The 71,384-nt window shown below is 41.3% G+C and overlaps 3 protein-coding genes and 2 long non-coding RNA genes across 5 annotated transcripts in view; 2 read left to right on the top strand and 3 right to left on the bottom strand.

Moving 5' to 3' along the window:
• LOC310849046 (carboxymethylenebutenolidase homolog) overlaps nucleotides 1-11,511 on the bottom strand; it is a 16,123-nt gene extending 4,612 nt beyond the window's left edge. Inside the window, exons 1-3 of the mRNA XM_083748756.1 lie at nucleotides 11,171-11,511; nucleotides 1,493-1,716; nucleotides 598-705 (exon numbers count right to left, since the gene is read on the bottom strand). Coding sequence (XP_083604882.1) covers nucleotides 598-705; nucleotides 1,493-1,707 — 323 coding nt within the window. The 5' untranslated portion in view covers nucleotides 1,708-1,716; nucleotides 11,171-11,511. The remainder of the gene's footprint in view (nucleotides 1-597; nucleotides 706-1,492; nucleotides 1,717-11,170) is intronic.
• Nucleotides 11,512-16,006: 4,495 nt separating this feature from the next.
• On the top strand, nucleotides 16,007-60,283 carry MARCHF6 (membrane associated ring-CH-type finger 6). Its single transcript, XM_083749683.1, has 26 exons — nucleotides 16,007-16,376; nucleotides 26,459-26,555; nucleotides 27,659-27,732; nucleotides 28,666-28,809; nucleotides 30,727-30,799; nucleotides 31,944-32,112; nucleotides 33,734-33,926; nucleotides 34,356-34,417; nucleotides 36,248-36,280; nucleotides 36,722-36,773; nucleotides 37,843-37,901; nucleotides 38,678-38,758; nucleotides 39,675-39,743; nucleotides 39,839-39,913; nucleotides 40,828-40,962; nucleotides 42,009-42,128; nucleotides 43,959-44,059; nucleotides 45,196-45,333; nucleotides 47,218-47,419; nucleotides 48,750-48,819; nucleotides 49,821-50,002; nucleotides 50,847-50,981; nucleotides 51,484-51,573; nucleotides 54,247-54,379; nucleotides 56,466-56,601; nucleotides 57,943-60,283. Exons 1-26 carry the CDS (start codon nucleotides 16,358-16,360, stop codon nucleotides 58,031-58,033), a joined length of 2,733 nt encoding a protein of 910 aa, XP_083605809.1. The 5' UTR covers nucleotides 16,007-16,357; the 3' UTR covers nucleotides 58,034-60,283.
• LOC310849502 lies at nucleotides 42,729-47,199 on the bottom strand. The gene is made up of 2 exons (XR_014566936.1): nucleotides 45,624-47,199; nucleotides 42,729-43,144 (listed from the first exon to the last, which is right to left on the bottom strand). It is a non-coding gene; the product is annotated as an uncharacterized lncRNA (long non-coding RNA).
• Nucleotides 56,111-61,804, bottom strand: LOC310849486. Its single transcript, XR_014566920.1, has 3 exons — nucleotides 61,657-61,804; nucleotides 60,801-61,070; nucleotides 56,111-56,575 (listed from the first exon to the last, which is right to left on the bottom strand). It is a non-coding gene; the product is annotated as an uncharacterized lncRNA (long non-coding RNA).
• Nucleotides 61,805-61,941: 137 nt separating this feature from the next.
• Nucleotides 61,942-68,542, top strand: ROPN1L (rhophilin associated tail protein 1 like). The gene is made up of 6 exons (XM_083749728.1): nucleotides 61,942-62,077; nucleotides 63,706-63,872; nucleotides 65,811-65,934; nucleotides 66,028-66,189; nucleotides 67,048-67,223; nucleotides 68,412-68,542. The coding sequence occupies exons 2-6, from the start codon at nucleotides 63,742-63,744 to the stop codon at nucleotides 68,467-68,469; spliced, it is 651 nt and encodes a 216-aa protein (XP_083605854.1). The 5' UTR covers nucleotides 61,942-62,077; nucleotides 63,706-63,741; the 3' UTR covers nucleotides 68,470-68,542.
• The last annotated feature ends 2,842 nt before the right edge of the window (nucleotides 68,543-71,384 follow it).

The following is a 71,384-nucleotide window of genomic DNA, read 5'->3' as shown; positions in this document are numbered from 1 at the left end:
TCGAATTATAGCTACGCACAGGGTGCTGCTGAAATTTGAGAGCCTCAAGTCTGCCACTGTTTAGCCTAAAATCCTATGCAGACTTTCTTGGATGTAAGTTCCATTGATCTCAACAGGATTGGCTTCTGAATAAGTATGCTTAGGATCATATTGCATAGCTCAATCAATACAGACCCTCCAAGGGATGTCCCTGGTTTAGAGAAGCCTTCCAAGTTTCTGATTTGATCCTGGAATTTCCCACTTTTCCTTAGAATGCCCCTATTTTCATTGGAGAAATATTAGAGGGTATGGCGTTATCTGACTCCTGAGTTGTCTGAAGGCAATCCTGTATAGGGAAGGGTTTTTAAATGTTTTTTGTGCTTTTATATATGCTGGAAGCTGCCCAGAGTGGCTGGGGCAACCCAGTAAGATGTGTGGGGTATTAATAGTTAAATTATCATTCTGGAATGGGACGTCCCTATTTTCATTGGAGAAATGTTGGAGGGTATGTCAATGCCCCTCCCAAAATTCAATTCTCCTGTCGATGCTGAATTAACCTTATGTTGTCCCCTTAGCTACATTGATTAGTTATAGCTTTGGAATAAATGTTAGTCTTACTTGTCCACCTTCGTGGGATCTCGGTGCTTTAACCAGTCTGCAAAATTCTGCCAACGATCAGTAGTTTTCCATGGTTCTTTTCCTAGGAAGAAATCTGGGCATATGGTTCTGTATGGAATAGCAGACAGATGTTACCTATGACCTGTTCAGCTCCCTATTAAAAAAATATGAAATTTTAAGTCTGTGCATAGAGATTGGAGCACAGGAAAGTTTTTCCCTTATTGAGGCATCTGATCATAGCCTGCATCTTAATCAAGGCTTATATTTTGATCAAGGTTGTATCTTAAAAATTAGCTTAAAATCCACAAATGTTTCTTTCGAGGCAGGAAACCAGCAGGCAGCTGGCAAACTCTTGGGCAGAGAGGCCTCTGGTTTATTGCGGTCATAAAAATGCTGGGAACAAAAGGTCACACTGACCATACAAATTATGGAATGCTGCAAAAAGCACTCAAGTCTTTTGTGAGGAAAGAGACAATGGGGAGGTTTCCCACTTTGACCTTGCACAAAAAAACATTTGCTCAGTTTAGGAATCAAAATGGTTTCAGGTCAGTCTTCCTGTGCTGATCGATGTATGTGCTTGGTTGGTACACTTATTAACATTACCATATATCGAGCCCACAAAATTCCTATCTCAACCCATCAAATTCTTTATTTGTAAGCCATTTTATTTCCAGATCCACTGTGAACTTAAGATAAAACAATGCATTAAGTGCCCCCATTTCAGGTAATATTTCTTAACGTACGTTTTTTAATGAGACTAATGCCTTTCAGGAAGACATTCAGACAAGAGGTGACGAATAACTTTTCTGTATGAAAATCACAAGTCAGGTCAAATTTATGGCCTCGCAACCATAACGTAGAGATTGAGGAAGGTTAAAAAGAACCAATTGCTCACATGTATCCTTTAGCTGCGACGATATCAGCAATGTATCTGGTATCTGGGAATTGCCATCCATATATGTCGTGAATCACAATCACAGCTTTGTCCGTGTTGGAAGGAGGTTGGCAAACATATGCTTTGATGTTATCAACTTGCACATCTTGGCCACGCCCCGTGTAAGTGCTGCTTCTTCCAACATCATATTGGAAAGGTAAATCCTGACTAGTCATTACAGAAAACTGAAATGTAAACAAAATATAATTAGTCAAATATAAACAAAAAAAAGCTATTGTTAAAAAAAATGAAAATGACCCACACGGAGCAACAGAAATGAGCAAATCGGAACAAAAGCAATTGAAATAGCTCAACACAATAGATGCTTCAAGTGGTTCCCCCAAATTCAGCTGAAATTGCGACTTATACTGGCTTCTCCAGTCTAACTACCATATTTACTTGAATGTAACGCACACCTTTTTTGGCCAAATTACTTCATAAAATTAGAGTGCGCATTAGATTTGATGACACATTTACATTCACCAGCAAATACATTTTTGGTTTCAGTGTTTTGAAAATTGAGGTGCCCATTAGATTTGATGACGCATTCAGTTCACATAAATATGGTATTATTTAACCCCCTGAATAGAACCCCTCACAACAGCACAAATACAACAGGTGTCGTCAGTGTTTTTCTTTCTAGAAAAATAGGTTCCAGGAAGTTGTCACAGTAAGTGCCACACTTTTTAACAACAACAAAAAGAGGTGCTGGTACTGAGTACCCTTGAGTACCTGCTGAGAGAGAAAAAAACACTGGGTGTTTTCTCAAGCACATCTGATGCAACTAATCAAGGGCTTCATTAGGATGGGAAAAAAGAAGAAAGCACAGTATGGGAAACAGAAGTAAGTTCAGACCAAAGTGCCAAGGACAAATTTAAAGGGACACCTTGAATCCAGCAGCAACTCATGTAAAAGTAAAAAATGAGGAAGGGGGTTGTTTTTTAAAGCCTCCTTCTTTCAGCATAGTTCTATACACACACCAATATTAAAACATAGATTACTAGTAGTTGTAGTGATTGTGAAAATTGATGAAAGTAAGTTCCAGCGTCTTTGAAGTATACAAACTGGGAACAGACAGAATGAATAACGTAATAATAATAAATTTTTATTTATACCCCACCCTTCCCGGTTTTTAAATCGGGCTCAGGGCGGCTAACAGCAAATATAAAACATTAATTAAAATGCGACTTAAAAACAGCATACAACAGCATAAAATACAACATAAAATGCAGCATCAATATCAATAAAATTCAAAAATTCAGGGGTCAGTTTTTTTTGCGGGAGGGAACCCAGTCAGTAGACATCAAATGATCACCAGGGCTAACTGGCCAAGTTGGTCCTACTAGGGCCAGCAAGGAGACCAGGGAGGAATTTAAATGTGGGGTCCCAAGAAAGTGAAAGAGAAGAGGAAAGGGAAAAGGGAATAGAGGATCTGGCTAATTCAAATTGAAGGCCAGGCGGAATAGCTCTGTCTTACAGGCCCTGCGGAAGAAGATCAAGTCCTGCAGAAAACTGTGGTTGAAAATCGACCAGAGGGCATGTTGAGTGGGTGGCCAGAGCACAGGGTGCGTCAAAGCGGCAATGCTTGAAAAAACATTGCACTTTAATAAGACTGAAAGGCGGGGTCCCACTTCAAAGGCAGTTGAGTGCTATTAAGCAAATGATGAAAACTTGGTAATTCTCAATTCAGCTGCCTCCAGACAGCAGGCCTGATGTAAGAGACCTTAGAGAAAAAGTTGTTGTAATCTGCGCTAATAGTAATTTGAACACTGAATACCTTGGAATTCGTACAAATTGCTGAATAGGAATACGGGGCAAGGCATATATCTGCAATTAAGAGAGGCATATGCTGGAAGCAGGCCTATCCATACATCATTATTGATGGCTAGTTGCTACATTCTTGCAGTTAATTGTTTTTGCAATCGTAATAGTTGCCATTGGAAGCAGCTTGTTGTTGTTGTTATTAAATTATTCAAATTATTTACCCACAGGTCTTAGGGTGGTTCACAACATAAAAGCATAATGCAAAATACAGAATACAGTGGTACCTCAGAATGCGAACGGGATCCGTTCCGGAGCCCCGTTCGCATCCTGAACAGAACGTAAGACGTGACTGTGCGTGCGCAGGTCGCGTTTCGCCGCTTCTGCGCATGACGTGATTTTGACTGTCTGCGCATGCGTGAGCGGTGAAACCCGGAACTAACGCACTCCGTTACTTCCGGGTCGCAGTGGAGCGGAACCCGAAAATACTTATCCTGAAGCCGTATTGATCCCAAGGTATGACTGTACATAAGATAAACAAAAACAAGAACCCTCAATAATCCCCCACTCCTCAACACATTTTAAAAGGGCATTAGATGTCAATCAACCAAAGGTTAGGGAAAGGGAACCCTGACTATTAAGTCCAGTCGCGGATGACTCTGGGGTTGTGGAGCTCATCTCGCATTACTGGCTGAGGGAGCTGACGTTTGTCCACAGACAGCTTCCGGGTCATGTCGCCAGCATGACTAAGCCGCTTCTGGTGAACCAGAGCAGTGCACGGAAACGCCGTTTACCTTCCCGCCAGAGCGGTACCTATTTATCTACTTGCACTTTGACATGCTTTCAAACTGCTAGGTTGGTAGGAGCAGGGACTGAGCAACCTGAGCTCACCCCGTCGTGGGGATTCGAACCCCCGACCTTCCAATCGGCAAGCCCTAGGCTCTGTGGTTTAGACCACAGCGCCACCTGCGTCCACAATCAGCCAAAGACATGGTTAAAGAGGAACATTTTTGCCTGGCGCCTAAAGGTGTATAATGAAGGCATTAGGCGAACCTCCCTGGGGAGATATTCCACAGACAGGGAGCCACTGTGGAGAAGACCCATTCTCATGTTGCTACGCTATGGACCCCTCATGGAGGAGGCAAACAAAGAAGGACCTCAGAAGATGATATGATGGTCTGGGTAGGTTCACATGGAGAGAAGCAGTCCTTAAGGTATTGCGATCCTAAATTCTTTATGGCTTTATAGGTCAAAACCAGTACTTTGGGCCCGGAAACTAATTGGTAGCCAGTGCAGTGTATGAACAACAGCACTGTGAATAAGTGGAGACGGGCATCAATATCTTAACTAAGAAAATGAATCAGCAAAAACTGAGTAAACAAAAGTTATGCAGAAGCTTGTCTTCTACCTGCCTTTGCTGGATTCATGTATTTGATGTACTTTTGAATGCTACAAATGGACATGGTAGATTCCTATGTGTACACATTCTGTGTAATTCTTTCCCATCAAAATTAATGTGGAAATACGTTTATTAGTCATAAATGTCATTTAAATATAATGTCAAATGCACAGAAGCAAGTCAATGCAAGCATCTGCAATCATTTTATAAAAATCAGATTAACAACCATCTAATTTCGGGAATGGTCCCGATAAATGGCTGCTCAACCTTTAAATCATTGAGAAAACTAAGACTAAAGTAAAGCCACTCAATAGTTGGGCTATGTTTTGAGACAGAGGAGAGTAGAATTCGGACACTTATACAGTAATTCAATATCTAATAAATGTCATGACCCACAACTACATTCTGCAGAGCAAATGCAGCAACAATGAACGTAGTTTCTGTAGATAAAACAAAAATGCCACTTTGAACGTTCCACAAGGGAAGTTGCAATAAATGTATATAGGGTATATGGTGAATGAATGCATAACAATTGAACACTTACTGTGCTAAAAACAGATGGTGCCACATCTTGTGATCACAAACCCTCCAAGTGTCCCTATTTTCCAGGGACAGCCCCGGATTTACAATTTGATCCCAGAATGTCCCACTTTTCCTTAGGGCATCCCTATTTTAATTGGAGAAATGTGGGAGGGTATGGCGTTATGCCACCCATGAGCCAATGAGATAAATAACTCTACAACCTTTAGAAGACATCTGAAGGCAGCCCTGTATAGGGAAGTTTTTTTTAAATGTTTAGTGTTTCATTATGTTTTTATATATGTTGGGAGCCACTCAGAGTGGCTGGAGCAACCCAATCAGATGGGTGGGGAGGCTCAGCCAGATGGGCAGGGTATAAATTATTATTATTATTATTATTATTATTATTATTATTATTGACGTTCCTGGTTTTATCAGGGTGTGTTTATGCAGGGTGGGGCTTACACTGGCACCCCAATATTTAATTCTAGTTGGCATCCCTGTGGCCTGGAAAGGCTCTTATATAATGGCAAGTTCCTGATTCATCAAAACAAGATTGCTGGTGCAATCATTTCCTCCACCATTTCCTCTTCCAGGATTTCCTCATTCTCACAGCCAACTAGCTTTGATGTGGTCTGCACTAAAGACCAAGCAGCTGGCGAGTTCAACAATTTCAGCGGAATCCTGTTTAGCCAGTGGGGCATTTGCATGAATCTTGCGTTGCCAACCTCATGGCAACCCTCAGTGTAGATTGAACTGGAAGCACCAAGTGTTCCTCCTCATTATTCCCAGAACCTTCCATCAGCAATTATTTGCCAGCAATGTTTGTCCTTCCCACCTACATGTCATGCTGGAGAACAAGGGTGGCAAATGTCTGTATTTTGGGGAGCGGCTCTCAACTGAAATTCAAAATGCCAGCATGAGGAAGAAGAAAATTCAGAACTGGGAAATTTATATGGACTTTTGTTGCTATGCTGTTTCTTGATACACATTATTTTATCGCTGCTTGGTTTATTATTTTATGTGTGCTTTATTGGGCTCCTTCGGGGGAAAGGATGGGATGGAATTTGAATTAAGAATTGCAGCGGTAATAATTCTGAGCTGCCAGCTACTCATGCCTGGCACATTGTGCTGGTTTACAAGAGATGGGTGAAATAACTTAAGTCCAGTGCTAGAGGACAACTTTGATTTAGGACAAGATTGGCTTGCACCAGAAGGTCTTGTGCCATTCCGTAGTGTCATCTGACCTTCTGTATGTGTTTAGTCTTAGGGCAGAAGGTCAGGTGAATGCAGAGAAGTCAGGCATGGGTCCAACTGGTTGAGCTGATCCCCCTGCACATTTTTATCCTTCCTGGCATGTCTACCAGCTCCACCTGGTATGCAGATTGAGATCCTACCTGCCCACAGACTGTCTCACCAGAGTGGTGCATGCTCTAGTTATCTCCCGCTTGGACAACTGCAATGTGCTCTACGTGGGGCTACCTTTGAAAGTGACCCAGAAACTACAACTAATCCAGAATGCAGCAGCTAGACTGGTGACTGGGAGCGGCCGCTGGGACTATAAAACACTGGTCCTGAAAGACTTTCATTGGCTCCCAGTACATTTCTGAGCACAATTCAAAGTGTTGGTGTTAACCTTTAAAGCCCTAAACAGCCACAGCCCAGAATACCTGAAGGAGTGTCTCTACCTCCATCGTTCAGTCTGGACAATGAGGTCCAGCTCTGAGGGCCTTCTGGTGATTCCCTCACTGTGAGGAGTGAGGTTACAGGGAACAGGCAGAGGGCCTTCTCGGTAGTGGTGCTCACCCTGTGAAACACCCTCCCATCAGATGTCAAGGAAATAAACAACTACTTGACTTTTAGAAAACACCTGAAGGCAGCCCTGTTTAGGGAAGTTTTTGAGGTTTGATGTTTTATTGTGTTTCAATTTTATTGTGTTTTCAATATTCTATTGGGAGCCACCCAGAGTGGCTGGGGAAACCCAGCTAGATGGGTGGGGTATAAATAATAATAATAATAATAATAATAATAATAATAATAATAATATTACCATATAATATCTGAAAGGCCTCCAAATTTATCATAAATAAATTAACCAAAAAATAATAATACCCTAGTGAGGTTCACATATTGTGTTACTAAAAGCAATTTAATTAACTATAGCACACAGCATGCTTGTACAATAAAGCGACTGCACTTAAAGAAACATTTAAATTGTGGGTCATATGTATGAAGCAAGAGTGAAGAGAAAGAAAGATCTAAACCACCCAAATAGACTCCTATAAAACTAAATTAGACTCAGAGGCCTTAGTGCATTTTTCCAAAAGGAATTAAAAGCACATCTAAGTAATACAGTAGCCTGCCAGGCTTTCCTCGGGAAGTCTATTCCATAGTCAGTGTCATCACTGAGAAAAGTTGTTAGCCAGTGAAAAATATTGAAAAGGGGAGTCTCTGCAATTAGGGCAGTGCATGAGAGGAGTTTGTAATATTCAAGAAATTTGGTTGGGAAAAGCCCAGTTCCTAATTAGTTCCATTGCACCCTGTCTCATTTCGGCTATTCACTGACACCAGCCTACAGATGAGCAGTTTTGGTTTCTCTCAATTTTCCCAATTAGTTCTCCACAATCTTATATCAGGAAGTCATACTGAAACTCAATCAGCATCTTCCAGCAAATCTCTCCCAATGTATGCAGTTTTGCCTAATATATTTATCATTTATTTCTAAGCCGCTTTAATATTCCAATGCTTAATAACCAATGCTCAGCTTGTACTATATAAAAACAATATATACACATTTTTGCCAAATATTTTCCTTGAATATAATGCATTTTTTATGTTGAATAATATTTTATGTCCACTTTGCTGCAGTATATGCATTTTTGTACACATCGCTTGGCCACAGAACTGCATGGCAAAATTCAGAAAAGTGTGAATTTCGAAGGATGTCTGGGTTTCAGTTCTCATATTGTTTTGGAAAGAGCAAATTAGGGAGCTTTGCTTTCAAGTGAACTGAACCAAATTCCTCCCCTGTCCCTACATCTGACATCATAACTTCACAGCGTATGCACATTAATGATTAAATCCAATTATCCCTGCATGGTGGACAAATATTTTCATGCCCATTAAAAGGGAAATGGGCCAAAGAGCAGCAGATGATAACAGCCGTGTGATCCATATTTGAATCAACCTAGCTTGAGGCTATTCCAGCCTTCCCTTAAGCTTTTTTGTGTTTATTTGGCTAGTCAAACTCTTTGCTGCCTCTTCCCTTTGTACTTCTATGCTTTTAGATGCTTTGAGTTCCCTCTAGCGGAAGAAAAAATGGGATAAAGGTATCTAGAACAAATAAGCACACAACCAGCGGGTATTTATACAGTGCTTTCAGGTATAAGCATCACCACAATTTGAACCAATTTCTTGTTGCTCTCTCCTGATTGACTCCAGCAAACAATCTGCTATCTTCTTTCCTACACCGGTTACAGTGCAAACTTATTTATGTGTCTTCTCCGCAGAAGTTTGTTTCACTGAGTACACTGCGGCTTCTCTCCGGTAAATATGAATGGGATTGCAGCCTCAAACTGAAAAAGTCAGCTGTGTGAATTTCCTTTCCCCACTGATCACAACTCAATGATATTTTCATTTATGAGCTTTATGACGTTCTTTTGCAGCGCGTTTTCAGAACGTTTTTTTATAGCTGTGTAGATCTAGCCTGTGTAGATCTAGCCTAGATCTAGTCATGCTGGCCACATGACCCGGAAGCTGTACGCCGGCTCCCTCGGCCAATAAAGCGAGATGAGCACCGCAACCCCAGAGTTGGCCACGACTGGACCTAATGGTCAGGGGTCCCTTTACCTTTACCTTTTTTAGATCTAGCCTTAGTATCCTTTAGCTGGGGTACTATTAGCATTAATTTTTACATATAAAATCGCCTCTCACCCCCGCAACAGTCATTCTAAGAGACTGATAATGGGCTTTGTGTCTGCACACTCCATCCACACCCCTCCCTTTGTGCACCTGGCTTCAGCACTTATGTTATACAGCCACAGAATCATAGAGTTGCAGTGTTGAAAGGGTCATTTAGTCCAATACAGGAATCTTTTACCCAACATGGGGCCCCAACCCACCAGTGATGTAGCGTGGGTTGCTGGAGCCCAGGGTGTGGAGGGCCATGCCGGGGGGTGGGTGTGCTGGCTTGCTTCCTTGCCGCAGTTCTGGCCTCAATGAGGGAGCCTGTCATGGGGGCACCTGATTACTCCCTCTGAATTCTGTGCCCAGGGCCATGGCCCTCCTGCCACCCACTATGCCTCTGAAACGCATGACTCTTATTAAGAGTCTCATGCTCTACCAACTGAGCAATCAGCCAGTTGTGAGCTATTAAGCCATATTTGCCTGTAATGTCCAAACTAATAAACTTGGAGGCAAAACCAGAAATGCTTGTGCTGACAGAGCAATCTGCTATGTGCCACGTTGAATTCCTCTGTGTGGTTCAGCAAACCACAGAACTGTTCTATTATGGTGCATGAGTGAAGTGAGCACAGGTCGCAATGTTCCCTCTTGGTCTAATAAATTATGATTCATTAGTCCGATATTGCTGCATTTGAACTGGGTCACAATTGCTTAGTCAAGGTCAAAATACACTGAGTGACCCTGGGCGATTTGCCACCTCCCACATTAGCCTGTCTCACAGGCTTTATTGTGAGGGTGAAATTGAAGAGGGGCCTTGAACACCCTGAAGAAAGGGAAGGGGAGAAAAATCTGTATAGTAACAGTAGCCACCCTGTGAATTTGGTAGCCAAGCAGATGTTTGAACACACATTTCTGAAACTCAAACGTATTCAGATACTGTACACACTGGCAATTTATTTTACATGTACTTAGGATAATTGCAAATGGGCTTAATTTGCAGATGAGTTGGTTGTTGTTGTTTTTTTACTTATCAAATTCCCTCTGGAAAGGGTAAATCTAGCTTAAAATCCAGATACAGTGGTACCTCGGGTTAAGTACTTAATTTGTTCCGGAGGTCCGTTCTTAACCTGAAGCTGTTCTTAACCTGAAGCACCACCTTAGCTAATGGGGCCTCCCGCTGCTGCCGTGGCGCCAGAGCACAATTTCTGTTCTCATCCTGAAGTAAAGTTCTTAACCCGAGGTACTATTTCTGGGTTAGCGGAGTCTGTAACCTGAAGCGTTTGTAACCCGAGGTACATTGTACAGGCATTTTGGTGTGTACATGAGGATCACCATTTGCACAATAAACATCTATCTGAAAGCATGCGCTATCTTGAGTCCCTCTCTCGATATTTGCACAGATATTCCTGCTAATTTCAGTAGCAAATCTTCTATGATTTGGTGGCAGCAATTCAAAAATGATGTTCTCCATACAAAACAGATAGAACTTGAGTAACACTAGCTGAAGATTGTCTTAAGCACTGCAAAGAATATTAGTCATAATAATCATTCCTTTATTTCTTTTTATAGAATACAGTATAGAACTCTTTGTGGGAGGACTCAAAAATAAAAAAGGATGCTTTTTGTTTCATTTCCTACTACGTAATATATAAAATCTAGCATCTTAACCCCTTGCAAAATATGTTCCAGTAATTTAAGTAACAACACATATTAGGGTGTTCAGAGCACATACATTATTTTGTAAAAACAATAGGAACCCTGTAAAGTCGATCATTATTGTTATCTCCTGACCGCAAGTGGGCTGGGTGGGTGTTAGGCTAAGAGAGAGTGGTCTGCTACGGTCATGTAATGAGTTTGAAGCAGAGGTAAGATCTGAAGCCAAGAGTTCCTGATGGGTAGCTTACACTCAAAGCCACTAAAATACACCACCATTATTTGTAACACCTGTCACTGCTTGAATCTCCATTTCTCCCCCCTTTGCTCCACAGTTTTATAGAACTGCAGCTGTCCTAACCTCAGGATAGGGTAGGAGGCATTATTGCCCTTCCTGGACATACCTGGATTGCAGGGGTTGTGATCTAAACCCAAGGAAGATTCCTTTGGCGATGAGGAGAAACTTGCAGGTTGTCGGCTGATGTAAGAAAATAAAAAATGCAGCACCAATAACAGTTCTATAGCTGCTGCTCAGCTTCCATTCCAGTGCTGTGTTCCTTTCAGATGTTATGGGAGATGTGAAGTTAGAAGAAGGTGGAGGCTGCTTTGAAGATAAATGCCTAATCCAGAAAGACAGGAAAGGGGAAGGGACATGGATTCAAAGAGACAGGCTTCTCTTGTTCCCCAAGGCTGATTTTTAGAGTTGTTTTTTTTTTGGCGGGGTGGGGGTAACAACTGAAGAACAGAGAGAAGCTGCTAAGGAGAACGCACTATGCAATTTCCTCGCAGCCAGCTGTCTAGGTTTCTGTTTAAGCTAAAAAACGACAACCCCCTGGCAAGATCTCTGGCTCTGAACGTATAATTTAGATTTCTTCATGTGTATATTTGCTGCTTCTTCCTGTGGCTACTGTAGAAGAAACTTAATATGTGGCAAAAGTATAGGGAGAGAGATGGCCAATTTTAAGGCTTTTTGCAGGAAGGGAGGGTGGCTTTAGGAAAGGGATGTGCTATGTGTTCCCTTCCCAATACTCCCTGCTCCAAATTTGAGAATCTGTGGGATGCTGCTGTAGCGCCAGCCACATGTTCAGTCACGCAAAATTGGTGCTACTTAGGCACTTACAGGTACTTTCTCAAGTCAGCTTTAGGCTCCTGTTGTTCTGTGGGTCTCCAGCTGGCTACAGTTGACCCTGGATATGTGGTTAGCATGTCTTTCATAGGGATAGGGGATAATATTTATTTAGTTCACACTTAACAGTCATCTGACCTAATTCACGCATTCTGAAGCAATAAGCAAACTGAAAAACAACCACTCTTTGACATTTGCACCTCTCTGAATATTGCAGAGAATGTACACAGCCAAGTAATGTCTGCAAAAAATGCATGTACAGTGGTACCTGGGGTTACATACGCTTCAGGTTACATACGCTTCAGGTTACACACTCTGCGAACCCAGAAATAGTACCTCGGGTTAAGAACTTTGCTTCAGGATGAGAACAGAAATCAGGCAGCCGCAGCAGCGGGAAGCCCCATTAGCTAAAGTGGTGCTTCAGGTTAAGAACAGTTTCAGGTTAAGAATGGACCTCCGGAACGAATTAAGTACTTAACCAGAGGTACCACTGTACTAGGATAAAGTGTGCACATAACGAAAATAGCACACAGAAGTGCGTCGAAGGAGCGAAAATTGCTTCGTGACAATCTGTGTACTAGGCTAAAATCACATGCAATAATGTGTATGTTCAGATAAATATGTACTGAAGTGCTGTTGAATTTTCGTGAGGATGTGTTAATTGATCAAGCAATCATTTTTCAGAGTGCCCTCCAAACTAGCCAAATTTATAATCTGGAAAAATATATCAATGTTGCAAATCTATGTACGTCTACTCAGAAGTGAGTCCCATTGAGTTCAGTGATGCTTAGTCCTAGGTGAGTGGATAAAGGATTGCAACCTGAAGGAACCCTGCGACCAACAAACCTCCAATGTCAATTCTGTACAGAGATGTAATACCAATTTAGTTGTATTTCTGGCAGTGTGCTTCTGTTCACCATGGGTCTAATCTTACAGTCAAGATGCAGCTGTGTCTGTTATGGACTGTACTACTTCTTACTACAGGGGATTGCTAGTATTGTACATACTGTACTGATACATTTAAAAATTTCATTCCCTCCCTCCCAGGGAAGCCAGAAATTGTGCAGTGCCACAATAGATGATACATCCATCTCACTCTGGTAATCTTGCATTTAACCTCTTTAAAATACCGCATAATACGTTCAGTTTTAATCTCCTTTCCTCAGAAAGGAAAATCTACTCGATCTGTACCTTGACTCCTTTTAAGAAAAGTTAACTTTTAAATAAAAAGGTCAATGTGAAACTGATAAGTTTATTTCTGTTTGGTTTGATTTTGCCACCTATGTCAACATTAAAGAACACAGTTGATCTTCGCCAGGGCTTTATTTTTTTCCAGCCAGAACTCACTAGAACTAAGTTCCGGCACTTCTCAGGTAGGCACCATTGCCATTAAAAGAGAACAAGGGAGGCGTTCATGGTGAGTTCTGGCACCTTTTCCTAGAAAAATAACATTTTTGCCCAAAACAGATATGACAAGTTCCTATCCAAAGGGAGTTAAGAATCTAAAACAGATCAAAAATAGACACGAGTAAACAACAGAGGAAGGGATTGTTCAGCCACATAAGCCAGGGTTCAGCAAAGTTTTTGAGGCATGGGTTGGTTCGCGATCCTGCAGACGCCGTAGTAGGCCAGAGTGCGCATGCACACGCAAATGCCATTTCCGGTGCTCCTTCCGGTGCAGAGGAAGCGTGCGCAGCTTCCCATTGGCTGCAAGAGCTTCCTGCAGCCAATGGGAAGCTGCCCAGCGTTGTGGAAGGCAGTCCCTGCTCAACTCCATGCCGGTTTAGCATGGTGCACAGGAGCCAACCCGAGCGGGCGGTGGGGGTCCATGGACCAGTTAAATGACCCCCATTGGCCACTTCCGGTCCATGGGCCTTAGGTTGCCTATGCCTGGTATAAGCTCTGTAAAAGTAGCTCTCCAATTCTGGTCTTAGCATGGTGCAACTGAAGTGTTTCTGTGTGTCACTTATGGCGTAATACTCCTACTGAACCATTGAAAAGATAATAGGATTTGCTGGAAGCCCTGCTATGCTACCCAAGGCTGTGATGGCCACCATAAACCTTCAGGGTGGCTTAAGGGGTATGATTAAGTGCAACATCACAGGTATGCCTAAATGATGAAAAATGACCTCTGGTGATTTAGCCAGTGGTGCTAAATGAATGTGAAAGGCCTTTTCCTGGTTTATGGATTCGGCAATACTGGACAGTGATGACTCTTTACTTGCCTCCCAAGGTCTAGTTTACTTGCTCCCGGTGTCTACATTTAGAATGTAAAAATCTCCAGTTGCCTGCCTTTTGCAAAAGAATTATGTGTTTTTTCCCAGTATTAAAAGAAAAAGAAAAAAAGGAAATACTATTATTTTGTTACAATTTCCTTCTATTTAGGTGAGATAAAGGTGACATGCTTCTTTCTAATGTACTAGGTTAACTAATAAAATATGTGTTTAGTCATCTCTTCTTTAGAGGAAGGAAGGCCATTTGGGAATATCAGAAAAAGGGTGTAGCCAACCATTATAAATTTTAATTAGGTGCCACTGTGATTACTACTTAGCTATGAGGCAATGGTGTAATTATACCTGCTTGTTACTCTGTGCTCTTTTTCCGGGATGTTTTGAAGTATTAAAATCATTATTGTGTTGCAGTGAACACAATACTTCCAGCAGTGAAGCATTTGACATCAGCTGATCTGCCCTGCTATTACATATTAGTAATATGTAATGCCTGCTATTACATATTAGCCAAGGACTTCAAAGATAAAGTTGCTTGCCTCTGTGGAGATGTGACGCCATAGTTGAAATGGGTCCATTTTATCTAGTCCACTGTTGCAGGATCACTTTCAGATCTGGAGGCCTGAGATGCGGACAAGGCACTTGGGTCCATCCCATTTTGTCGTGTGAGGTGAAATGGAAAATGCTGCTTTGCCCTACCATTGCTCCCGTCGCCACCTATCGTCTCCTTCCACCTCCACCTACCCTGCCACATTCACCGCTGGCAGAGTAGCGCGTTGCCACTGGTGGCAATTTGAGGCAAGACTGCACTGATTTGGGGTGAGATCTCGCCCCAAATTTCAGGTCTTGTGCGCTCCGCTAGATCTCGCCCAAAATGGATGTGATCTTGCTGAGGTGGAGGGCAGGCAGGGTAAGCATGGATGTTCTTCCTGGGGCACTTCTGTCGCCTGAGGCAGTGGCCTCACCCTGTTTAATGGCTGGTCTGCCTCAGTATCTGCAGTGAGTGTGACATTTAGCTTAGAATCAGGCCTGCAAAAAAGTCTACAAAAGTTACTAATCCACCTGCCAGCAGGTGCTTATGTTAGCCATTTGCTGCCTAAGAAAAAAGAAAGTTCCAGCTCTGCTCTGCTGAGCCAAGTCAGTTTGTGCCATAACTTGGGTGTGTGTGTGTGTGTGTGTGTGTGTGTGTGTGTGTGTGTGTGTGTGAAGTGGCTGCAATCTCCTCTCCCAAAGCCTGCACACTCATGTGAACTTGGCCACTATGTCACTTGTGAGTGACAAATGTGGTAATGTGAAGCTTGCTGTAAAATAATCAATGGACAACTGATACCATAGCTTTATTTCAATTATGAAACATGGGAGTTGGAAAAATAGTTCCATCAAACAAGTTGTTAGCTGCCTTTGTTCTTTGCTGCCTGCAGAATTCAATTCCCAACACCGGACTTCCCCATTTCTGCTGTGGTTGAAGAGACTGATACAGGAGAGACATGTTTTGTTGCAGCTGGGGCTGAGGAATGCATACAGCTGGGGTGACACAGGCGTGCCATGGCATTTATTCTTTCTGCGCCCACACTACCCTAAAAATCTTCAGATAATAATAATAATAATAATAATAATAATAATAATATCTTCAAGCTTCAGTTGAGATTCCTGCATTGCTGGGGGTTGGACTAGATGACCGTTGGGGGACCCTTCCAACTCTACAATGTTATGATCCTAGAGGTACAGAGTCTTGGCTAGGGCATGCAGCTACCTACACGGTTCAAACAGGAGAAGGGGGGGAGGACCACAGAAAACATTCCCCCACCTTCCCCGGAAACTGAGGGGGGCGTGGCCTAGCCGTGCCTTCTCTAGCAACCCACCGCTCTGTGGTCCTTAACCCCTTCCTTCACTACCTAGCCAAGACAGGCTTGGCTGCGCTTATTGTACGCCGCGCTCCCCAACGACGCACGCGCGGCCTTACGCCACGCTTGTGACGCGCCGCGCCCCGCTCGGGGAGAACTCTTCTCTTGTGACGCTCCCCTGGCGAGGAGGCCGCTGAAGCGGGGCGGGGGGGGGGGGTTGTGACGCGAAGAAACCTCCAGGGGGAGCCCGCGGCAAAGCCGCAGCGGGCCCTGGCTACCGGGAGCCCGCTGGGCCCGTTCCTTCTCTCTTCCTCTCTATCGCTCTCTCTCTCCCTCCCTCCGCCCCCACGTTCTCTGGCTTGCGTCACGCCCCGCCTGCGTCACCCGGACAAGATGGAGACCGCCGAGGAAGGTAACGGCCTGGAGCCTCGGGCGGCTTGTGTGAGGGGGGCGGCGAGCGGAGGGGCGGGGAGGAGCCCGGGCCGTCGGCCTGAGGGTCGCGGGTGGGGGTGGGAAATAGCCTGGCCTGCGCCGGGGAGGCGTCCCGTGGGGGGTTCGGCGCGCCTCACCTGAGCTTCCCTCCCTTGGCCCGCCGGAGCGCCTCAGGTGCCGCTTCGGGGACGGTTGGCGTCGCGGGGGGGGGGGGCTCTGTGTGTGTATATATATATGTTTGGTATGCGTGTGGAGGTGTGTTGTTGTCGGTCGCTGTGTGATTTGTGTGTGTCGGTGGTGTGCATGGCAATTGTGTGTGGTCGTGGTTGGCAAAACTGAACATCGGGGTGCCGCTGGTTGTGGGTTGTTGGGCTTTTTGGGGGGGGGGAGAGAGGCATGTTGTTGCTCTAGGGTGTGTGTGGGAACTTAGCACGCGAGGGGCGAGCAGATGCGGCACGGGTGTGTTTTGTGTGTGCTTATTGACAGCTATGTGTTGTTGTTGTTGTTGGAGGAGGGGGGGATGCTGGTTCGGGGTTCTCAAAAAAGACCCAACACACACCCCATCAGAAACGGAACGCTCTGTGTGTATGCGAGAGTGTGAAAGGTGGTTGTGACATTTGTATGCCTACCTCCCGTCTGCAGATCTCGGGTCCCTTCACAGCGCAAAAACATAATATTAGAAACAACCAACCAACCACAAAATACATAAAAACAAGAACAAAAAAGACCCAATAAACACCCCATCAGAAACGGAACGCTCTGTGTGTGTGTGTGTTGTGTTGAAGTGTGTGTGTATAAGGTGGTTGTGATTGTTGACATTTGTATGCCCCCCCCCCCTGCAGATCTCGGGTCACTTCACAGCGCAAAAATATAATTTTTAAAAAAGAAACCAACCACAAAATACATAAAAACAAGAACAAATCAATACCTCCTTGTTCTGCATCCCCTCCTTGGTAGGGAGGGAGAGGCAATGTCCAATAGGGTTGGATTGAACTAGGTGTCAGTCCTCTGGGATAGCTCAGTCGGTAGGTTTTGAGACTCTTAATCTCAGGGGCAAGTAGATCACTGCATTGCAGGGGTTGGACTAGATGACCCTCATGGTCCCTTCCGACTCTACAGTTCCCTGATTCTATGATTGGGGTGATGTGTGTGAGCTGGCTACACTCCCCTCCCCTTCCCCCATGGTAGTGTGGATCTTAGGTAACCTTTCAGAGAGGTGAGGCTACAGTTGTAGGCAGCTGCAGTGAGCTTTGACAGCTGCTTGGTTTTTGTTTTCTTTTTCCGCTGCAAAGTAGGGCATGTTTTTTTTACAGCTCACCCTCCAAAAGCTGCTGGGTGGGACATGTTCCAAAATAGTAGGTGCATAGCTGTCAACTTTTCCCTTTTCTTGCGAGGAATCCTATTCGGAATAAGGGAATTTCCCTTAAAAAAAAGGGAGAAGTTGACAGCTATGAGTAGGTGTGCTAAGCATTTTCTTGTCGAAATGGTAACAGGGTCCTGTGGTCCCTTAGAAGACTAAATGGCATTAGGTTTTGTAAGTAGGAGCCTATTGCATCAGAAAGTTTGTGCCACAGTAATTCCTTTGCTGCTACAGCTATAGGCTTTTCGTAAACTTGTCTTCTTTCACTTCGTAATGGGAAATAAGAGGCATAACTCTGTGTTGAAAGCATGGCGTTATTTCCCATCTTCTGTTTCAAAATATGATTCAGAAAATGTAGTGGATTCACCTGGTGAGATGTTTGTTGCTTACTTTTAATAATGTTTGCACTCCTGGGTAAATTGTGCATCTTTGCATTGTTCAGCTTGTCGTGATAGAAAAATGATAGTCTCACCATAAAACTTTTCTTTTTTCCTATTGATTTCTCTTCTCCCTTTCCTCCTGCTAAACTAGTTCTGAATTAAAAATGTCATATGCTATACCTGCTTATGTAAAAAGCTTAACAGTCACAAGGGTAATTGGAAGAGAAATGCTTATTTAGGTAAAAGTTAGACAAGCTGCACACGCCCTCTAAAAAACAACTTTCTAATCCATATCCATGTCACCACCCAAAAGTGATCAAGAAATTAAGAACATTTTATGGTGTCACAGAAACATGTTTTGCTCAGATGAGATTTCCTTTAATTGAAAAAAAAGAGTACTGAAGTTGTATATGTTTTTAAATACAATTCATTCTGTGTAAAATACATCAACATTTGCTCATAAGCCAGTTGAGTAGTTCCTGATTTAGAAGATATTAAATTGGATTGCTGGCAAGTGAGCTTTTTGGGGACATGTATCCCCAGAACTTCTTAACTTGCTGTATCATTGCTTTGATAATTTATTCTTGATGTCTGATTTATTTTTCGGCTTAGGAGGTTGATGTTAAGAAGAGACCGGAATGAAGCGTAAATGAACTGATAGTGTTGGCACCTGTGATGTTTAGGTTCCTAACCCCATTTGAAAATGTAAGCTGCTACAACAGCCCTCCAGGAGCCGCAGTGCTAAAATTGGACACCCAAAAATCTTGATAGATAGGTCTGCTTTCCTTAAAGTTGTTGTCTGTTTAAAAATATTTTATTGTTTTTAAATTTATGTAACAACAACAATAAAAAAACACAGCATAAAGTCTTCTTTAAAAGCTTGAACACTGCAGTCTTCTGATGATTCTGCAAGTCTGTGCCAGGAGTTCATCCTAACATTGTAAAGATTGTAACCCAAATGAATCTGAGAGATTTTGTCCCATTTATTGGTCAATATGACCTAACTTCATTTAATTGCTGAGGTGCTGAGGAGGGTAGAAGAAACTGCAGTTAGTGTTTAACATTGCAGCATAGTGAAGACAAGAATGGACAAAAAGGAGTGTGGTGACTTGAAAACTTAGCTGAAGGCCTAATCTGCATTTTCACAGTGTCCCTGGACAAGTAGAAAGTCATGTATGCCGAACACTTTCTTCAACAAGGTTTGGCCAGATTGTTTTCCTTGCTGTCTCACTAACTGAATGGGGGCCCACAGGATGAGACTCTAATATTACTCTACTATAATATTAAAAACAGAGGCCTAATAAGCTGACTCTTATATAAAAACCAAATATGTAGATTTTGGGTCTCTGCAACTTGGTCTGGCAAATCACCACCTTGAAACGGGTTCAGCTGTTAAAAGAACTCAGTGTACACTTTACTGATAGACTGGACCTAGAGAGCTTGTCACTGGCCTTGGAGAATGAAGGAGATAAAATGAATCCTGATTTGCTCCATGTGCAGTGGAATAGTCCCTGTAATTATTGTGCGTCCTTGTGCTTGTAAGACTTCAAATCTTAATAATTTTCCATCTTAAATCTTAGATCTTAGCTCTACAGGAACATTGTGGCCTATAATGATTTTTCAGTTTCAGAGTTGCTGTATAGGCTAGCAGTTATTTTGGACACATTTCAACCAGCTGTTACCAGGTTTGGAATAAGCCAGGATATTAAACCATTTTTTGTTTTTACATCCTGGCTTGTTTCAGAGCTGGTTACCATACTTCCTCAGTTCAGATGGAATGGGACTGTATGGTTAATTGAGACATTTATTGGTTTAACTGCAACTCAAGCAAAGCAGCTATGTGTGTGAGGGAAAGGCCCGTGTATATCTTTGCTTAGTAAACTCAGGCATGATAGTCCATTCTTAGCATATGTCAGCTACAATTGCTTCACTTCAGGCCCCTTTCATAATTTTTTTAATGTATATTCAGTTGTATTTTCTGACTAGGATTACTAGGTTAGAATAGTTCTTGTGTATTTGAGCAATAATAGTTAAATAACTATTTTAACCTGTACGTTAACCCAGAGCCATAAAATTAACATTTCGCCCATTTAATGATTTCCTCATTTAAACTGTATTAAATTTTAATTTTAAAAACATTCAATTAACCACTCCCACCACAGTGTTAAAGGATGTATTAGAGCTGGGGTAGTTAATTGTTTTTGCCCACCTTCACATTTGTTTATCTGCCTGGAGGGGTTATATGCCACCCACATTTTCACAAATCCTGTCTCATACATTCACATACTTGGGACACACAACTCTCTTCAGTACAGATCAGCCAAAAAGTGGCTTATCATCCCATGTCTGGTGACCGTGAGGTTGAGATTCTCATCCTCATTAGGGTGCTGTGTTTAAACCTTTCTGCCTACTTCATTTTTTTCATGTTCCCTACTGCTGCCAAAATTGGTGAGGTCTTAGGGTTCAGAAAAAAATGCCTGGGGAATTGTATTAGGTCTTCTGGTTTCCCACTCCTGTACTGAGGAGTAACATGGACCTTTATCAGAGAGCATTGTGAGATTTTAATGCTCCAAGAAACCTGTAAGATACCGCAAACACAAACCTTGTTTCAAAGAACAATTTGTTACTTCTGGGAAAGAGAGTGGTGACTGTTATACTCGCTGCTTCTCTTAGATTCACAGTCCAGTATATTCAAACAGATGACAGAGACTGATTTCTCTTGTTTTGGATTCCATGTAGGACATTTGTAAATGTTTTATAGCTGCTGTTGATGTTTTCACTACCAAATGGACATATTCTCTCCCCTCTCCCAAACATTGGAAGCCTTTAGGGGAATGTATTTTAATTCTTAGACAATATTTCAATATAGTTTTAGATAATTCAGAAGGTAGGTCTTAGAGAGGGAACATGTTGTGTGTTCATGTGCTCCCTCACATGCCAAGCTTAATTAAACTGCTGTTGCTTTGATGTCCAAACCTGGTTACTGTGGTTTGAATGCCTCCTACAAAGCAGGATTGTGTACCAGCATCTGGCTTGCAAATCAGTCTCAGAATGTATCTGGGGTACTATGTAATTTTGTTTCTTTGGCTGAATTGCAGCTGGGGGATGTAGGCAAGGTGCTTGGAGTGTGGCCGACTACCTGTTTATGCAACCCTTGCTCTTTCTGGCTTACAACACAGCAGCTAAGGGAGGAATGGCCTCTTGGATTTGGGAGATGATTAAGGCCTTGTTTCACAAGGGAATTGTCTAAGCTGCCTTGAAGGAGGTATTTGCAAGATCAAACCTAAAGAAACACTCCAATAACCTGAAGGTAGTGCCAAATTTGACCAGTTGCAAATCTTACCTTTTTTGGCAAGATGCTTAAGTGGTTGGTGACTGTACCAGGCATTTTTGTACAATACTAATTATCGAGATCCGTTTCATTTTGGGAATTTTCTGTGATTTTGGAATCTCTCTACATTAAAAAGCATGGTGGAAGAGACAGGTTTTCTACAGTTGCCTGAAGATAAACAACACTGCTTTATTGTTACTGTTTTATTTTTTTTTTGTAAAATGCTTTGAGGTTTTTTTTACACTCAAGCAGTGTATGCATTTAATGACATAAATAAATAATAAACTGGTGCCAGCAGAACCTCCAGGAGGAGTGTACCCAAGAACCAGGGTGCTATTACTGAGATGGTCCTTCAGCAGGTCATGGAGCACCAAACTTCCTTTGAAGTTGGAGCTACCAGCAAGGCTTGCCCATTAGATTTCAGATTACAGGGAGACTGATCTGGGGAACAGCTTCCCTCAGACTGGCCATCACCTACTTGGGAGGCGAATCAAACACTACAAGAATATCTTATCTAGATTCATTTTCATTTTATTAGTTCTCATTAGCAACAGATAGAGAGGAGAAACAAAGTTGGGTGTCATCAGCATACTGTTAACACTGCGCTCCAAATCTCCCTATGACCTTACACAGTAGTTTCATGGAAGGAAGGAGGTCCAACCATCTATGCCTTTCTCACAAATGAGTATAGCTGTAAGACAGCAGAGGTGTAGGACCAGTTTTCCTTCTCCTAAATGAGCTATTTTCCCTGGTTGATGAGCCCCATATGCCCCTCGTTTCCCTCTACAGCGTGTGCTGTAACTGCCTTCTTGACTGTTGGACCTGTTATTGGTCTCATGTACTCAATCTGCTGTAGCCTGTCTTCACATGCAGGGGAAGTCCCTAACTCACTGAGGGTTTGAGACAGTCAAAGCCATATCCTGGGGGTGTAGCTGCTGTCTCATGCTGACAGTCTCTAGGAGCCACAGGTGAGAGCTGAGTACAAGATGGGCAAACTACCTCAGAAGGAGAATGAAGTGTCCCCCCCCCCCCGAAGTACAACCCCTCCCCTGCACTCCATGCATCCCACTCTTATCAATACTCCTAAATCCATTTTTCCTTGTAAGGGGACAAAAAGTTGGCATGTGTGGGGTAAGGAAACCTTGTAGGTAATCTGGTCCCAAGTTATTAAGGGCTTTGTATACCTCATACACCTTGAACTTGTCCCGGTAGCATATCAACAGCCAGTGCATAGGTGTTAACGTTTCTAACTTCTGTCGGAAATCATACTGCATCCAGAGTAGGCAATTGATCAGTTTCTCAGTTGTAGGAGCTACTCACAGTGCTTCTGTCTTGCCAGGATTCAAGCTCAGCTTATTTTCTCTCATCCATTTCACCACTGCATCCAGGCAATGGCCTCTCCTGAGTAAGATTTTATGGAGAAACAGAGCCGAGTGTCATTAGCATACTGATGGCACCTCACGGTGAAACTTCTAACATCCGCTCCCTGCAGCTTCATGTAGATATTATCACTGGAGATAGTAGCTTCCAGGAGGCTGAAAGGCACTTGCCCCAGGCTACTCTCTGGACTCCCTTGAAGATAGGAATGGATCCACTGCAATACGTTGCCCCCAATTCCCAATCCCTGGAGCTGTTCCAGGAGGATACCATGGTCAGTGGTATCAAAAGCCAATGAGAGATCAAGAAACAGGAGTAAAGTTGCACTCCCTAGTCCTGCCCTCTGCAAAGGTCATCCATCAGAGTGACCAAGGCTGACTCAATTCCATGGCCAGACCTGTACCCAGATTGAAATGGATCTAAGTAATCTGGGTCCTCCAAGAATGCTTCCACCACATCCCTCTCCACCATATTCCCCTAAAAGGGGACATTAGCAACTGGTTGATAGTTGTTCCAATCCGAAGGTCCAGAGGCGGTTTCTTTAGGAGTGGTTGCATCAGGAACCACTCCCTCATCCCCTGTCTTCTTAATAAGCTAGGAGGAACAGGATTTGATGGGGCACGTGGTTCGGATTTGATGGGGCACATGCCGCCACCATGTCCACATCAGCTGATTGCCTAAGGTGAAACTGATCCCACAAAACATTCTTAATACTGACACTGGGTACTTCATCTGGAGCTGCAACAGGTGCAGAGTGAAGATCACTCCAAAGACAAGAGACTTTATCCTCAAAGTGTGTTGTCAGTTGGTCACAGCGGGTCTTTGAGTGCTCCAGAGGGTTGTGTTGGACCAATGGCCATCTGAGAGAGACCCATAGTTGTCATGGAGGCCATGTTGTCTCAAGTTGGCCCGACAACAGCCTCTGCGTCACCCAGAGTCACCCAGGATTATTGTTTTAGGGTCCTCCAACAATACCCCAGAGACTACCTTGGCAAGCTGGATCAAGGATACCATTGGGCAACAGGGTGATTAGTAGCCCAGCAGCACCCCTGATCTGTCTCTCTGGCCCAATACCAAGTGCAGACCCTAGATGGGCGGGGTATAAATATAATAATAAATGATGATGATGATGTCAAGAGACTTCCTGATCAAGGATATGGTATTCTTATAGACAATAGCAACACTCCAACCCTAGTCTAGTCTGGTACAGTACTGAAAATCCAAGTGGTCACAGCTGAGTAAGGTCAGGCCCACTTTGCATTTCTGTAATGGGATTGAGGCAAGGCCAGGGAGTCATGCAGTAAACAAGAAGAAGCAGAAGTGAAACCAGAAACAATAACACTGGAAAGAAAAGAATGCAACTGTTTTCATGCTTTGCCATACAACAAAGCAGACATGGCTGCTGCAAATGAGTAGCTGCCTTTTTCTTTTTTTTAAAAGTATGAGTCTTATACAGTGCGTACTGGCCTGGATTGTGTAAACGCTCTATTAAATTCTGAGTTAATTAACAAGTTAAACTGGTTAGACTAACCTTTTCACTTGTGTCATTGTTTAGGAAAATACATGAAATGCCTACAGGCAACTAGATTTAATCCAGCCTTTCTGTCTTTCCCTTTTTCTTTTCTTGGTAATGTAAATTGCCTTGGTTTACATTACATAGCTTTTCCAGGGTGGATTATAGACCCTTTGGCTTTCCCCCCACATATATGTTCAGAATGTGAATAGGAAAGATACATGGGGAAAGTGCCCTTTTAGAGGTATAGTACAGTGGTACCTCGCAAGACGAATGCCTCGTAAGATGAAAAACTCGCAAGTCGAAAGAGTTTTTCGTTTTTTGAGTTGCTTCGCAAGACGAATTTCCCTATGGGCTTGCTTCGCAAGACGAAAACGTCTTGCAAGTTTGTTTCCTTTTTCTTAAAACCGTTAATACCCAGGGTGCATTGCTTGAAGAGGTGCAGTTGCGACTTGACTTCGAGGAGCAACTCATAGCAACTCATAACTTCTTTTGCAGCCATTTGATAAGTTTAAACTTTTGGTAAGTTAAACTTTGCAAGACGAAAAATTTGCAAGATGAAAAAACTCGCAGAACGAATTAATTTCGTCTTGCGAGGTACCACTGTATGTATGAGAGTGTTGTGTGGAACTGAGAGTGCACTGGCTTTTCTGGAGAGCTGCCACATGGTGTGATGCCAGCAAATAGGTCAACCTTTCTGTTAGTGCATGCATTTGGTAGTTCACAACATTATCAAGTTCTGAACTGTTGCTTCTAGTTTTTTCAATTTCTTGCCAGGTAAGGCAGTGATAGTGATGTCTACCCCCTGCCACTTTCATGTAGATCTTTTCCATGCACATTATTTCATTTTTTTGTTAGGCTATCATAGAGCTGTCATATAAAGGACACGTTTTCCTACGGTTCTGCTGTATTATACAAACCAATGCATTGTCAAGAATTGAAAACACTTAAATAGTTATAGGTTTTCTTGTCACATATGAGGATGCGCTAAGGAGATTTCATTTCTGTTTTAGGTTAGCTACAAATTGTGACACCTGAACCTGGACAAAGTTTGGTTAATCTTAATTATGGTTTTCTGAAACAAGCCAACTTCAAAGCATTGTTTGTGAAGCTGGCTTGTTTCAACAAATGGTAGCTAAGATTGCATTTAAGGTTTGAATATAATGCTAAACCGCAGTTATTGTGAAACTGAAGTTTACGACCTTTGACATTTTGACATTTTGTGGGGAGCATGTAAGCCCAAGGCTCGCTTTGGCTTGTCTACCCTAATGCTAAACCATGGCTTAAGTTAGCATTATATATGAATGAAGCCTTGAAAATGGATATTGGGGCTGTATTCCATTGATGCCTGTTATAAATTAAACCCTGTTATTAGGGAAACTTGGATCTATACCAGTTTTTGCCAACATTGAGTAGACTGCTGTATATGGGAGTATTTTAATATTCTTAGTGTGTTATTGTTAGATAGATCAGGGTCATGGCTGAATAGTAGAACATTTTCTTTACATGCAAAAGATTCTAGGTTCAGTCCCTGGCATTTTCAGGTAGGGCTGGGAATGAGCCCTGCTGGAAATGCTAGTGAGCAGCTGCTAGTCAGCATAGAATGCTAAACAAAGTGGACCAGTGGTCTGACTCAGTAGAAGGCAGCTTCCTATGTTCTTGACTGAAGCCCCATGCAATGTGAATTGCTGCAGTGTTTTTCAGATTATAGGAGAATGCCCAATGAAGCTTCTAGGCTTCAACATTGGACTGGTCAATATAAGAGCCAGGAGTAGAACTTGCTATTGTTACTTCCTTTGTGGCTTGTTAGAACATCCTGCATTTGAAGAGTACACTTGCAAAATTGCTTGTTTAAGAACATCTGCCAAAAAGTATTTTTAATGCTCTTGTTTTAAATATAGTATTTCACCTATTTTTGTTATCTTAAAATAATAACAATGCACCAATGACAGATTCAGGGGATAAAAGCTGACACTTATTGATCTTCCTTTTTTTTTACGATTTAGGAAAAGTTGATACACCAGGAAACTTAAAGAAGTATCGTATTATAATGGAAAGCATTTCTGTTAGTTTTATTCTGTATTTTATTTGTGTTTAACAGACATATGCAGGGTATGTCGATCTGAAGGAACTCCTGAGAAACCTCTCTATCATCCGTGTGTATGCACTGGCAGTATTAAATTCATTCATCAAGAATGGTAAGTTTTTTCCTCCAAAATATGTCAATGCCTATTCATATATGCTTACGGCATGAAATCGCTATGAACATTTTGGGAATCTGGCAGATAAATAATGCTCTGTGGTTCCCAATTGGTGGACCACGAACCCATAAGCATAGGTTTACATGTTAAGGAAGTATTGAGGTGTGGAGAAGAAAAACTGCATATATTATTTTTAATCCCTGTGTAATTAATGGGATTACACAAGAAGTATCTGAAACCCCTTTATAGAATTGCAAGATATTATGTATTGTTTATTATTAGAAGGGTTAGATCTATGTATTAATAGTGTTTAGTGTTTTAAATGCTTGCTCCTTTTTGTCATTTCTGTGGTTGTATCCATAGCTGTTTGTGTGAGACTTTAACTTTCCTCATTGCTTCCCATGTGCCCTTAAAATGTGTTCTGAAGTGTTGGGGGACCCTCTGGTGCAGATTTAGGGGGGCTTTCAAGGTGCTACAGGGATGAGAAGAGGAAGGTGAAGGGCCAACTGCAATAGTAGAAGACATGGAATGCGGTGTTAGCTTCTGCCCTGTAAATTTACTTTGTATTCAATCCAAGGAGATATGTCAGTTTCTCCCTTGATGGCATAGCCCCTTAAATAATATAGAAAGTCTCTACAGAGGGTCCCTTCACATTTGAGAACAGAGAAATGTGGAACAGAAGCCTGCTTCTAGAAAGGGGTTGCTGAAGAAAGCCTTGCACGGGTAGCACATGGTCCTTTGCCCTTTGCATTAGTCTTTTTTGATTTGAAAACTTACATGCTACCTTTCTGCTCTAGTTGGCATTTAAGAATGCCTTTCATAACTGTAGCCGAGTAGCTGTATTTGCGGTTTCTGGAGAGCAGTGCTCTTGAACTGTATGCCTATGCTCTTAAGACATGTTCACTATCAACAAAACAAGAGTATTTAAAGAAAGGCATTATATCTGTTTTTCTATCCCTCTGAATTTGGATTATTAATGTTTTTCTTAATAGTATATTTTACTGATTATTTTGCTGCTTTCTTAATTTCTGACACTCAAAAAATAACTTGTAGATTTTAAACTGTAGATACACTGTACTCATGTTTCTTTTTAATTGCAGCTTAGTTCAGTGGCTCAAACACAGCAGAAAAGAATACTGTGAATTATGTAAACATAGATTTGCTTTCACACCAAGTAAGTATATGGTCAGAGTTTGTGATGTGTTTAAACAAAGACTTTTCTTTATGGTGGTTTTAGGCTACAGAGAGTCTTCATGGGAATTTGCAGGTTCACCAGCAGTGTGCTTGTCTCCAGTAAATTAAATATTGTAGGCACTGCACTGTCTCTAAGCTGTGTATCTGAGATATGGCCAAGTCATTGTAACCCCTTCTGAAACAATGGTTTGGCTGGCTTGGTTGAAATCCGACAACAGCACTAGAAAATCCTTCATGTAAATAGCATCCCATATGATACCCCATTGTTTTCATTTTAAAATAACACCCATACTGCTAGTGAGCATTTTGGAGTTTATGGATGTGCCACCTGACACAGCAACACTTTCATAAGCAAGGCACATTGCAGATTGGATTTATCTAAATTGGTCTTTGTCATTATTTTGCTTTAAACCTATAATGATAGATGACCATGTACAGTGGTGCCCCGCAAGACGAACGCCTCCTTGCAAGACGAAAAACCCGCTAGACGAAAGGGTTTTCCGTTTTTGGAGGCGCTTCGCTAAACGAATTTCTCTATGGGGTTGCTTCGCAAGACGAAAAAATCTTGCGAGTTCCCGCGTTTCCCCCCCGCTTTTTTCCGCCCTTTCCCTAAGCGCTAAGCCGCTTATCAGCTGTTCCGCTGATAAGCCGCTTCTCAGCTGATCGCTAAAAGCCGCTAGACCGCTAATAGCGCTAATCCGCTAAGCTGTCAATGGGCTTGCTTCGCAAGACGAAAAAACCGCTAGACGAAGAGAATCACAGAACGGATTAATTTCGTCTTGCGAGGCACCACTGTAGTATTTTCAGTTCATTGTCATGGGAAATTTTGCAGGAATACTATGATGTTTCTCATAAAAACAATTTAGAGTGGTAGAAGTAAAATTGCAATCCTTTCTGTTCTTTCTTTTCTTAGTTTATTCCCCAGATATGCCTTCTCGGCTTCCAATCCAAGACATATGTGCTGGACTGGTTACAAGTATTGGCACAGCAATACGATACTGGTTTCACTATACACTTGTGGCCTTTGCATGGTTAGGAGTTGTACCTCTTACAGCATGTAAGTATCTCATTTTGTGGACGTATAATATGCATATGGCTGAGCAGTACAAGAGGGAGGGGAAACGTTTTATTGTCAGGGAGCTCTCAGAACCATGGTTAACAGTAAGCTAGTTAAGGGGGAAAGTATTAGAAGCTCCAACCTTCATCATAAAGGTAAAAGTAAAGGGACCCCTGACCATTTGGTCCAGTCGTGACTGACTCTGGGGTTGCGGCGCTCATCTCGCTTTATTGGCCGAGGGAGCTGGCATACAGCTTCTGGGTCATGTGGCCAGCATGACGTAAGCCACTACTGGAGAACCAGAGCAGCGCACGGAAACGCCGTTTACCTTCCCACAGGAGCGGTACCTATTTATCTACTTGCACTTTGTTGTGCTTTCAAACTGCTAGGTGGGCAGAAGCTGGGACTGAGCAACGGGAGCTCACCCCGTCGTGGGGATTCAAACCGCCGACCTTCTGATCGGCAAATCCTAGGCTCTGTGGTTTAAACCACAGTGCCACCCATGTCCCAACCTTCATCATATCCAGTTCTTATGCACTGAATTTCAGAAAAACAGTTATGAATGCTGTGTGCATAATTCTTCAAAGGTGATTGGAAAACACAAACATCACTAGTATTTGCACAGAGAACAATGCTTCACCTGGACCTTTTAAGCTGCCTTCTAAGGCACTTTGTGTAGGAGTTCACAGTAAGTTTGCTTTTCTTCTAGCTTAGCCAGGTTGGTATTATAGATGCTGGCAGAATGGCAAGAGCTGGATTTCCTCTTGCCTGTGTTAAAATTCATGTAGACTGCAGTCTTAGATTTTAATTGACAAAAAGATGGTGAAGGTTATTCTCTGGCTTGCATGTGCCTTTGAATCCTCACAGCTTTAACAGTTTCTTCTCCTGTGATCTGTTTGCCTGCATCCCTTAGAATCATAGAGTTGGAAGGGACCCCAATGGTCATCTAGTCCAACCCCTTTTGATGCAGGAATCTCAACTCAGCCATACATGACAGATGGCCACCCAACCTTTGCTTAAAAACCTCCCAAGGGAATCCATTCCACCGTTGAACAGCTCTTACTCTCAGAAAGTTTTCCCTGATGTTTAGTCAGAATTGCCTTTCTTGTAACTTGAATCCATTGGTTCAAGTCGTACCCTCCAGAGTAGGAAAAACAAGCTTGCTCCATTTTCCATGTGACAGCCCTTTAGATATGTTTAGATGGGAATCATATCCGTTCTCAGACATACCCAACTCCCTCAACTGTTCCTCATAAGCCTTGGTTTCCAGATCCTTTATCTGGCCACGTTCCAGCTTGTCAATATCCTTCTTAAAATGTGTTGCCCAGAACTGGACACAGTACTTCAGGTGTGGTATTTGCATATGTTCCCAGGTTATGCAAGAAACATCTGTAACAACTTGTTATAGTTAAGAATAGTTTGGGTAATTGGATCAAATATGATTCTGTTCCTTTGAAATCACACATAGATTCTGTTCCTTTGAAATCACACTAATAAAATTCATTTATTAAAAATAAAAAAATATTCTGCATATGCAAATTTTTAAATAAATAAAAAAAAAGAAATAACACATAGATGCAAATGCTCACAGATTTTAAAATATTCACTGCTTAAGAACCTGATACGAGGAAGTTTGGAGCTTTTGATGCCTTTCCCCTAAAAATTATCTTAACGTGCTATTTGAAATCAAGGTCTGAAGCAAATGGAACTTTTTCCAGACTTAAGGGATGATGGATTGGTCTGCAAGAACACACTCCTCTCCACCCCAAACCTAGTTTGAATTCCCTCATCTTACTAGGCTTGTTATTGAAGCATGGTTAGCCTGTTAAAATGAACTTTAGGATGCTCCTAATTCCCCCAAAGAACCCAGGTTTAATTGGTGGAAATGGCATTTATTGTCAATTTTTACTCCTTTAGGCCGTATCTACAAGTGCTTGTTTACTGGCTCTGTGAGCTCACTACTGACACTGCCATTAGATATGCTGTCAACGTAAGTATCAGCTAATGCTATAGATATTTCTACACGTTGTGTTCTAAAGAGCTTGCTGTTTTTCTCTTACAATGAAAGAGATAGGATAGAAAATTAAAGAATGTAGCATTATTATTATTTATTCCTCTTAATGGTCCGGTCTGTGTGTTTTAATATACTGTAAGTGAACAGAATTTAATAACTAGCCTGGGAATAGCGCTTCTGGGTAATTCAGTAATAGAGAAAGCGATCACTGTACAAAATAAATATTTCCCAGTTTTAGTATGAATAAAATATGTTTTTGTATATAGCCTCTGCTTTAATCTATCTGTGTGAAAAGATACCACTTTTGTTTTGTGAAAATGTAAGTATTCACATGTAGGATCCCAGCCTAACTTGTCTTAAGATGAGACTGTCTGCTTCTCTGCCTGGCCAGGACAGCGGTTATTCAGCTTATGCTTGCAAAACACACTACATTATTATGTACATTTTAGAAGTATTGTTTATTTTAATTGTTTGAGAGCCTGTAGCAGAAAGGCAACCTTTTAATTAAAAATAAATAGTATATTGGAATGGAATAGAAAATTCATGCAAAAATTTATAATGTAGAAATAAAATGAGATGTATTTATTTATCATTGTAATAAATAACTGAGCTTAATGCAAAAATTATACAGGGAAGCTATCTATGGCCTGGTAATGATCCCCAGTGTTAATTCCTACAACATCTCACCAGCCTCTGATATCTTACTCAGTGCACTTTTATGTTCAGCTCAAAACCTCTAGGAGGTAATAAATAATAAAATAAAAGAAAGTAAATGTCTTACACTGCTTTATTTTAAATGATTCATCAACAAAATAAAGGATCAGATTAGTATCGTCAGGTAAATGAAGATGCTGGAGAAACGTCTAAGTAATAATTTTGTGCAGATAGCAAGCAGCTTGAGATCAACATGACAGATTGAATAGATTTAAATTGAAAGAGATCTTCTACTGGAGACCTTGACTTGTTCTTTTGTTCAAAATCAGGTAAATTTGGTACCATTAAGGAGGTCTTACTTAAGCGTGGGTGACTGATTGCAGAGTGAGTTGACAATGATTTTGCATTTGGAACGTAACAGTTGTGATAATGGGTGTAAAGAATGTGTTGGTTGTCTCTTCAATAGAGAGAATTTACTGGCAGACTGTTTGCAAGGTTGTTTTGTGGTGACGTGCACACTCTGTGCATTTATCAGCCTTGTATGGTTACGTGAACAAATTGTCCACGGAGGAGCACCACAGTGGCTGGAACAAAATCAGCAGCAAGCCATCAATGGTGTTGGGCAACAGAATGAGGTAATATGTCCTTCAGTTTTTCGGTTGTAACTTTCAGCTTGAATTCCTCTCTTATTGCACATTAGCTTGTTCTCTACTCTGCCCCCCCAATATAGAATTGTCTAACACTAGGTAGATAAATACACATATTCTGTTGCACAAATACACATATCCTGTTGCACAATCCTGGCAGAAGCTTCATTGACTTGTGGATTGCACTTAGTACCAGCAACTTTCCTACTGCAGCGGTACCTCGGGTTACGAACTTAATTTGTTCCAGAGGTCCATTCTTAACCCAAAACCGTTCTTAACCTGAGGTGTGCTTTCGCTAATGGGGCCTCCCGCTGTGCCACCGCCGCATGATTTCCGTTCTCATCCTGGGGCAAAGTTCGCCACCCGAGGCAACTACTTCCGGGTTAGCGGAGTTTGTAACCCGAAGCGTTTGTAACCCGAGGTACCACTGTATAGTGTTTTGTTCTGTACTTTTATCAAATATCTTAAGAGTCTTTGAATGACTTCATTCAGATAGATCATTAAGCTGTGCAACACTGTGAAACTGACATAGCAGCTGTAATACCAGAAATATTTAGTGGGATACTTGCAACAGGAGATAATGTGCCTTATTTCTACAATAAAGATCCTAGCTTAGGAAGCTGATATTACAGAGGTGTCTGTAGAAAGTTGTGTAGTGTAGTGTCCATTGTTTTACTTCTAAATGTGCATATGTTACAAGTTCTGTTCCCTGTCCTGTTTTCACAGTAAGGATATGAGAGCAAAGAGGGAACATGTTAAACTCCTTGTTATAGCCTCAAAATCTGAGATCAACATCTAAAGTAGCATCTGGAAGCTAATCTAAAACATGGTTCTTCTCAATTATCACAGTGAAATGGGGTCCCTCCCCCTTCAGCCTGCATCATCTTTCTTTAAACATCCAGAATAATTTTCCTATTTGAGACTGTACCTGCCCAGTCTTGATCAGATTGAAGAAACTGGCTTCCTCAGAATTTTTGAGAATAGATTTATTCCAATTGCTCCTCTTCACCTCTCAGTTTAAGATACTGTTCCCCAGGGAAGTCACTCAGGTACAGCTTGAGAAATGGACTTTATTTGCTGTAGCTAATGTCTCATACTGGTATGGATTTGTGTATATCAGGGCGACCAAGCTGCAGATGTTTCTGACAAGCAGAAGATACCACAATGTGTTGATATTTTAATAAGCATCTTGCCCTGGGGCAAGGCATCTTTACAGTCTTTATTAGATTCCTTGTACAGTAACCATCTTTCTAGATAGGATAAAGTTGGACAAGAAGGAAATCATAATTTTTAATGGACATTAGTTTTCACTCCATGGCAGTAGAGACCTGCCACACACTCAACCATCTTGGTTTTATCTAACAATTTTCATGCACATGAAGCTGATGCCTACATGCTTTATTAAAATATTTCTTTAAATTCTAAAGAGTTGTATCATTCTGGCCTTCTATTATTATTATTATTACTATTTTGCAAATCTATGATAAAAACAATTCAAATGAATTTTCTTAACACTCAACTGTGTTGCCTGACATTTCTAATGATGCAGGAACTCACCATAGTATAGCAGAACTCTTTAAATTGTGTGGTTTTTTCCCTTCTGTGCCAGGTTCAGGGTGTAGGAAATGGAGGTGCAGAAAATGCTGCACTTGACCAGCCTGCAGACCAGCCAGCTGAGAATGCAGTTGTAGGTGAAAATCCAGAAATCCAGGAAGAACAACCAGATGAAGAAGAGGAAGACAATGAAGATGAAGAAGATGTTGTAGTAGAAGATGCAGCAGATGCCAACAACGGAGGGCAAGGTATATTATTTACTTTTTAATGACCATATTTGTACCCTGTTCCAGGATGATAGGGTTGTGCTTTGGCTATTTGCTTTCATGACTTGCTTCCTGGAAATTTTCATAATAATTTGTAAAACCTGCCACACATCAGTAAAACACAAACTTGGCCTTAAGTTTTTTTATGTGAACCTTAAAAAACCAATCCATTGTAATTTGGTGAATTGTGGTAACAATGCATCAGGTTTTCAGGGCGGTTGGTTACACTTGATCTACTACAAGTAACAAACTTGGCAACCATTTTATCTGAACATGCAGAACATATTTTATTTTATTGTTAGAACACTTGTGTACCTTAAATTGGCCGTAAGAGGCCTGTCCAGTTATTCAGTGTTACTATCCTGGTTGAGCTTTACTTTTAGCTATTTTAAAATTTAATTATCTATTTAGATGATATGAACTGGAATGCTTTGGAATGGGATCGAGCAGCAGAAGAGCTCACATGGGAGAGAGTGAGTAAGGACTATATATTTTGGAAATGCTGTTTGCTTTGAGTCATTCAGACATGGTATGGCTTTAATAATGCCCATAATCTTGGAACCAGTTCAGGATCATAGCTGTCAACCGTCCCTTATTTGGCAGGAAAGTCCCTTATCCCAGTGCCGTGTCCCGCTGCTGTCCCTTATTGATGATGTCCCTTAAATTTCCCGGCTTTCAAAGGAAGCAGCTCCTCTCCCTCCCTTCCTGCCAGCCAGGGAGGAGGGAGGCTCCTCCCTGCGTTGCTTGGCTGTGTTGCTCACCCAATACGGAGTCTAAGGACGACTGGGGGGTGGAGCTTGCATGCCTTGTGCCGCTCAAATCGGCCGCGTTGCCTGGGGACTCGCCTTTGCTCAGCGCTTCCCAGCGGAGAGGTGATGGTGGTTTTCTTTGCTGCATCCCCTTTGCCGGGTTGCTGCGCTGTGGGAACCACCGCTTGAGGCTTCGTTTGGCTGCTGGCTGGGCTTTCTGCCTTTGGCTCGGAGGGGCTCAGAAGTTGAATATACCTGTGCTCTGAAAATCCCTTATTTTGGCTGCTGATCCCTTATTTTCAAGGCTGCTGGTCCCTTATTTTCAAATCTGTAAGTTGACAGCTATGTTCAGGATGCTTTTCCGTACTTTGACCTTGGACAGATATATCTGAACCAGCATCCTCCACCATGGCCTTTCCTCATAGCAGGAAACCATGGTTGTCGAATGGTAGGATGATGGCTCCTTTTTAACAAGGAAAGCGTTCTCTAGGGTGGATGTGATTGAAATGGGTATGTTGGAGAGGAGAAATATATAGTGTGAAAAAGCTGCTTGTGAAGACAAATTGGGAATTGGGAAGTGGTGAACAATGACAAAATTGAGTGTCCCCTTCCCTCATGCTGCTTCTCTGATCCCAGTTACCTCTTGAAGTTACAAAAGAAGAAGAAAAAGAGGTTTCAGAGGTCGCATGGCATGCTTTGTCAGAGTAAAATTCATTTTTCTTGTGTAACTAGGCAACTGTGTTCCTAGTTCCTGTGTATCACTGCTTAATACAGTTTCTTAAGGCACATGGCTGCCCTTGGAGAATATAGAAAAAATATTGTCAAGGTTATTGTGAGAGAGATTTCTAAGCCGGCAATCATGAATGATTTCTGTTGGACATCTAGAAACTCATGTGACCTTTGACACACACACACACACACACACACACACACACACACACACACACAACCCACCCTCATTTGTGTGAGCTGTTACACCTACCACTCAACATTTTATTCCTTTGCACTGCAAAGAACATAAAAATAACACATTTCCTATATGTGCTAAATTCTCTGAACTTGATCCGCAGTTTTAAGCTAGTTATATATTTAGGGAATCGCCTAAGCAGCAGCTGTTTGGCAGGTGAGTGCAGGTTCATGTAACATCTGACTGGCGGATCTTAAAGCTTATTCTTATATGAGTTTGACTCATTCTTCTTATCTGTTCTTTGCCACAGTATTGCCTGGCAACAGATCCAGCCTGACATTGTCAAGTTTGAAAAGCTGCTGCCTAATTGTCCCAGTTGGATGAACTGGCTAGATAGCCATGTAGTGAGGAATGGAATAAGGGCAGGGCTAAACAGACTGTGCCAACCTGCTCTTCACTAAATCCTCTTTCCAAAAATGTGAAAAAGTGGAAGAGAGCCTAGGGAACTTTGTGGTTCTCTGCAACCTCTCCCATGTATTGTAAAAAACGATGGGGGATAACAGTCCTTGACACTTCAGAGCCTGCTGAATCTTATGTGAATGTAGATGATTCTGGTTACTGACAGCAAAATCATCTCTTACTTCTAGATGCTTGGACTTGATGGATCCCTAGTTTTTTTAGTAAGTGAAGCTTTATTGCACTAAAACTCTGTAGTTGGATTGTGTCTCGGATCATCTGTTTGTCTTCTTGATCTATAATCTTCAGTATATTTTCTTACTATATCAGATACTTTCAGTTCATTTTATTATTGAATCAGAATAAGTAATAGCACCTTTATTCCTGTGTGATTATGCTAGGCACTTTTGAAAAAAATGTGCTTTATATTGTGTCTCTTTGAAAATTTGAACCTGCAATATCCTTTGTCTTGTTAGCAGGAAAACTAATACACATGGGCCAAAAATTATTATTAATTTTTATTTGAGAAAATCTTTAACATTTCATTACCTACAAATTAGTAGCAAAATGGGGTGATTGATGAGAACACAAAATAAGAAATTTAAGTTACTTCTCAAATACTTTGATATTGCCATTTCTGAAGTGTTCCCTTCTTTCTCTCTTAGGAACATGTATTCTGGGTGGTGTCATTAAACACACTGTTCATACTTGTCTTTGGTAAGTAACTGCATTTACAGTTCTTTCAGGGTAATTGCTGTGCATATGGGCCCAAATTAGAGTAGAGCTGGATTAGTTTTAAGCAACAGTTCTGTAATATTCTCAAGAGACGAAATTCTGATTTTCTTTGCATGCCTTTCCCAATGTGCAATGTTTCCAGTAATCAAACTAAAAGTTTGGTTGCCTGTGAAAAGCATTAAAAAAGCACTTGAAGTATTTCAAATTTCTTTTGTTTAAAAAGGTGTAAGTCTGTGTAAATCACAGTACACAATGGTATCAATTTGACATCACAGCCCTAACATCTTAGAATTGTTTTTTTTTTTACCAGAGGTTTATTTCTGTTCCCTCCCCTATCCCTTAGCTGCACAAGTGAAGCATGGAGTGCTTTTGTAGTGTTTTATAGATGGATTGAGGGACGCGGGTGGCGCTGTGGGTAAAACCTCAGCGCCTAGGACTTGCCGATCACATGGTCGGCGGTTCGAATCCCCGCGGCGGGGTGCGCTCCCGTCGTTCGGTCCCAGCGCCTGCCAACCTAGCAGTTCGAAAGCACCTCCGGGTGCAAGTAGATAAATAGGGACCGCTTACCAGCGGGAAGGTAAACGGCGTTCCGTGTGCTGTGCTGGCTCGCCAGATGCAGCTTGTCACACTGGCCACGTGACCCAGAAGTGTCTGCGGACAGCGCTGGCTCCCGGCCTATAGAGTGAGATGAGCGCACAACCCTAGAGTCTGGCAAGACTGGCCCGAACGGGCAGGGGTACCTTCACCTTTTACCTATAGATGGATTAGATAACGGTAGAAGATGATTTCAGTAATGGCCTGCTGATTATGTCAGTCTGCCATCATTTTGTGACTGATGGGGATCTCAGTAATTTCAGCTGTCTTGTGGGCTCTAGGGGTAGAATGATGGAAAACTTTTTGTGTTGCTTTTGTGTAGCTGGCTGAACGGATAACACATAAAGATTTCTATCCTTTTGCTAGCTCATTAAAAATTATTTTAAGCCGCACATCAGAGAATTGATAAAAAGAGTAAACTCCATTAAGTTTTTTTTTTCTCCCTTCTCCCTCCTAGCGTTTTGTCCCTATCATATTGGTCACTTCTCTATTGTTGGGCTAGGCTTTGAAGAATATGTAAGTATATTATTTATTTATTTATTTATTTAAGCATTTATTTAAAACTCAACATGCGGGAGACAAACTATACAGTTTGTCCCACAACATGACTTTTGCAGAAAGCAGCAGCAGGGTTTTGCTGCTGCTGCTGTCATTGCCCACAAAAGCTCAGCAGGAAGGGATAGAAATCACCCCTTGTTGAAAGGAGTAGTTTATTTCCCTCCCAATGAGACTTATACGGAAGGCAACCACAGCAAGGTGCTTCCACCTTTTGCAAAAGTCCAACCCAAAGCCTCCCTTACTCAAGTTCTCTGCATATACTTATAGGACTTGGGAAAGAGGAACAAATGGTGGCAACCACAAAGTATGGCTTAGCCAGTAAACCAGGCCAAAATTTGTGGAACTGTACATGGAATATTAAATCCTTCTTCATGTGTGAACCTGTATTTTAAACCAAGCTTTATTTCTGAGACTTCTGATTCTATCTCGTTCACAGTAATATTTCCTGCTCCCCATTAACAGTGATCTTGTTATGTTGGTAATATGTGACTCCTTCATAGATAACAGTTAAAATTTGTGATTGATCCATGGTAGCTAGCTGGGGATGATGAGGTTGGAAGTATAAAATAATGATAACTTGAAAATATCAACACATTTTGGTAGTCACAAGTGGTATTGAAATATTTTATTCTACCCTATCAGTGTACTTGGTGCTTTACAAACCTTTGAAAGCAAAAATGACAGATTTTTACTCCAAGGAGTTCACAGTCTAAACATGCTTTTGTTTTCTTTAGGTTCAAGCATCTCACTTTGAAGGCCTAATCACGACAATAGTTGGCTATGTACTGCTGGCAGTATCACTAATAGTTTGTCATGTATCCTTTCATAAGTACTGACTGCACGTTTTCAGTGTTTGATCTATGGATGGTCATTGCTAAGTATACAGGGTGGAATTCAGTGTTGCACTATGATGAACGTTTTGTCTCCACAAGCATTTCAGCTTGCTAGATGGTGCAATCCCTCGTGTTCTATTCTTTGGGTTCCCCCAACCCCCAGAGACAGTCTCAGGTGCGTGGGGAGGAGAGGGGAGAAAGCCCCATTGCATAAGTGGAAGTCCTCATTCAGGGCCTCTTCTGATGGGGCTGGGTAGGTGAATCACGACCTTTGCCTAAGAAACAATGATTTTTGGTCTTTATCTCTTTATGGGAGCAGTGTGGGCGCACCATTGGGAAACTCATAATTGCAAGTAACATATTAGGATCATGCTGTAGGATTGGAGCAACCTCATTCCTGTTGAGGCACAAATTCCTTCTACTCTTGCCCTGATTTCTTACATCGGTAGCAATGTTAACCACTGTCAAGCTTACTAGGGTTCCTTCTTAAGAAGGCTTTCGTACTCCAAAACCTGATTCCAAGTTTTAGTTAAGAAGGAACTCTTGATAACTTTTATCATTAACAATGTTGGGGTTGATGTAAGAATTAAGAGCAGGACATTTGCTGCAGAGAGAGGAAGGTCTGGGCAAAGGAAGTGTGCATTCCTGTGGTCCATTTCAGATCTCCCAACTGTAGTTAAGGGGTACCAAGTGTTGGGTCCACAGTGACCATATGTGTTTGTGAGGAATATCTTACGGTTTTCAAACATTGTTTAAATATATATTTAAGTGAATACTTTCCCCTTCAACCAGTTACCTATTTCCAGGCTTCTGGTTGCCCAGTACTCATTCCTATGAACTTCTTCTGCCCTCTGCTTCACAAACCAGTATTTCACTTTCCTTGACCATATTTATACAGGGCTTGGCGGCACTTGTAAAATTTCAAAGATCACGTCGCTTGCTTGGAGTGTGCTATATAGTTGTCAAGGTATTCTAGCCTTAATAAGCAGGTCTATTTAATATAACAAATCAATATTCAGTAGTTGGTCCAAATAAAAAAACCCTGTCTTTCCCCCTCTGCAGGTGTCATTGTTAGTGGTGGTAGAAATTGGTGTTTTCCCCCTCATCTGTGGCTGGTGGCTGGACATATGCTCTCTGGTAAGATTAGCATTTATTAGAAGACAGACATTTATCACTGCATTCTAAGGGGCAGTCAGGAGGAGGGTTGCTTATGTAGGTTGTGTCTGTTAAATAGGACCAGTAATGCAAAAAGAAGTTACGACTATTAAGAAATTATTGGACCCATCTTTTTGCAGCGGAAGTGCTGTTCTGCTGGTGGAGAAGAGAGGGTTAAAGGGTCCACTGCTGTCCTGCTAGTGATGGAAGCAAAAACCAGCTGTGTAAAGGGAGGTGGTGGGTCCACAGGATCCTAAGCCTCTTTGTTCTCCAGGCATAGTTCAAACAGGTTATTATGACTATTATGAGATTAAAGGAACAATCCTGTGCTTCCCAGGAAGGACGCTGGAATCGAGGTAGTTAATCCCCTCCCATTGCATTCAGTTGGGCGGAGGAGGAGGGGTGGAAGAAAATGGAATATGACAGTGAGGAATCTTATCCCCATCTCCTGGCCTGGCCTCATTGAGCCTGCAAGACATAGGAAGTGGCAGTAGCCCCATCACAGATTCTCCATCTCCCCCTACCATCTCCATAAGGTTGCTGCACCATAATCGTTAGCTAGTTTTGCTGCAAATGTGGTTGACCATCTCCAAAGACTACGAATCCTCCATCTCCAATGGCTTTCTTAGTGATTTTATACCAAAGGTGATTCATTTTAAAAGGCTACAGTTCTGTGCTGAAAACTGACATATATATGCTATGGAAAATCTTATAGTATATACTGCTGTCTGTTAAGATTTGTTGTGCGAGGGCTGCATTGTTTTTTCACCATTGCTAAATGCTGTCTACAAATATATATTTAGAACTTCGCTGTTATGTATAAATAAAAGATGATGCAATTTTACTAGTTGCTGAGAGTTAAAAAGAATTACTTGCCTCTTTTAACTTTTCCATAGGAAATGTTTGATGCTACTTTGAAGGATAGAGAATTGAGCTTTCAGTCAGCCCCTGGCACTACAATGTTCCTACACTGGCTAGTGGGAATGGTGTATGTCTTCTACTTTGCTTCCTTCATTCTCTTGCTGAGAGAGGTATGGTTTGACTGAAGTGTGATTTTCTAAACCCATATGTTGAAAGAGTGCGGCTCTGGAATGGCTAATGTCATCCACATTTCTAGTTTTGTGTTCACCTCTGTTCACCAGCCTTTGCTGACAGGAAATAATTGGTAGGGTGGGACAAGGTGTTGCCCTACAACTTGTACTGGCTTAATAAAGAGTGTCAGTCTTGCATATGCTTGCTATTCTGCAGTGGAACAAGAGCAGTCCAACGGCTGCTGCTGGCAGATTCTATGTTTGATCAAAAATTGCACAAATTGCTTGTAAGGGCAGGCGGCAGAGTTGGCTGCTGGGTGGGGAACCATCTCTTGCTGAGCCATGGCCTGCTGCGTAAGAACATGCATTGTATAGCTGAAGGGGTAGGGGGTATTCCTTGCAGACACTGCTTCTGGGAACTGAATGTGAGAACTGGGAACCCTCAAGGTTTCCCCTCACCCATGCATAGAACCTCTGCACCTTGTGGTCCATGTGCCATTGGCTGAAGGACAGGAATGGGCCTAGTAAGCCGTGGAAGAGAGGGGGGAATTGACATGACAGAGGGAGCATGAGAGCCATGTTCGACAAAATTCAGCCGTGTAATTCTCTTGGACATAACTCAGCTGTTACCTCCTCAGGTAACAACTGGCTCAGTTGTTTTAAACTAGTTTGAGAGGAGGTAGGTAGTGTTTTGGTTAATCTGCAGACCATATTGAACATAAATAAGGAGTCTTTAGGGTCTCTATAATGTTAATTATAGATGTCAAAGAGAACAACAACTACCAGACTTTTAGAAGACATCTGAAGGCAGCCCTGTTTAGGGAAGCTTTTAATGTTTGATATATTACAGTATTTTAATATTTTTTTGGAAGCCGCCTAGAGTGCCTGGGGAAACCCAGCCAGATGGCCGGGGTATAAATAATAAAGTATTATTATTATCATTAATAGTAATAATTTATTGGGGGGAAATGTCAAAACTTGTAATCCTTCAAATATCAACCTACTTATACTTATTTTTCTTTCAAATGTTAATATTCTCTTTTCAGGTATTGAGACCTGGCGTCCTCTGGTTTTTGAGGAATTTAAATGATCCAGACTTTAATCCAGTTCAAGAAATGATTCACCTGCCTATTTATAGACATCTCAGGAGGTTTATTTTATCAGTGGTAAAGACATGTTTCCATTTTCTCTTCAAAGAAGTATAGCAACCAATGTTTTTTTCTATTCAGTTTCTATTTAGAATTTTAATGTTTGTTTCTCTGTTTATTAGCAAACAAAATAACTAACTGTATGTAAAGATATTGGGTTGTATTCAGTTCATGTTTACATAGAGTAGACACATTGAAATAGGCCTAAATCTTGGTAACTAATTTCAATTAATCTATTCTGAGTTAAAGTTAGTTGAATACAACCCATGGGGGCCAAAAGTCTCTTTTCCTTTCTATAAATATTTGCTGGTATCATAGTTTTCTTCTGTGTAACTTACTGCTGAAATAAGTTACAGAAGTATGATGATTCAGCAAGAACCAGCTTAGACTGTTCAGCAGTGCCAAGGAAAAGTAGATCATATTACAGGAAAATAATGTAAATGTTACTTAAAAGCAAGTACATGGGGCTTCCTGTGTGGAAAATGTCTAATCTTCAAGTCACTTAGATTACTAGGAAGCATACAATTGCACAGAATAATGTTTTGTTACAACAAGATATTATATTCTAAGCAGACACGGCACAAGACATTTTGGTTCTTGGGGCAAAATATCCAGTCCTTTTTAGCTTGCTTCCCCAAAAATTGATGCCAGGAGAAGAGTCAGAAATAAATCCAGTCGCTTCAGTTTTGTAGATTGTCTAAAATTTAGTGTGTACGTATCCCAGGCAGAAGTGACAACCCAGCCTAAATAGTAAACATTCCTGATTCATTTTCCAATAATTGTGTATCCAGATTTTGACATAAATAGGTTTTTCCCTTTGATAACCCACATCTACAGGTAAATTATCCAAATGCCAATGCAGACATTATATTTAGCTGGTTCTTTTTCTCTTTGGCATCTCATATTAGTAGCAGGCCCATAATGTAACTTGTGAGCCAGAAAATTCCAAAATGTACTTTCAGGTTGTTGCAATGGAGCTCTGATTTATTGATTCATAGATTATGTTGCTTAGGTGTGTGAACAACTTGTGCAAACTGAAAAGAAAAGAAGAAGAAACAAAACAGTTTTTTGATGCAGAGAGTTATCAAAACCATAGTTTGCAAGACTAAAAACAATCAGTTAACTAGTATGCTCCCTCTTCTCCTAGCTTCCATGTCTTGTGCTAACTTTGGTTTACCATGGCATTCAGAAATTAAGACATACTAAGCTAGAGTGTGGCTTAGTGTGAATGTGTCGCTGTGCTGGCTCTCAGACAGGAGCTCATACTTGCTTTGCTCCTGCTTAGGCTTTTTAGGTCATCTTGGGGCAACAGTTAAGCCAAGGGATTGTGGTTAAGGTCTCTCCTTCCTAAGCACCATCTGTGGCCAAGATTTGTTCTATGGTTACAGGTTTTGGATAAGGAGGAAAGGCCTTAACCATCATGCCAGGTTTGGACAACACACTAAGCCAAACCTTTGCTTAGCTGTTACCTAAAAACCTCACGGAGGAACAAAGCAGTTTTGATCTGCTCCTCAGGAACCAACACATTCACTCTGCTATGGTTTGGCCTAGCACAATGTGCAAATGTGGCCTGTGGCTAGCTATCCCTTGTTCGCAAAAAGAATTGGAAATCATGGCTTGAAAATGGTTGCTGAGTCTTACTGTTAAGTTCAGTGCTGACCAGATTGTTCTGATTTCAGTGTCATGGCAAACTGTGATTAGCAGCAGATAGGAACAGAAAATGCACAGAGCAGAGGAGGAAGTGCACAACCTCATAACTTGTTCGTGATTGTCCAGTCCATGCATTTTGCTAGTGTATAAATAGACTTTAAATTAAGGCTGTCACACAGAGTATCTTCCTTGTTGCAGATTGTCTTCGGGTCGATCGTCTTGCTCATGCTTTGGCTTCCTATACGAATTATTAAATATCTGCTGCCTCATTTTCTTCCATATAATGTAATGCTCTACAGGTAATTTATTTTTGGAATATTTTCTTTTACTGTTCTTTTACTGCAAATGTATATGTGCATATTTTAAACAAACCGTTGGCTGTGTTTGTTCAGTAAACTGTGTTCCAGTATACCAACTATACAAGGATCTTGTTCAGACATAATGCTAAACCTTGGTTTTTCATTACATGAATGGTTCTTAGGTTTGCAAGCTTTCTTTCCACTCCTCCGGCATGGACATAACTAACCACTGTTTGTTATGTCTGAATCAGGACAAACTGTTATTAGTCTTAACTGTACTTTAACTAAACAGACCATAGTTTACAATCCTAGCTTTTCTAAATTACCATTAGGATTAACCATAGTTTTGAATTTGGACATAATGATGAACCAGATGAAAACAGATGATAGCTTCTGATCTCCTAGTGGCCAGATCAGTGGTGGTAGAAGAGAATATGGAGAGCACAAAGCTTCTGCACATAACAGCAAATCATAGTTCAGTATTGCTTTCAAACCAGGCAAGAATCCTAGCTATAAAACAGGTGGACGACCTTTTTTATGTTGAGGGCATGCATTCAGATGGTGGTGAAGCCACCAAAGTGCTTTGGATTAACTAATATGGAATAAAAACCACCATGTTTCAGTTTTCACTATGGCCACGTCAAATTAGAATTTCCAGTCCTACTCAGAAGTAATCTCTACTTGGTTTGATGGGGTTACTCTCAATAAGTATGCAGATGATTTTAAAAATACAATAGCTACTGTTTTGGAAAGCAAGTAATGCCTTTCTGATGCTAGTGTGCTACTCCACCACCTTTCCCTCCAAGTAATAAAACCAGGGGAAACCATCAATTTATTTTTATTCAAATAAAATACTGTCCTTTACCATTTTCCTGAAACTAGTAAAGGGAAAAGACAAGGGGGAAATAAGAAAACAAACAGGAAGAAAGGAACTCTAATGGGATGGAAGAATGGGGCAACTTTGGGGGGTTGTTGGGGCTGCACAAAATGGGGTTGGGGACCAACTTGAGGGAAAGGTAGGATATAAACCAACAGTGGCCCTAGGCTGCAGGTTGTTCAATGCCTTAGAAAATACCAGTTTTATATCTATGTAACAGGTATTTGTTAATGACATCGCTGCTTTATTTGTTTCCCAGTGATGCTCCTGTGAGTGAACTTTCCCTAGAACTACTTTTGCTTCAGGTGGTGCTTCCAGCTTTGCTTGAACAAGGACACACAAGGCAGTGGTTGAAGGGTCTTGTACGAGCATGGACTGTTACTGCCGGGTACTTACTGTAAGTGTAAAGAACCCATAAAGCACAAATAACCCACATGTCTTTCATGTTTTTTGTTGACTAGACAATAAAAATGGAATGTTTAGATACTGCAGAATAAGTGTTTATAGCAAAAATTCAGAGGTTTTAATGATGACCTATATTTTAAAAAGCTAGTCTGTATAAGTGTACCAATGGAAATTGTTGTGCAGCTTTACTAATATTTATCTGTTTGATGGTTATGCAAGAGGGGAAATAGTTTCGTTAATTAAAAACCATAATAATTTTGTTTTTGTGTTCTCTACTCTTACCTATAATGCCTCAGTTAGCCTGGGCGCAGCTTCCGATGTGATCACCCCAGGTATAAGAGGCTAAGCTCTTCTAGGTGTCTTGCTCTTCAGAAGTCCATTTTTGGGGGTGCTCAGTAGTGTCAATTATAAATCTCACTTCCATGGAACTTCATGACACTTTGAAGGGACCTGTTTTTCTCAGGCAGGGAAGGGGGAAGCAATATAAAAAAAATTCATAAATATATATCAAAATTCTGATATATGGTAAGATGAGGCTTTTAGCTGGTTTCTGCAGTCTTTGAGGGTAGGAATGACTAGTAATTTATGTTTATAGGATGTTTGATGTCAGGGCTTGGTGTGAAAGCTAACCAACTCCTGAAGAAACTTAACATGCACACATACAGATGAGAGGGAAAACGATAATCTGATCCTAAGATTTGCTGAATCTTAATTATTTTATGTGAATGGGGTATGGCCCAAACATTAATGAAGTACTACTACTACTAATTATTTTAAGACTTCATTCCATCGGGCTGAAGCAGAGGAAGAACAGGACTATTTCAGCTTTGGCTCTTTTACTCTTTCTTTCACCATCTATCAATGGCTATTCCATCAGGCTACCAGAACAGTTTCCCTCCCTGCTGTAAGAACTGTACAGTAGACCCTCGGGTTACTCTCAAGTAATGTAAACTTTGGGTTGTGAAAGCGGCAAACCTGGAAGTATTTTTCCAGGTTTTGCTGCTTGCGCATGCACAGAAACAGCGCTTCTGGATATGGATTTTTCAGGGTGCACATGGACCCCTGGAACAAATTAAGTTTGTATCCCGAGGGTCCACTGTACCTTAAAGAACTGGTGCTTGAGTTTGTTTTCCTTCTGACCTCCCCATCCCTTTTACCTTTTGTTTCTGTATTTTTTACCTTTTATATTGTAAGCCTGAGGGACGGGAACTCTTTTGTTTCTTACTGATTTGCTAGCCGCTCTAGGCTCCTTTCCGGTTGAAGAAGAATTAATAAATGCTTAAAATACTAATAATTAGATAGGACAATACACTAGTTATCCTGCCCTGTAATGCTTGGAATTAGAGATGTCACTCACATTGCTTATTTGAATCCTATTCCATGTAGGGTGTGTGATCATCTTCATTCCAGATCTGTGATGCTGCATTTAGGGCTGTTGTTTTTCTTTTGCTGTTCCAATCAGTTAGTAATGAGACGTTTGGTTTCAGAACCATGTAGCATGGTAAAAACAGTTGTGAAAGCACAACAGATTTCAGTGGCCTTTGATAGCTATTCTGTGTCATTACAGTGGTACCTCTGGTTGCGGACGGGATCCGTTCCAGAGCTCCGGTAGGATCCTGAGGTTTCCGCAACCAGAGGTGCCTGTTCTGCGCACGCGCATGGCTTGATAGACTGCTACTGCGCATGTGCGTGTGGCGAAACCCGGAAATATACTTCCGGGTTTGCTGCGTCCGTATCCCAAAGGATACATAACAAGAGGGGTACCACTGTATTATCGTGCTTTTAATCATCATACCTATATATTCATTAAACACTAATAGGAACATTTATGGTAGCCAAGTTGGTTCACATTTTTTTTAAAAAAATGTTTTTTCAGGGATCTGCATTCTTACTTACTTGGAGACCAGGAAGAGAATGAGAACAATGCAAACCAACAGCCTAATAACCAACCTGCTCGCAATAATAATGCCATTCCAGTTGTGGGAGAAGGTCTTCATGCAGCCCACCAAGCCATACTACAACAAGGAGGACCTGTTGGCTTTCAACCTTACCGTCGGCCTTTAAAATTTCCACTCAGGGTGAGTTGTCCTAACTGTCCATTTAAAGCAGGGATGGCTAACCTGTGGCCCTCTAGATCAGAGCTTTCCAAACGGTGTGTCATGACGTGTTAGTGTGTCGGGTGCAGTGTGTAGGTGTATCTTGCGAATGCTTCCGGGGCTGGAAAGGGGTTAGTTTGACCTCCAGTTGGCAAGTAAAACTGAATTACTGTGTCACGAAATGATGCACATCTCAAAAGTGTGTCATCAGCATGAAACGTTTGGAAAGCTCTGCTCTAGATGTTGGACTCAACAGCCATCAGTCCCAGCTCAAATGGTCGGTAGTTAGGCATGATGGGAGTTGTAGTCTAGCAACATCTGATGGGGGCACAGATTAGCCAACCCTGTTTTAATACAGTGGTACCTCGAGTTAAAAACGCCTCAGCTTACAAACGCTTCAGGTTACAAGCTCCACTAAGCTGGAAGAGTTACCTCGGGTTGAGAACTTTGCCCCAGGATGAGAATGGAAATCGTGTGCTAGCAGTGCAGCGGCAGCAAGAGGCCCCATTAGCAAAAGCACACCTCTAGTTAAGAACAGTTTCAGGTTAAGAACGGACCTCCGGAACGAATTAAATTCGTAACTCGAGGTACCACTGTATGTAATTTAGTTCACTGGCATCTGGTTAATTAATTCTTCATTTCTTTTCAATATCTGGAACAAGTAATTCTAAAGGCAGTATTTTTGTGAGTGTTCAGTATCTTGTTTCCTTTGTTTGCCCATTCGATTCTTACAGAAAGGAATGGTTTCCCACCACTCTGGGGCTTATTGGCATCACATAAAGGAACAACAATAAAAGGGATGTGTGACTTTTATTTCAGGAAGTATATTATGGAAGCAGTCTGAAAACAAAATGTGTAATTGTAGGTATTGGTATGATCCTTCACTGTGTGGCTGTCAGACCAGTTGAAGAGAAAGACACTTTATGTTCAGTTAGCCTTGAGGTCCGCCTCTCCAGGTTGAATGTATATGTGGAGGTCTAAAATTCTGTATCTCATGGAGAGAAAGCTAACAAGACTACATACAGTAGTTTTCGAGTAAAAAAATAAATGCTTAAGATCTGGGCATTAGGAGAATCAGAAATGTTAATTACTTATATTCAGACACAGAGCCTGTTGCTTTGTCAAAATGCTTTCAGTGACTTCTAGGCACACAGGGTATTTCAGGCATATATTTTCTACTTTTGACTGCAGGCTCTCATACAACTGGAATAAAATTGCTAAATTTTAAGGTGTCTTCCAAATGCCCTTTTTATTGCTTTTTTCTTTGTAAATAGATTTTACAATTTTTCCACTTCATTTTTGTGTTTTTCAGATATTTTTGTTAATCATTTTCATGTGTATAACACTACTGATAGCAAGTCTTATCTGCCTAACGTTACCAGGTATGTATTTCCCAGTAGCAAGTTGCTGCTGCTTATTAACATGTCCTTGTTTATTTAATTTTAATTTGCTTGAATGGAAAAATAAAATAGGAAAACGTAATGCAGAAAACAGCGTATCTTCTGTTGTGTGGACTTTGAATATGCTGATCTTTTTTCATAAATCAATATCTAGACCAGTGTTATTTCAGTAAAAACGAAAGTAAATAGTCATTTTGGCATCTTTCATATTTATATTTGGCTGTTATGATGTGTGCTTACTAAAATACCATTTTGACGCCTAAAAGTTTTTAGAAATTGCTTCAACTTGCTGACTTCATGTAATGTAAATATGAATTTTTATTGGGCCAGCTAGTTAATTTAAAGCTACAGTTCTAGGTATATTTACTTGGAAGTAAGTCCCATTTAACATGGGCAGATTTAACATCCAAGTAAATATATGTAAGATTGGGCTTCCTGACCGCCTTAAATAAGCTTGGTCAGGAATCTGAACCCAGATCTCCTGATTCAAGCACCAAATAACCACCATCCACATGTCTTTTCTAAAGAAAAATGAATTCAGACACTATTCGTTTGGTACACATCATTTTAACAGGGAGTGTTTTGACCTGACTTCTGTTAGCTCCTGAAAAGTGGGGCAAATGCTTTGCAGATTTTACTTAACTTGGTTTTTCTTTGTGCAAGGTGGTTAATAAATTTAATACTAGGGTTAAAACAAAATTGGATCTATTCAAATTAGTGGCTGGGATGTAATCAGCTTGTGAAAACGTAATGTAACTTTTTACTTCACTTTCTTTGAACAAGTAGTTCCCATTCAATATTACGAATTGCTTTTTAAACTGCCCTCCATTCAAAAGCGGCTGTCATGCGCCACTGGGGGCTGCAATTGAGTGAAAGAAAACTCTGAAGCTACTCTGCTTATGAATTCTCTGGGCCCGTATCATTCTATGGCTGTCTGGTAGTGTGTGTTTCTTTTAAATATTCATTAATGTTTCTGGTTTTAGTATTCGCTGGCCGTTGGCTGATGTCCTTTTGGACAGGGACCGCCAAAATCCATGAACTGTACACAGCTGCTTGTGGGCTCTACGTTTGCTGGCTTACCATTCGGGCGGTGACGGTGCTTGTTGCTTGGATGCCACAGGGCCGCCAAGTGATTTTTCAGAAAGTTAAGGAATGGTCCCTCATGGTAAGTCATCTGAAAAAATGCATTTCTTTTAAGTTTCGGGAAGCACTTACATCTTAGTGTATTTTTGGTCTTTGTGGAAGCCGCCCAGAGTGGCTGGGGAAACCCAGCCAGATGGGCGGGGTGCAAATAAATTATTATTATTATTACTTAATTGATGTGGAGGGAGTGTTTTTCTATCTATTCAAGAAGCAACTGTGACAAATATGTTTCCTCCACTATGGGCCTCCTCTAGAAAGAGGAAATCAAAGAAATAATTAGTTGTAGCATTTCCCCCCCCCCCCCCAAACTGCCATAGACTTCATGGCCTTCAGTTATTCACCAGATCTGGGCAACAAAGGTTGGAGGGTAATGAAAGACCAGAACCACTCTTTAATTTCTTGAAGGAGAGAGCCTAGGTTTCTCAATCCTGCCTTTGAACTCTTGTCCTCTGAGCATAAGCTGGAGTGGAGACTTTGGCAAAGGCTATTTAGTGCTGAACCTCGCTCAGCACCTGGTAGCAGAAATTTCCGTACTTTGCCTTCACATATTTTGGGGAAGAGTTGTAGCATTGACAACTGACCCCAGGTATGAACCCTAGTGAGCTCTCATTCATATGTGCCAGCTGAAGGAAAGTAGACTTCCTTTCCTTCATTACTCTCTCTGCGCTTTCTCGGATACATTTTGTCAGAGGCAGCTGCCTTAGAAATTACTGCTCTAGAGGGGACCCACTAAATCCTTTCTAAATCTGGTTCTGCATATTTGTTTCTCTTTGCACTCCGTTTTATTGTGATGTTGTGTAAGTACAGACACAAGGTTTTGAAGTGTCACTAAATTAAGTTTTCTCTCTCTTTTTTTTACTTTTTAGATAATGAAGACATTAATAGTTGCTATATTGCTGGCAGGTGTAGTTCCGCTTTTGCTTGGACTTTTGTTTGAGCTGGTTATTGTTGCTCCTTTGAGAGTTCCCCTGGACCAGACACCGCTATTCTACCCATGGCAGGTAAACTCTGTACTTTTCGTTTTAATTGCTGTTGTAGAAATTAGGCTTCTGAGCTCCGCCAGGGAAAAAGGCGGAGAATGAATGAATGAATAAAACTTCAATAGTTCCAACTGTTGTCTTTTGCAGTAAATTAAACTAATGAATGTAGCTTTAGAACTGTGAGCTTCATTGTAACTGAAACTCAAAGTGAACATAGGGCTATTTTTATATATTCCCTGCCTTTTCATAAAAAAAGTATTTAAGGTGATTTACATAAAATCAAGCGACATTCACATTTGTAACTTAACTCTAAATATGTGTGACGAAAATAACACACATTAATTTCACATATGTCCCTGCATCTATTTTCCTCCCCTTCCTTTGTATTAGCAATTTCCCTACATTAGCAAATTATAAGCAACAGTTTTGGGTGTGTATGTAAGAGCCTGCCCAGTTTTACTCTACAATCACTGTGCATATTGACGATGGTATAGAAATAATAATTGTTTTCGTTTTGACTTAGGACTGGGCTCTTGGTGTTCTGCATGCCAAAATAATTGCTGCCATAACTCTGATGGGCCCTCAGTGGTGGCTGAAAACTGTTATTGAACAGGTAAGAACTGCTTCTTTGGTGCAAGGGAGGCAAACAAAACATACAGACCATTAAATTGCCCATACTAGGGAACCTGTGGCCTTTCAGAGCTTGTTGGTTTGCAACTTGCACCGTCCCTTACATTTTGGCTATATTGGCTGTGGCTGATGACATCTGGAGGACTCTAGGTCCCTTATCCCTGGTTTATTCTGTTTACTTCTTCCTTAGCTACCTCTAAAACTTAGCATCTGTTCTCTCGCTTGGGAGACTTTGGCTTGATACCCATAAAGTATTACTGAATTTTCAGTTTGGAACTGTGTTTTCCTGACCAAGAAGCTGCAAAATAGCTCTCGTCTCTCCCCACACTCTCCAAAAGCATAACATTACATTGGGTTACCACTCAGAGGAGAATGTGACAAAAGTTGACAAAGGTTTTTCACAGAAGGGAAGTCACTAGTGTTAAGGGAAAAAGCAGGGAGAAAATATAAGTAAATTTTACAGGGCTACTTTTGGTTCGTTTTTTCCCAAAGCAAATATAACAAACAAATTAAGTGTTAAACAAATTGCAACAACTAACACTATAGAAACCTTTCTCATTATATAAGGCACACTTTTATCAAATATTTTCCCCAAAGGATGTTTCTTATTGATTCCATGAGTTGAACATGCCTTGTCTCTATACCTTCTAAGTTTTATTTCTGCTTTTACTGTTACCTTGTTCAGATGATCATATCCTGGCTCAATGAGATGCTTTGTTCCTCAGTATAACCTAGCAAACAACTGAGGAAGTCTTAAATTACCTATAATTTCCGTTTTGTCTGAACTGGGAAACTTTGACAAACAATTTTGGAATAAGCTAGAAGCCCACTTGAAACCATGACTTCATATTCTGCCTTGCTGCAGAGTCATTAGCCACAGTTTCCTTCTTCAGATATAACAGGAAACTAAATATCTGTAGATTTCCTGGTTTGGTTATGGGAAGGGTTATTCACACCTCTGTTAAACCATTATCATCTGAACATGGCAAATGTGAAAAATATCATCCTTATTATAGCATCTTCAACATATAATACCCTTGGTTGTATCATTTTAAAAACTGAAATGCCAGTATGTGTTAAAACCAACTGTATTGTAATTTTACAATGGTTTTCTAATGGCCACATGGTATAAGCCATAACCAAACCTTGCACACACAGTACAAAACATACTTTCCTTTTTTTTTTTTAACATATGCACTATAATGGAGGCATCTACAGTACCAAAAACACGTATTATAGACTTAAAAACAACTTGAAATTATTAAAGTGTATTTATTTTATTTGAACAATTTATATACTACTTAACTACAGTCATCTCTGAATGGTGTGCAATGCAGAAGGGTAAAAGTCAGTTAAAACTATAAAATAAGACTTCAATTAAAATGCCTGCTGGAATAAAAAAAAAAGTCTTCGGTTGGTGCTGGATGATCAATAGGAAGAGCAGCTGTCTGACTGGGAGTTCCACAGAATTGGGCCCATAATACAGAATGCACAGCTCCTTGGAGACACATGCCTGTTTCCTTGTACATTCCCCCCCCCCCCGTTTATATAAACAAATGAGGCAGCAGCTAACACATACTCTGTTCCCAGGTGTCCCCACTCCCCCAATTTTAGGTTTCTATCTGTGTTGAGCTTTTTGTTTTATTACTGTATATTTTTATTTCTAGATATTGGGAGAAAAAATGATCTTGATTATTAGGACAGAAATAATGGGTTGTGTCCAACCAAGTTTTCCCATTTGCACAAAGGTTTGTTGTCTGTGCAACAAAACCTCCCCCTCTCCTTCCCAAATCCGCTTTAGTTGATTTATATACTAAAACACCTGTTTAGTGATACAGTCATACTTCGGGATGAATACGCTTCAGCTTAAATATTTTTGGGTTGCGTTCCGTGGCGACCCGGATGTAACGGAGCACGTTACTTCCGGGTTTCGCTGCTCGCACATGCGCAGACGCTCAAAATGATGTCACGTGCATGCGTGGAAGCCGCCAATCGCGATCCACGCAGATGCGTCTTACGTTCGCTTCAGGATGCGAATGGGGCTCCGGAACGGATCCCGTTCGCATGCAGAGCTACCACCGTACGTGGAAACTCAACTGTGGTTTAGCTCTATGTGGATGAGATACAGTTTGCCCAAGCAAAGTGTCTGCAAACAATAGCTTTGCTTTTAAAGAATGAAGAATGCTGAGTCCTATGAACCAGGGATACAGTTCCTGGCTTGCAGCAAACTGTATTAAGTTTCAAAACAAGTTAACTTCAACTCATGGGTTATGAAACTGGCTTCATAAACTAATAGAGTTTGTTGTAAGCCAGGATTCCTGGTTTGTAGGAGGCAGCAAGCCAACCTTAATTTGTAAGTGAAACTACTTTCTGCAGAACTGCTCCTGGCTGTGCATGGAGGGGGAGATATGCAGGCTCAGTAATTTGTTTGGGCTTGCTTCAGCCTGCAGCTCATCTAGATAGCACTAAACCATCGTTTACATGCTAATGCTGATATTAAAATATTAACTGCCACATTTAATGCTAATATTTCAATGCTATAATGCTGTCATTCCTTCTTAATCATAAATATGGAGATTTTTGTATGTAATACGTTTAATGGCAGGGGCCGGGCAGCCGTCCTTCATGCATCTTGACTGTGGTCTTATTTTTTCAGGTTTATGCAAATGGAATTAGGAATATTGACTTACACTTTATAATACGGAAGCTTGCAGCGCCTGTTATCTCAGTTCTGTTGCTTTCTCTTTGTGTACCTTACATCATTGCTTCTGGTATTGTACCTTTACTAGGTAAGTGCAGATGGGCATACAGATTTCATTGTGTGGGTCCCAGCTTAAGATACGAATCGGGGGAAATCTTTTGTGAGAATGTCAAATGAGTGTTCTGTCCAGCATGTCCATTAGGTAGCTGTACTTCACTTACCACATTTTGTATCTTGCCCAAAGGTTCAAGAAGTATTTCGTTTGCTAGCTTCAGTGAAAACCATCATGTTACATCATTTGGAGAGTTTTGGCCAACACATAGATCCTGAAGCTGTTTAGCAGCTGGTAGGCTTTAGCTGAAATTTAGAGATTCCCAGCTTTTGTTTTCAAAGAAATGTACTTCTAGGTCATTAAAAATGAAATAGAAATATGTGCTAAATTTGAAGGTGGTGGCTAAAATATCACCCTAAAAAGAATCATTTCAGGTAAACAAAGATAGCCTATTAAATATGTGAATATTTATACAGAAATTGTACAAAATACATAAACAACAATCAGGTGGGGTGTAGGGCTACTACCACAAAATAGCTAGTATTTTAGAGTTCAGTGACAACACTATTGGGCAGCCCTACTCAGAAGAAAGACCTAATGAATGGGATTCACCAAACCAGCATCGTTGGTGGAAACTCTGCACAAGGGCTTCCGCTTGTGCAACTGGGCTCCTTTCCCCTCGCCCTGCGCATATCAGAAATTGGCTTGGGGTGGTGGCATCAGGAGAACCCCTGAACCACACATGGGGGGAGGAGAGGGGAGATTGTTCCATCTGGAAGAACTGGAAGAATGTGATTTTGAATTCCACCCATTGTCATTTGTCACCTTGGAAGTACCGTATTTTTCATCTATAAGATGCCCCCATGTATAAGACAACCTCTATTTGTTGAGCCCTAAATTAAGAAATATTTTTTCCATGTATACATTCCATGTATAAGACAACCCCCAATTTTAAACTTAAAAAATTTGGGGGAAACACAGAAAAATATGGTATATCTAGGACATAATGAGCTTCAAGGTAAAGGGACCCCTGACCATTAGGTCCAGTCATTACTGACTCTGGGGTTGCGGCGCTCATCTTGCTTTATTGGCCGAGGGAGCCGGCATAGAGCTTCCGGGTCATGTGGCCAGCATGACTAAGCCGCTTCTGGCGAACCAGAGCAGCGCACGGAAACGCCGTTTACCTTCCCGCCGGAGCACTACCTATTTATCTACTTGCACTTTGACGTGCTTTCGAACTGCTAGGTTGGCAGGAGCAGGGACTGAGCAACGGGAGCTCACCCTGTCGCGGGGATTTGAACCACCGACCTTCTGATTGGCAAGTCCTAGGCTTTGTGGTTTAACACACAGCGCCCCCCGCATCCCATGCATAATGAACTTACAATCACTCAAATAAAAACATGGCTGCAGAATTCAAGATTGAATTATTGATTCAGAATTATTTGTACTTCGAATTCTCCATTTCAGAGCTGTTCAGGTGAATCATAGAACTAAATTACAAATACTAGTTGGAAGACTTTACAGCATTTGCAGTGTGGCTGTAGTCAGTGGCTTCTCCTTGTAGATAAGTAATGTGCCCTTCCCCAGAAAACACTGCATTACTTATTTTGTTCTGTATGTGGCAGTAGCTTGCTAGAGGGTAGTGGAGAATGGCTTATTGAGCAACAACCAACATGTTCATGTTCTGAGCTTCCATTATAAAAAATGGTTGTCCCTACAGAATATGTGGGGTGTGTGACATGGTAATAAACCAAACATGAAACTGGATATTAAACAGGCCATAACTTTATTAGGTCCAGCTTCTATGAATTCGGCTTTTCAAAGACAGAAATGTTCTGATACTCTGGCAACCTATTTGCTGACAAAAATCTGAATACCAGTAAGCAGAAGAGGTTTCGGGAAAAATTCTTCTCTGTTCACATAAGCCAGCAGCCGCTGAGCACCCACAGCAAAGAGACAAGCCCTGCAGCATAAGGCAGTATCACTTGATGGGATGAAAGGCAAGAATCAAGAGGTTAATATTGGTAGAATTTTGCTTGTTGGTTGCTCCAGTTCCAATATTTGAAATGTAAAGCCTTTCTTTTAACCTTTAGCTCATTTGCTCTTGTTAACTTTTTTGCAGGTGTCACTCCTGAAATGCAAAACCTAGTGCAACGTCGAATTTATCCTTTTCTGCTCATGGTGGTGGTTTTGATGGGGATCTTATCTTTCCAGGTCCGTCAGTTCAAGCGCCTTTATGAACACATTAAAAATGACAAGTGAGTACCTACATTAGTAAAGTTCATCAGTTCTGGGGCAGTAATACTAGTATGCTAAAGTTTTAGGAAGCTAGAAGTGATGGATAGATTTTGGAGCATTGTGAAAGTGGTATTTTAAACCTTTTTTGAAGTATCTGGGATGAACAGTGAGGTGACAGAATACTGGATCAGATTTACTGAGTCTAAATAGAGATGATAATGTCACTGCGCTGGAAAAACTGAAAGCTTTTCTTAAACACCAGAAATTCTGTGAAGCGATTCGTGTTGGTATGCCATTGCCTGCCTCCTCCCATTGCCTGCCCATTTGGAATTTGCAAAGGGGATCAAGCAGGTGTTCAAAATAAAAATATTCGTAATTTTCTGTACTTTACTTTCAAGCAATTGGTCCCTTACCTTTCCCGCCCCGACCTGGCCACAGTGATCCATGCGACGGTCATCTCCAGGCTTGACTACTGTAATTCGCTCTATGCAGGGCTGTCCTTGAAGCTGTCCCAGAAACTCCAGCGGGTACAGAATGCTGCAGCGAGGCTCCTCACGGGGTCTCTGCCATGGGAGCATATTCACCCAGTGCTTTTCAAGTTGCACTGGCTCCCGGTGGAGTACAGGGTCAGATTTAAGGTGCTGCTTTTGACCTTTAAAGCCCTTCACGGCCTAGGACCCTCGTACCTACGGGACTGCCTCTCCTGGTATGCCCCACGGAGAGCCTCAAGGTCCATAAATAACAACACCCTAGTGGTCCCAGGCCCTAAAGAAGTTAGATTGGCTTCAACCAGAGCCAGGGCCTTTTCAACTCTGGCTCCGGCCTGGTGGAACGCTCTGCCTCATGAGACCAGGGCCCTGCAGGATCTGATTTCTTTCCGCAGGGCCTGTAAGACAGAGTTGTTCCGCCTGGCCTTTGGCTTGGAGCCAATTTGATTCCCTCCCTCTCTCTTTTTCCCCCCCTTTCTTTTCCTTCTCCTCCTGCGATGAGGCTACATTTTAATATTTTAATGTTCCATTATTTTAATGTATTTTATTTTTGTTTTTAAGTTGTAACCATTCATCTTGTTTTTATTATTGCTTGTAAGCCGCTCTGAGCCCGGCCTTGGCTGGGGAGGGCGGGGTATAAATAAAAAATTATTATTATTATTATTACTTTGAATGTCCATTCCTTTTATATAAGAAGCTTTAAAAATGTATTCTATATACTTGCTATTGGGATCTTAATGACTGCAAGCAATTTTTCCATCAGCAAAGTATTTTAAATAAAATACTTCCCCATTTACTCTGCCCACTATTTTTTTTTGAACGGCATGTGATGACCAAACATAATGGTGGTTTTTTTTTTTTTTTAAATCATAGGTACCTTGTTGGGCAGCGACTTGTGAATTACGAAAGGAAAACTGGAAAACAAGGGACACCAGCCCCACCCCCTCAGTCATCACAAGAATAGAAACGCTCACATGCAATTACTTGATCTTCCCTTGCCTTTGTGTCCTTTTTCATTGACTGGTCTTCATTCTTTGGGTGTCTTTCCCAACAATCCTCTCAGCTGGGTTTTTATCTTTTAATTTTGGCTTACTTTTTTTCATGGCGTTCAGAAAGCAGTCAAGGCTGTGCACCTTTTACCTGCAACCTCTGAAGTTATCAGCGCTGAGATCTGTAAATGTGTAAATAGCAATACCCTAATACCCTGAATTAAAAAAATGAATGTTCATTGTACATCTTTAAAAGAATATTAATTTATTAAATCTAGTTGCCACTTTGTTTTGGACTGCTGTTCTGTTGACATATGTGCCACAAAGCAATACTGCAAGAGGCAAGACACTTTTTGGGGGAAGAAAAAAACAACAACAGTTGCATTTTTATGGTGGCTCTGGCCATTTCCCAAATGTAATTTTTGCAAAGCTGGGGGCTCATCAATATAAAAACAAAATGACCATGACAGTCAGCAGTGAAGTGGCTGTGGCAAGAATACATAAGCTTCATTTTTTTATCATTTTATATAACATCAAAGCTGATGTAAATTTTCTATTGCCTGATTATCTTTTTCCATGTGTAAGTTTATAATACTGTACAGTAACTGGTAAATCAAGAAGAATTTTTCTCCTTCAAGCAGTTTTTGGCATTGCTTGTTTGGCTGGAAGGCATTAATTCCTTGGCACTGAAAGACAGAATTTTAATGAATTTCTAAGCACTTAAATCAAAGTTCATTAGAGCTAAGTGGCAGGAATACTTAAATCTGCTAATTGAGAGGTTTGTGGAAGAATGCATTTCCAATGCATAAGCCAATATTTCCTTTTTACATCTTTGAAGCTATACAGTTTAAATGCTTACAAGGATTTATTTACTCTCTAGAGAATAGTGCAGAAGGTTATCTGACAAGTTTATTCAAGAGCACAGAGAACATAAAGGCTGGAACATTGCTGTGAAAGACCCTCCTTTTTTCTTGAGTGGCCTGAAACCTCCTTACAACCAAAGTTGCAATTTGTACTATGGACTTTGTACCATATCATATTAAAAATGAACATCTGTAATTCTAGAAATGGTTAGCATTAATTTTGCATGGCAGTAACACTAGAGGTTTTGGGGGAAAATTAGTAGATTCTATGGGAGAAAACCTTTATAGTATTAACAACAGCAGAAAGAGAACCAAAAATAAAATAAAGAGCTGATCTTTACAGTGATAGCGCTAAGGAAGAGGCCCCCCCAATCAAGTTCACCAGTTCTCATATTTTTATACGTGTACTTATTTTCTGCAGGTAGACATGCATTTTTAGTGTAAATAGTTCTGAGACAGACAAAAGGAACTATGCTGAAGCTTTAAGTACAGTTCAGTTGTGTGCTTAAAACACACAACATCCTATTCAAAAACAGTGAGAAATTGATTTAGGTTTATTGTATTGAGAAACATTAATGCTATGCAGTTGTGTGGCCACTCAGGACTGTGTCCTTGAACATCATGTATATTTAATTATGTGTATTGAATAGATTACCAAGGAATTTGTCTACTGTCTTCAGGATATGTCTTTGTGCTTGAATGAAAAAGCAGAAATATGTCGAGAGCTGTTCTGGTTCCATGTTTGGGGGGCAGAGGTGGTGGTTGGAGTCAAGATTTCTGACAATCTACGCTCATGCCCAGTAGAATAGTAGAATTGTGTAATAGAAGTGGAACTGGACTATCCAACTGGACTATCTATCAAGAGGTCCATCGTTGGTATTTTGCAGCATTACCTCATTTTAGACATTCTGGGCTATAAAATGTGTTGATACACTTGAGGTTTATTTCTAAATAAATATTTCACAAAATTCCAAATAAAAAGAGCATAGTAATGAGAGATGGCCAAAAACACTTCTAATTCACTGTACAAAGATCTTAATTTTGAGTCTTTTGTGCCTGATCCTCTGGGACATGCAAATATTACACATTTCAATATTTATAATGGTGTACTTTTCTGTACAGGAGCATATTTTACCCCCAAATACTGCATTTTCTGGTAATACATGTGTTTGGTTGCACAATTATCTGTCATTGATGGTCTTTGTTTTTGTTTTTAATATCCAAGCAGTCTTACCACTGGGATATTGCCAGCGATGCTGTGCTTTTTCCTGTAGCATTTTGCAGAAATGCAGTATCTTGTAATTTTTGTTTTTATCCCGGACAACCTGATCTGCAAAGATTATTAAAGTTTATTAAGAAAAAGCCTTGGCACTTGCTATCTTATTGCAGCACAAAGCAGGGCTGTGTGTGTTCTGTTCTAAAGGGAGTGGAGCGGGTAGAACCAAAGGCTGCCAACATGAAACTGAATTCTGTTTACTTGTATCAATTCCACAAATTAAGTGCACTTACTCCATGTTTATGTATTGTGCTTCTGGGAAAGGAAGTATGGGGGGTGCTTCATACTCGCTATCCATATCTCACCACCCATTTCCTATATGTTTTGCTGTTGCCTCCAAGGACTAGAAACGTACTTTAAAATGAAAAAGAAGAAAAGCCCAAGTTTGCAAGCCCAAGAATACTTGCCAAAGGAAGGTGATATTTGCAGGGGGGTTTTATATAACCATAAACAATGGCATGGGATTGACATCAGTAAATCAAAATATAAGGTAATACTGTAGGAACAAAACAGTGTTCAGATTAAGCTGTTCAGCTATATATATATTCCAAGTGCTAGTAGGATGGTAACTTTCTGTGGTGCCACGAGAAAATTATTCAGTACTTGGTGCATGGAGCGTCTTGAGTGAATTTCCAGTCTTCAAGGCTGTATAGATTAATTTTGAGACACAGTGCATAGTTTTGAGACACACTGCATTCTGACTGAATGCAGGTCTCTTCTGTGCAAGTAGCTATCCCCATTCGTTTCAGTGGAGACACCTGCCTATGTCTCCCTTTCTCTGCTTGGAGTTTTTCCATTCCTTGAAGCAAGGGATCCTTGTGGATGGATGAGTTTTGTGAGCACCTCAGAAAATTCCATACCTAAAAGCGACCGCTGAAAGGCAAACCAGGATTTACGAGGTGTGGAAACTTATGTGCCCTGTCATAGGCTTGCTCCAGTAATCTCTCCTGGCAGTGTTCTGGGATCCTTAAAAGTGTGCAAGTCTCTGCTGTGAACACCATGCAATGTTCAGTTCCAATAATAATTGGAATAATGATTATTCTGCATTGCAGGAGGTTGGACTTAATAGATGATCCTCAGGATCCCTTCCAACTCAACAGTTCTATGATTCTATAATATGCTTTATTTACTTTTTAAAACAAAAAACTGGCCCTCCTTAAAGATCAAAGTAGTATTGAAAACGTGGACAATTGCTTGAATCTCTGTCTTACTTCCAAAGAATGGGGAGAGCGCTGATTGATGCTTTTGAAGTCGCCCCAATGCACCCCATTATTTTGAAAAAAGCCATATACTGTATACGAGAATGTATAATATAGTACATTATTTATAAACATATAAAATATGCTATATTTAATATATATGTATTTATAGTATATGATATTTATACCCCGCCTTTTCCCCCCTGACAAGACTCGAGACGGCTTCTTTGCACAACCCGCCCCCCCAAAACAGGACCCACCTTGGTAGTTGAGCAACCTAAACGCACCTTCCCTTCCCTTCCTACTGCGCCTGCGTCCCCGACGTCCACGCCCACAGAATCAACACAGAGACTGCAGTTCCGGCCAGAAGCTCGAAGGCCTTTTCTATCCCAGCTCCCACAGCGAAGCACCTGAGGGGTTTCCACCATAGAGTTTTTCCCCCTTCTCCCCCGCCCCTTTCGCGTCCTCACGGAACGCGTCTTTTCAAGCGTCGCTCTAGGCGTTCCGCCGATCATCCATCCCCCTCAACCACACGCGCTTCTCTATGGTTCTCGCGGTTGCTACGAGACGGCAAGGCGCGAGCGCGCTGCCATAGCAACTCAACGGCGACGGCGGCGGGCCGCCTCGCCCCTTTGGAGAAAGAGCGCGAGGGACTGCGAGGGGTTTAAAAGCCCCGGCGAGGTAAATGGCCTCCGCTTCTGCCGCTTCTCCTCGAGTCGCCGGGGGCCGTTTCAACCCCGGAGGGGGGGGAGACATTCGCGAGGCAAAAAACTGCATAATATATATATATATATATATATATATATATATATATATATATATATATAGGTTTTGGTGTCCTCGGGTGTCTTCCCGTGTAAAAGTTGGGGTGTCTAGGCGACGTTTCGACGAGGTCTCACTCGTCATCTTCAGGCTGGTGCTTTCGGCTTCTTGTTCGGCTTCTTGGTGTCCTCGGGTGTCTTCCCGTGTAAAAGTTGGGGTGTCTAGGCGACGTTTCGACGAGGTCTCACTCGTCATCTTCAGGCTGGTGCTTTCGTTCTTCTTGAAACGTCGCCTAGACACCCCAACTTTTACACGGGAAGACACCCGAGGACACCAAAACCTGCATTCCTGTACCCGTGAAAATCTACGAAAGCATATATATATATATATATATATATATATATATATATGCAGGTTTTGGTGTCCTCGGGTGTCTTCCCGTGTAAAAGTTGGGGTGTCTAGGCGACGTTTCGACGAGGTCTCACTCGTCATCTTCATTTGAAGATGACGAGTGAGACCTCGTCGAAACGTCGCCTAGACACCCCAACTTTTACACGGGAAGACACCCGAGGACACCAAAACCTGCATTCCTGTACCCGTGAAAATCTACGAAAGCAAATATATATATATATATATATATATATCCATCCATTTGTGATAAGTCACTGTGGTATTAATCCTGCCGTCTCTTTCCAAAAGTTTGTTGGTGTGTGGGTGTGGGTATATATATATGTATATATAAGTGTGTGTGTGAATATTTTTATATATGTGTATATATATATATATATGCACGGAAGTAGCGAAGGGGGGCAGCGACCCTCCTCCCAATCAAATAAATCAATAGAAATGCCTACCTAACTGAGGTTCTGCCCGCCTCCAACATAAATCCTGGCTACGCCCGTGTGCACAGCCAGGATTAATCCTGTGGGATCACAGCCCTCCCCCCCAATCGCGTACAGTGGACAGTTGTACACGGGTCAGCTCCTTTTGCCACTTTTTTGTTGTTGAAAGCAGTAGATGTTAGATGCAGAGAACAGTCCTAACCTACACACATAAATTCTTATTTTTAAAAGTATTTATTCCTAAGAAATGATGGCAGCAAGCCTAACACCTCATTGAACTCAGTGGGATTTACTTCCAAGTAGGTGGGCACGTGATTGCGTTTTATATGTAGGATTGCAGCCATTTAAGACAAGCATCTACTTGATTAGCTATGCTTCGTGACTTTTGGTTTCTTTTTGTGTTAGTATTGATGCTGTAATATACAAATTTTGCGCTGAGAACAAATCTGAAGGAAATGTTCTAGAAAGGGAAATTATTACATATGTGTGGGGAAATTTGACCAGGGAGGGAGGATAGACAAACAGCGATGATAATGCTACCATGTTCAAGAAGATCAGGCGGTGTGGCAAGGCCAGTACATATCTTTTGAGTTATCCAGGTAAATCTTCGTTATCCAAAGTAAGACAGCTTGAAATAGCTTCATAGAATTGTAGAGTTGGAAGGGGTCTTGAGGGTCATCTGTTTAGGAATAATGTTCTTTTTAGTTCTCTTAGCTTTCTGGTTTTGGACCTAGTACAACCATGCCTGTTCCAGATGTTATGTTCTGTGCGCAGCAGATCCATGTTCCTCCTGAACTGCCAGATATTATGAAACAATTTACCAAGGCTGCTATCAGGACCCAACCGCGTGATGTACTTCAGTGGTCTTATGCGTGAGTAGAAAACTGAAACTAATGGCCCTGATCCAGATGTCTTCACATAACAATCACTATTGGATGGCATATCTGTGGGAGTGGCCAACTGGCAGCACAGGCAAAGCGCCCTTGCACAACTTCCAAAGTGCCCAACAGCCAACTGGTTGTCAGGAACAAGATTTTGTCAGTCTTGCTTGGTCCAGGTGCATAAGAATGTTTCCTGCAGAGAACTCTCACTCACCTGAACCCAGCACTAATCGGAACTGACCTCCCCATGCATTGCCTGATTCTTGTGTGTACAGAAACCTGCTCAGTTTAGCAGGTTATGAGCCAATTTGGCAGGTTTGGCTCATGAATGTTACTGTCTCGCTTAGACAAAATGATAATAAAAACAGTGAGTTGAAAAAAGACGGTTCCTGAGGATGGAGAAATGGCAGTCCACTCAAAGTCCTAACCAAATTGGCAGTCTTGAGCATTTTGGCCTAAACAACATTAATGCATTGGTGTGCAATGGCAGCTGAACAGCCTCTAAGAATGAGAAAATAAATGTTTCCCAATGGGTAGCAGAATTGTGGCAGAGAGAGATACTTAGTTATTTTACTACTACTACTACTACTACTACTACTACTACTACTACTAAATTTTATTTATACCCCACCCTCCCCAGCCAAGACCGGGCTCAGGGTGGCTAACAACCAGTAATAAAATCAAGTTGATTAAAATACAATTTAAAAAACAAGATTAAAATACAACATTAAAACATTAAGATACAGCCTTTTCACAGGAGGAGAAAGGAAAAAGAAAGAGGGGAAGGGGATCAAACTGATTCTAAGCCAAAGGCCAAGCGGAACAACTCTGTCTTACAGGCCCTGCGGAAAGAAATCAGATCCCGCAGGGCCCTGGTCTCATGAGACTGAGCATTCCACCAGGCCGGAGCCAGTGTTGAAAAGGCCGTGGGCTCTGGTTGAGGCTAATCTAACTTCCTTAGGGCCCGGGACCTCTAGGGTGTTGCTATTTATGGACCTTAAGGTCCTCCGTGGGGCATACCAGGAGAGGCGGTCCCGTAGGTAAGAGGGTCATAGGCCGTGAAGGGCTTTAAAGGTCAAAAGCAGCACCTTAAATCTGACCCTGTACTCCACTGGGAGCCAGTGCAGCTGGAAAAGCACTGGGTCAATATGCTCCCATGGCAGAGACCCCGTGAGGAGCCTCGCTGCAGCATTCTGCACCCGCTGGAGTTTCTGGGACAGCTTCAAGGGCAGCCCCGCGTAGAGCGAATTACAGTAGTCAAGCCTGGAGGTGACCGTCACATAGATCACTGTGGCCAGGTCAGGGCGGGAAAGGTAAGGGGCCAACTGCTTGATGCGGCGAAGGTGGAAAAATGTCGCCTTGGCTGTTGCTGTAACCTGTGCCTCCGTGGAAAGGGAGGCGTCGAGGATTACACCCAAACTCTTAACGGAAGGCAATGGCACTAATTGGGCCCCTGCAAGAAAAGGGAGTTGGTCCCTCATCCCCATACCATCCCAACCAAGCCAGAGGACCTTTGTCTTCAAAGGATTTAGTTTCAATCGGCTCCAACGAAACCATCCAGCCACAGTTTCCAGACATCTGGTCAGTGTGTCCGGGGCCAAGTTGGAATGGCCATCCATCAGCAGATAGAGCTGAGTGTCATCAGCATATTGGTGACAACCCAGCCCAAAGCTCCGGACAATCTTGGCAAGGGGTTAGTAGTTTTTCCACCTGCAGGGTCTCATCCCATGGAATTTTAAATCCATGTTTCCCTGCGTTATGGGAGGAAAAGTCTCCCTACTCCCTTCCACCCTAACAGGAAATGGCTTTTTCTCCCTGAAAGGGCCTATTGGGCCACCATTATACACATTTGATCTTTAAATTCATGTACTGATTTTGAATATTTATTTATTTGACATGAACCATATTTTTGCATTTGTGCTATCATAGGTATTTCTATGCTTTGTCAAATGGAGAACCTCTTCCTGTGAAGGACCGTCTTGAAAGGCCAGTAGCCACACAGAAAAATGACACTGGTCTGACTCCAGGACTCCTTAAAATTTTGCATAAACAGGTAAAAGTCTTTGCAGAATGTTCTTTTAGAAGTAACTTAACTTTTCATGCTGTTTTCTTATGGTTTATTTATGATGTACATGTGTTTTTAAAGCTCTCTGAAAAGGAAACTGTGGAAATACAGGACCTTCAGAGAAAGTGGAAAAACTTGTGCTTGCCAATGGAACAGCTCCGCAACCTTCTTCGACTGGGCAATTTTGCAGAAGGAGTGGAATGGATGAAGTTCTTTGCCCTTGCATGTAGCTCTCTTGGTGGGGTATGTAGGCCTGTCAAACATAATGTGTAGCTGTTTGCAGTGTTTAGAATTTTGAAAGATCAAGATTCCTATATTTATGTTCTCTCTCTCTCTCTCTCTCTCTCTCTCTCTCTCTCTCTCTCTGGATTTTGAGACATGCCTTGGCTCACAGTTTTTCAACTTTTAAATTTTGTATTGTAAATCTGCTTTTCAAAATTTGGAAACAGTTTCACATTCATCATTCATTACAGAGGTGACATGTTTCTTCCTTAACAGTATCATTTATTTGGTTCCTAATATTCACCAAGAGCAAATTATCTGAAATTTTCAGTTTGAGTAGAAGTTAAGATACCATGTCATAGCAGAAATTAGGAGTAGCATGTACCTGAATTGCAGATTCATTCCATGGCGCCATTCAATTATGCCTGTTTAGTTGCACTGGATGGCATTCTTTTTTTTAATGTTATACTGAGTTTCTTTTTTGGTTTATAAACAGATTACCTATCACCTTTTAGGATTACACTAGTAAACTGAGGAGTGCTTCAGATTTTATGAATGCATTAATCAGAAAACATGTAGAAAAAAGCATGTGAATCCTAGTAGATTGTTATAGCCTGGTGATGGCACATGCTTCTGTGCAGTTTTCCAGTACATCTCTGTGCAATTAGCCATGACTTCCTGGCAGATGCAATAAATTAGAAACATGCAGCATCATCACACATGATAATTTCTACACAATTTCCATACTTTTTGCTAATATATCATTGGTGTTTGATGTGGCTCTTGCAGTGGCTATGCACAGATCACTATGTACTTTCATCACTTCACTTTATTGTAGCGCATGGCTGCTAATGTATGCTTGCTTTTTATCTTTTTCAGTCCTTACTCAGTTCTATGAAATATGCCTGTGAAATTCTTACAAATGATCCAGAAGGTGGAGCAGCCCGCATTCCATATGACACTTTTGCATTTATCTATAGCTACTTGGCTAGCTTAGATGAGGAGATAGCGGAGGAATCTACTGAGAAATTCCTCAAGGCTCTTAAAGAACAAGTGTAAGTATTAATTGGATGTCTGAATGTAATACAATCCAGATTTGGCTTGGAACGGCATTTTAGTCAAGCAGGCTCTTTTTATTTGTTCTTCTGAAGCTATGGTTCTCACGAGCAGATTAACATATTATTTTTTCACCAGTTTTGAAGGAGAATTGCTCTTTGAAGTTTCCCCTATAGTTGCTTCTTGCAGCTTCTTACAGTGTAGGTTGAGAACTTGGTTACCAAAAGAAAAAAAATAAAACAACAATAACAAAAACAACAATATTTTAAAAATATTAATAATATTTGCCTGTTTTAAATTGAGAATTAAATTAGAGTGGAAAATATTAATCTGCACTGAGGCTTATGCTAACCATGGTTACTTTTAATCCTAGCTTGCAAACCAGTTTCAAATTCTGTTTAAAGTCAGCTACGGTTAGGGCTGCTGCAAACGTAATTCTCTTCAATACTTTAGGCTGAAAAATGAAGGGATAAGGAGATTAATGTGGCAGTCGAGAGGAGAAAACGTGCCTTTGTCCTGATCTTTTAACCATGGTTAAGAGATTGGGAAACTGGCTGCGGTCAGATCTAACAGTAAGCAGTGGTTCAGTGTAATGAAAATGTGCCTAGCCTCCCCCATGCTTGTGTATGTTCCCTGCACCCCATCCACTCCTCCAACATGGCGATAATTAGGACACTGGAAGCTTTGCAATGGGTCAAGATGTTAGACTATTACATCTATGCAGTACTGTGGTAACTAGCATATAATTATGAGGATGGCCATGCTTAGAGAAATATATTCAAACTACTTTTCACCTCCAAATACACACTTTCTTTTAGTAAAGGCTGGATATGATACGACCTTAACAGTTCACTACATTATAACCCACCTTATTAATAGGGTAATATTAATATATTATTTTGGCTGTTATATTATAATGCTGGTATCCTAGCTTATGGATGATGTACACGATTTAAACAAGAAGGTACATACATATAGAGATTTGAGGATCTAGCTTGTGGAATAGAAATATCCCTATACACATCTCTGAAAATATTACCGTGAGTTCCTCTTATTTTATGCAAATATTTTCATGTTAGAATTGCATCCAAATGGGATGAGAGGAAGTACCACAGAATGAATGTAAACTGAAATTAAGTTTCTTTGGGCATTAATAATGAAAAGTAATATGTTTTCTTGTAATTTAGGTCACGCAAGGAAGATATGGTTGGAGTTGCAGATTTCCGTCCTCTAAAGAAACCTTAAATCAGGACTTAAGAGAATGTGGAATAACATAACATTATCTGACATAAAGTACATATTTTTTAAGTTAATAATATGCTACCTGTAGTAGTGTCCTTTATGTTCATGAAATTGTGAAGGAGTCTCAAAGCGGCTAACATTCTCCTTTCCCTTCCTCCCCCACAACAAACACTCTGTGAGGTGAGTGGGGCTGAGAGACTTCAGAGAAGTGTGACTAGCCCAAGGTCACCCAGCAGCTGCATGTGGAGGAGCGGGGAAGAGAACCCGGCTCACCAGATTATGAGTCTATTGCTCTTAACCACTACACTACACTGACTGTCTTCAGATGTCTTCTAAACGTCGTGTTTATTCCTTTGACATCACCAGCTCAATATATATTCAACTTTGAACTTGCACAAGGCTGTCTTGAGTCAGCTGATTCAGACCTTCACTCTCATAAAGAAATGGATTAATTGCTTTAGAGTGCAGGTGATTTAATTTAGGGGAAATAAGATGACATGTTCCCTGTTTTTGTAGGATCAGCAAGTTAGTAATTAATAATCTTGAAAAGATGCTGACTTGCTTAATGATCACATCTGCAAAATACATAAGCCTTGTTTTCTTCCCAAGTATTTCAACATGCTGGGCCCAATCCAGTATCATTAGCATGATGCCCTTCATGTTCTATTGAAGCAGGTCTAGGTAGGAAGAGGAGAGTATTTGTTTTACAAAAGAGGGACATGTTTGTGTCTCCCACTCCTTATGAAAGAGGAAACGTGTAGTAAGATCATATGTGGCACCCCTGGAAACATTAGCATCCAAAGAAACATAAAAAGGCATTCATAGAATGGTGGAGCAGGAGTAGCAGAGCTGATTTCCCCCAAACATTATTATGTTAGTAAAAGAGGATGGGTGCTTTGTGAACAAGCCCCTAAGGGCCTCTGGCCTCATGTACTCTAGTCCCCCACCCTTCTTCACAACTTCCAGGATCATTATGGCATTTGTGTGCAAGTGCAAGCCAGTTTGCTGGTTTTCTCAAATTGCAAACTCTAGTTTGCTACAGGTAGACGTCTGTGAATGTTGTCAATTTTGGTTTTTCATTTTTCAAATCTTAATCAGTTCTTCACATTTCTACTCAGCCCCTCCTCTGGTTGCCCATCCAGCTACCCTCTCCCTCTGCTGCCACAGGGCAGTCTGACAGACTGCTTCATCAAATTTAAGAAACTACCATCTGTCTTGAAAAGAAGAAGTGGCTCTCAAATGTTCCTGCAAATATACTTGATTTAATACATGCAAGTTTTATGTTTTGAGTCCTGCAAGAATTTACATTCTACCAAGCTACTCAGAACTCACCTGAATCTAGTAGCAGTAGTTGTTGTTTGGTAATATGAACATTCTTAACTCTGCAGGGCTGCCGCCGTTCTGACCATCATATAAAAACACGAAAATCAAAGAAGACACAGACAGACAGACAGACAGACAGACACACACACACACACACACTGGGTGAAAAATAGCACTGGCTAAGATCAGCATAGGGCCACAGTTTATACTGCCATTACATCAGGGTAAGTGTTCACATGTGGGACTTGTAGCACAATGCTACAACTTCTTAGCAATGGAACCAGGCCTGAAAGCAATTTCTTCTCATCATAGGTGACAAGATAGTTGCAATGTCCACTGGCTGTAATTCAGGCCAGAGCAGCCAAGTCCCAATAATTCCACCTTTTTGCTAGCTTTACATAGTCTTTAATCAAAGGGTGTCATCATGCACAAAGTAATATGTGGACTGGGTAAAAGGGTGGCGTAATTCAAGATAGGAGGGAGGGGATGAGGATGCCTCAGCAAGAGTACCAAATAATTTTGTATGTTTTGTGATTTTCAAATATCACACAGTATAGCTGTAACAATTTTCTCCAGACCTTAGTTGACTTTTGCTGCCAGATCTGCAAAGCGATCACTCATTGTCTGTCAGCTGGGATCTTGACCTCTGTTTGTTTCTGCAAGGATACATCATAAATTGCAATGTTTGTGTTAGGTCACAGATGTAACATGGTTTTGTGGACATTCAAGTGGTAAGGAGGAATAAGCCCATGAAGCATGCAAATGATCAAAACAAACGAGTGTTCCAAACCAGAGAGTCATGAAGAACATAAGATTTATTTAGACCAAGGCAATTTAGGCTACAATCCTAATTCCACTTACCATTGATTGGATAGAACTTAAACATGGTTAAATTTTTGCTGTTAAACTATGACCCAACCATGTTTTAAAACATAAAGAAACTAATTAATTTGGAGTTCAGCCAATTATCTATTTTGGTGGATTTATTTTTTTTAACAAGTCTGCTTGCTAACCAATTCCTATGAATGGGAAATGATCCGGCCAGGTTAGATCCTTATCTCTCCACCCCCAACCCCCACCATGTGAAGTTTGACAAGTTGTGGGTTTTTTTACAACATTTGAAACTGGTGCATGGTCTCGAGGTTTTGGTAGGTGCACAACATATAATTTAGGGCTTCATAAAAGCTGCACCTACTGAAATTCCCACACAACAGCAGTAGAGGAGACAAATTCTCCTTTGCATATCTTAATGCAGGGGGTAGTGAACCTTTAAAGCCAGGTGGTCCAGATTGTTGTTTATCCCCACCCCTGTGGGCCAACTCTGAAAGGTGGGCCCACCTGTCAGTCACAAGTCAGCTGGATGTCAGGCTTTTGGCAAAGAATCTAGCATAGAGCTGCCAAAACCACTTTCTGCAGGAATCAGCAGTGTGATTGACCTCCCCATTGATTCATCTGCATCTACTTGTCTCACAGCTGGCATCACATATGACATCATGATGGCAGACTTGGCCTGTGGGTCAGAGGTAGGAATGGACAGGTATGCCAGCTTGGGTTTATCCTTATCTCATTTTTCCAGTCTTCAGTTCTCCACATTT

Source organism: Podarcis gaigeae (genome assembly GCF_964106915.1).
Source record: "Podarcis gaigeae genome assembly, chromosome: 7".
Lineage (NCBI taxonomy): Eukaryota > Metazoa > Chordata > Lepidosauria > Squamata > Lacertidae > Podarcis > Podarcis gaigeae.
This window is presented reverse-complemented; position numbering and strand designations above follow the sequence as displayed.

Bases quoted from the DNA above. Each gene is read 5' to 3' on its own strand.
- MARCHF6 (XM_083749683.1), top strand. The intron at 28,810-30,726 runs GTAAGTATCTCA...TTACTCCTTTAG, and splicing joins AGTTGTACCTCTTACAGCAT to GCCGTATCTACAAGTGCTTG. The intron at 34,418-36,247 runs GTGAGTAAGGAC...TCTTACTTCTAG, and splicing joins AAGAGCTCACATGGGAGAGA to ATGCTTGGACTTGATGGATC.
- ROPN1L (XM_083749728.1), top strand. From the start codon at position 63,742: ATGCCTGTTCCAGATGTTATGTTCTGTGCGCAGCAGATCCATGTTCCT. The intron at 63,873-65,810 runs GTGAGTAGAAAA...GTGCTATCATAG, and splicing joins GTACTTCAGTGGTCTTATGC to GTATTTCTATGCTTTGTCAA. The intron at 67,224-68,411 runs GTAAGTATTAAT...CTTGTAATTTAG, and splicing joins AAGGCTCTTAAAGAACAAGT to GTCACGCAAGGAAGATATGG.